Here is a 70,166-nt window from a genome sequence, read left to right as displayed (position 1 = left end):
CTCTAGACATGGGCTATAGCCGCACGTATAAAACGCGGCTTCATATGGATAACTTAAGCCACGTTTTTAAAAAAACGCAGCTTTATCCCGTCTGTAGCCGCGTTTTTGAAAACGCGGCGTAAGACCCGCGTGTTTTGTAGTGTAAGTCTCCACACACACTTACACATCTATATCTATAATCACATCACATTATTTTGAACAAAACTTATCACCTTCTCCACACATGTTTAATGATTTACAGTTTACACCTATATACAACGTGGGTTGATGTGATACTTCAATCCACCTTTCATTAATATGTTTCAATTGGTTTAAAAAAAAAAAAATTATTAGTTTTAACTTTTCCTAGACGTATTGGTCAACTTTTTTTAATAATAAAATAGAACCGGTCCATTTTTCCTTTTTTTTTTTTAGATAATTACAACATGCTGCTAACCCCGCAATTCAAACTCTTTCTCCCCTAAATCCCCAAATACTTTGTACATGGGGAGGTGCCAAGTCAGCTACAAGGCCCTTGGCAGTCCATTTTTCCTATATAGGTTAATTAATTAATTTGTATATTTTGGTTAACAATGTCAGCTATAGTTGCATATGCTCAAAGAAGTTTTTATATTTAAGATCGACTATCACAAACAGAATTAAGTGGATTAGCCATATTATCAATAAAAGGGAAATATTAGCAAAACTTGGATACAAAAACTTAATTAGTAATTTTGCATCTTAAAAAAGAAAAAAATTAAATAAAAAATAAAAAATAATCCAAAACCATTAATTTACTAATGTTTATTTCCAAAACCATTTTTGATAAGTTTATTTAAGGGTATTTTCGAAAATTTATACATTTTATACAACAGATAAGACAATAAATGATATTCCCTTAAGAAGTTGGATTTTTGAAACAAGACAAACAAATTAGAATAGATGGAGTACTATTATGTGTGTGAGTGTGTGTGGGGAGGGGGGGGGGGGGGGGGGCTAAATTCAATGCAATCAAAGTTGTCAAAATCAGGATCTTACATAAGATCGTGGGAGGTAGGTGAGATCGTCAACCATAAGATCGGATCGTGAATTGTAAGATTTTACATATTTTCATATTTCAAGTAAAAAAATATATTGATAATAACTTTGTTTGTTGAATAATCGTGTAAATTATGAATTCATCCATAAAAAAACAAAGATTTGCATCATATGATTTAATTTGTATATCATATATTGCTATATCTATACTAAAGAAACAAATATATTTAAGTTTTGACATAATGCATTTAAAAAGTTCAATAAATATTTAATTAGTAACCAAATACCAAAATAGTTATCAACAAATAAGGAATTATTTTCCAAGTTTTAAATTCAAAGTTTAAAATCCAAAATAAGTTAGTGAATGGAAACTAGCTACTGCAATATGAAACTCAAAAACAAGATGAATATTAAGGTGAAGTGAACAGTTAATTATTCACCGTTCTTATAACCACTGTCCTAGTTATCATCAACCATTTCATCATATATGTAGAAATTGTATATTTGTATTTGTGGTCCCCAAACGTCCTCAAGTCATGATACTACCTGAAGTATTTGGGTCCTAATTTATTTATTTGTGGGCTTTATTGCAATCCTACAAGTTGAGCTCCAAACTTCACCTAGTCAGTCCAAGCTGTATCTTTCTCTTTTTACCCTCAGCATTTCCCTCTGTTTCCCCTTAATTTGTTCTCTCTCTCTCTCTCTCTCTCAAATGAACTTTTATTCAATAAAGGATAATGAAATAAAACTTAAGGTCTTTAAGGGAAAGGTGAAAACTAGTAGTGGATTCTCCTGAAATACCTTACGTGATATTTTATGTCTATACTCTGTAAACTTCTGACTTTAAATCGTGACCAAAATAAAAATAAAAATAAAAATTTGTGTAGACTGCATGTATCAGGTTGCTTTAGGTATCTTCTCATAAAAAACAAAAAAACAAAAAAATTGCATTAGGTTGATTTTTTTAAAAGTTTTTGTCGTATTGAGACTTTGAGTTGGTAGCGTTGAAGGACATACAACAAGTATTATTTATTCTATTCTTTTGTTATTGAGATATATAAAGAAATAATAAACAATAAACAATAATTCTTCTATAGATTTCTTTAAATATTCTATCAATAGTATTCTTTTATAATTTAAGAATTTAGATTATATCATGTTAGAATTTCATTAACAATACTCTTAAAATAATAAAATAATGTTGTAATTAAAACAATTAAGATTATTGTTAATGGAATATTGACATGACAAAATCTAAACTATTAAATTATTAAAAAATAGTTAAGATTTAAAGAAATCTATTTAGTAGAGTTTCTTAAGAAATCTAGAAGATCTGAATCGAGATTAATATAAGTCAGTTTTAGATAAAAATGTGTAAATTTTATGTATTTTTCTATTATAGACTAACAGATATAAAATGCTCCTCAGTTTTTCATGCATCATGCCTGTATCGGGTAAATCATGTACGTAATACCACCTCCACCAGGTAATAAAAAGAAAAAAAAAAAAAGAGATAAAAGGATGAAAAAAAAAAAAAAAAATTAAGGCTATCTTCAAACTTTTGCTCAGGGATTCTCAGCACACGCGGAGGAAGTAACGAATTACATTGGGAGTTAGTAATAGTACAGTGGGCGCCTGGAGCCATGCGTGTGATGCGCCCATGCCCGCTTTGATCTAGAATACCCAAAATATTGAAATAGTTTTTTTTTTTTTAAATTATATAATAATAGTATATATTATTTATTAAAATGGTAATAATATTTTTTTATAAGAAAATAGTAATAATTTTAAGAGTTTGACGACCTCTCTTAAAAAGTACAGTATGTATCCACCCCATCATATAAACATAAAAAATAAAAATAAAAAGTTATAAAAAATTTGTAGTGTTTCATAAACAATTATAAGATTAGATTGTTCATAAAATAATAATAATAAATTATAAGTTTAGATTATACAAATGCGCAGTGTGCTTCACTTGAAGTATTGGAAAAATAAGTTTTTACAAGAGCTTTGGGTGCGTGATTTAAGCCAAAAATTAATGCGAGATCTACACATCTTTGAGACAAGAACGTGTTGTCTTACACGAGGAGATTAACATCCTATGATCATTTGACCAAAATTTGTAATGGGTAAACTGAGAAATTAGGATAATAGAAAATGGGAAAGAGATAAAAATAAAAAAATAAAAAAAAAATTAGGAAGATAGAAAAATTTTTAACTTCTCTCATTTGTATTTGGTTGGAGGGATAGAAAAGTGGGAGGATGAAAAAACTTTTTATTTAAAAATATAATTTGTATAAATTTATAATTATGTCCCTATTAGATAAAATAAAAACACTTCTCAATATTTATATCAAAACAATATATGAATGGGTACTCCATTTAAATGAAAACAGAGCACGAGAAATTCAAGAATCCAAAAATATTTTATTAAAAAAAAACTGATGAGAAAAAAAGGAAACAACTAGCAACTTAAAATAAAAATAAAAAAATAAAATTCATTGGAAAAATTTAAAGAAACAAATGGCAGAAAAAAGAAGAAAAGAAGAAAAGTAAAACAACTAACAATATAAATGTTGTCAATGCATTGGCAGGGAAAATATTAGAGAATTGCAGGAAACATGGAAAAGAAAGAATGTGCACCTCATATTCACTCTTATTTTCTCCCTATTTTGGAGAGATTGAGTTTGTTTTGGTGCACTCGGGAAAATAAAAAATAGTTGGGCCTCACCATATTTCTCTCCTCCTCTCAACCAAAGACCCTTTCACCTATTTTCTTTCATATTTTCTCTCATTTCTTTTCTATCCTCCCTATTCCACTTCTAACCAAACATAACCTTACATTGCTCACTTGAACATGGTTTAAGAGATAAAATCCTAGAGTCTCACATAAGAAAGAAACTGAACATTTTATGAGCATATATAATCGTGGTGAGGATTTGTTTGGGTCATTCAATATAATTAAATATTTTGTATTTTTCTATTTCTATGTCAATTTACTACGCAGTACTTTTTATTCTAGAACAATGCGTCTATTCATGTTACACATTTTTTGAATGGTGCAAGTGTGTTTGAAAATAATATGTCCCTCATTTTATTCAGTTAGTTTTTTTTAATATATATACATATATATACAAACACACACACAATCACAAAGTCAAAGAGAGAAAGAGACAAAGCTTGTTCGAGGAGTATTTAGATTACTATGTGTTGGTAAAAACACAATGATAATGGAAATAACACGAAGAGAAACTGAATAATACTTTTGAATTTTTATTAGTTTAAAGAAAGAGATTACATAACACTATTTGGACTGAGGCGCGGCACTCGCTCTCTTTAAGGAGATTCAAGCTCTTGGTTGGCTAAACTTTGTAACCGGTGCAGACCGTCTCTGACCTGTCTCCCCCAGGATACAACAGCCCAACAAGTGTCGTATGGCTAGAACAACCTCTGCACAAAGTGTTCAAGCCCAAAGCTCCACTAGAAAGAACACCCTTCCTTGCCAAGAATCTCTCTATTTTTTTTAGTGTATATTGCAGTAACTTGGATTGTGTCTGAATGGGTCTATTTATAGGCTCAATGGGCCTCACGAAATTACTACCCAAATTAATCTGATTAATTAAATCCATTATTATGATATAGTGGATGTTACAAAATTAATTGTTGAATATTATTCTGATGGGCTAGAGTTACATAATTTAATGGTGAGATAAGGAGTTTTTTAAATAATGAAAAGCCCAAACGGATAGTCCATTAAGTGGGTTAATGGCTCATTATTTTCCATAATAAAAATGGAATATTAATTCAGGTCATTTACTCACCAACGGATATGGTAATTACTCTGAAAGGGCTGTCAAGTAGGAGGATCCAAGGTGCTGATTCATTTCCAAATTTGACACATCCACCCTTCACCTCCCCCTTGCGCATGTATCTGGCCCAATATTTGAGACAATTCATGTTAGCCCATTAATCACCACAATTAAAAAGAACAAAATAGTCTCTCTCCTTTTCAATGTGGGATTAAACATTTTCACTGACTCCTCATCTTCTACATTCACTCTAACATCTTTACATTTATGTTATAAAATTTATTCATTTTAATTATTTAATATTAAAATGTTCCAACAATCCCCCACTCATTTTAATATTAAATTTTTAGTTAAAGAGAGATTACTAGGCAAAGATGGGTCGCTATGCATTATGAAGGTGTGCTCTGCATTGAACCTTTACTTAGTAAAACAGCGATCTCAACTCTAGAGTCGTAGTGGTCTCCAACTTGAACTAGGACTACTTTAGGGAAATTAAGCATCACTGCTTACACATAACAACCCAGGTGTTGACATGAGCTTTTATAGCTAGCACTTTACGGCCATGTGCTGATCCCAGTTTCATGAGTGTATTTGAGATTAAGTCCAAATCTCATAGGGAGCGGCCCCACCTCCACACTCACATAGGTGAAATTTTGTCAATGGTGCTCCTGTAATTCTGACACCCCACTCATACGAGTTACAAATTTCATTAAGAGTTTTTTACTCAACCTCTCCACATTACAGGATAAATGCACTTACATCATAGGGATGAACAATTAAAAAATTATTTACAAAATAAATAATTAACAAAATTAATTGTGCATTTCTTACGACCATCGTATGATTCGTTTTTCCCATTGAACCCAATTCTCAGGATCTCTGGTCTTTGGGTTGGGTATCCTCATACATGGCTCATGATTCTATGGACTTTAGTCTCATTCCCCTCGATGTATTCCAGACTCTATCTTTTGCCAAAGCCTTGGTAAATGGATCTGCAAGATTATCATTAGATTTAATATAATCCACAGTTATGATGCCACTACTCAAATAAGATCGCACGGTACTGTGCTTTCTTCTTATAGGTCTGAATTTACCATTGTAATAACGGTTTTTAACTCTACCAATTGCAGCAGTGCTATCACAATAAATTAATATAGGTGGAATTGGCTTTTCCCAAAGTGGAATTTCATATAACAAATCTCTAAGCCAATTTGTCTCTTCACTAGCTGAAACTAATGCTATTAATTCAGCTTCCATTGTTGAATTAGCAATTATTGTTTGTTTTTTAGATTTCCAACAAATAGCACCACTACCTAAGGTAAAAATATAACTAGTGGTAGAGAGAGAATCACTGGACAAAGTATTCCAATCGGCATCACTAAAACCTTCAATCACAGCAGGGTATTTTTTATAAAATAAGCCATAACTTTTGGTACCAATTAAATATCTCATGACTCGCTCAATAGCTAGCCAATGATCTTTACTATGCTTGCTAGTAAACCTGCTTAGCACTCCTACTGCATATGCAATGTCAGGTCTAATACAATCAGTAGCATAACGCAAACTACCAATGATGCTAGCATAATCCTTTTGATTAAAAATCTCATCATCATTATTCACAGGAAATAAATGAACACTAGAATCAAAAGGAGTAACTACAATTTTGTGATCATGAAAATTATATTTTCTCAATATTTTATCAACATAATGTGATTGATCAAGATATATTCCATCACATGTTTTGTAATTTTCATGCCCAAAATAAAACTAGCCTCACCAAGATCTTTCATATCAAAATAGCTTTTAAGCATATTTTTTGTCTCATTTATAACATGCATATTTGAGCCAAAAATCAACATATCATCTACATAGAGGCTAATAATAACATGTAAATTATTCCATGATTTAGAATAAATACATTTATCACATTCATTTGATTTATAACCATTCTCAATCATGCAGGAATCAAACTTTTCATACCACTATTTAGGTGCTTGTTTTAAGCCATATAGGGATTTAGTTAGCTTACATATCTTGCTTTCTTGTCCAAGCTCTACAAAGCCTTCGGGTTGATCCATATGAATCTCTTCCTCTAGGTCTCCATTTAAAAAAGCAGTTTTTACATCCATTTGATGAATTTTCAAATAAAAAATTGCAGCAATAGCAATTAACAATCTAATAGATGTAATTCTCGTTACCAGAGAAAAAGTATCAAAGAAATCAAGATCAGCTTTTTGTTTAAAACCTTTTGCAACAAGTCTAGCTTTAAACTTATCTATTGATCCATCCGGTTTCAACTTTTTTCTAAGAACCCATTTACAACCTATGGTCTTACAACCCGGTGGAAGATCTACTAATTTCTAAGTTTTATTAGAAATTAGAGATTCCATCTCATCATTTACAGCCTCTTTCCAAAATATAGCATCAGGTGATGTTATGGCCTCTTTTAAATTTTGGGAATTTTCCTCAATATTAAAAACATAATAATCAGAACCAAAATCCTTTTCAACTCTAGCTCTTTTACTTTTTCTAGGTTCCATTTCAAGATTTTCTTGATTTTGTAGATGTGAAGTAGAAGAACTAGGTTGTGACAAAATATTTTCTTCACCCCCACTATTTTTCAATTTAAAAGGAAATTTTTCTTCATGAAAAATTGCATCACCGGATTCAAAAATTATTTTGTTTTCAAGATCAAAAAATCTATAGGCTGCACTATTAAATGCATAACCAAGAAAAGCACAGGTAGTAGCTCTTATACCTAATTTAGGTATTTTAGGGTCAGTAAGTCTTACATAAGCAAGACAACCCCATACTTTCAAATATCTCAAATTTGGCTTATGTTCTTTTCACATCTCAAAGGGTGTGGTGTGTGACTTTTTATGTGGTACCCTATTCAAAACATGACATGCAGTTAAAATAGCTTCACCCCAAAAATGTAAAGGTGCACCAGATTCAATTAACATGGCATTTGTTAATTCAATTAAAGTTCTATTTTTTCTTTCAGCCACACCATTAGAAGCAGGTGAATATGGTGCAGTAGTTTCATGGATAATTTCCAAAGACTGAACAAATGAGTTGAATGCACTTGATTCATACTCACGGCCTCTATCACTTCTTATTCTTTTTATTTTTCTACCGAATTGATTTTCAACTTCTTTTACAAAATCTTGAAATTTTTCAAAAGCATCACTTTTATTTTTCAACAAATAAATAGTTGTATATTTTGAGAAATCATCAGTAAAAGTGATAATATATCTATTTCCTCCACGAGTTAAAATTCCCTCAAATTCACATAAATCGGAGTGAATTAACTCAAGCAATTCGGTATTTCTTACAACACTTTTATGAGGCCTTTTTGTAATCTTAGCTTGACTACAAGTTTCACATTTTTCAAAATCTTTTGACAGTCTTGGAATTAATCCTAAACTACTCATGATTCCCACATATCTACTATTTATATGACACAAACGAGCATGCCAAAAATTAACAGAAGAAAACATATAAACTGAACTGGTAGATGCTTTATTATTCTCAACATTTAATTTAAACATTCCATCACAAGCATAACCCTTTCCCACAAATAATCCCTTTTTAGTGATTACATAATTATCAGATTCCATAGTTTGCTTGAAGCCATCCTTGTTAAGCAAAAAACTTGACATCAAATTCTTCCTTATGGACGGAGTGCAAAGTACATCTTTCAATGTTAGCACACGTCCAGAAGTGAATTTCAATTCAACCTCACCACTCCCAAGAACCTTGGTTTTGCTAGAGTCACCAAGCATAACAGTTTTTTCTTCTTCAAAATGAGTGTACAATTTGAACCAATTTTTGTCATAGCAGATGTGCCTATTAGCACCAGAATCTGCCCACCACCCTTCAACATATTGCACCATATTGATGTTTGTAATCATAGCCACTAAAGGCTCTTTGGTTACGTTAGCCTGCGGGACAGATTCACGTTTCCGAAATTTGCAAAATCGAGCAATATGCCAACTCTTGCCACAGATAAAACAGGATCTATTAAATTGATCTTATGAAGGGGGTCCTTGGTTCTTTTTGTAATTTTTATTCGGGTTTCCCCTTCCTTGAGGTGATCTATTATTGTTTTTAAAGGCTTTCTTTTTTGGCTTCAATTGACCATTTCTAGGAAAATGATTTTTGGGCATATTATTATTGGATGAAATAAGGTTTACCTTTGTGGTGGAATTACCATTGCTCTCTTGTGTCATGAGTGCATCTTGTCCTCTAGCCTCCTCCTCCACACGGATGCGTGTGATCAAGGTCTCCAAGGATGTCTCCTTTTGTTTGTGCCGCAAAGTCTTTTGGAACTCCCTCTAAAATTGTGGTAGTTTGTCAATTATGCCGGCTACCACCAAATTGTCTCCGATCTTTATGCATTCGGATCTCAATTCTGCTACAATCATTTGGAAGTCTTGTGCTTGATCCACCACCGATTTTTCATCCACCATTTGGTAACGAAAAAATCTACTAGCAGCATACGTCTTTGCACCTGCCTCCTCGGTTTCATACTTGCTTTGTAAAGCTTTCCAAATTTTTTTAGCAGACTTGTAAGTTGTATCATAATAATCATAGAAATGATCGACAAGACAATTCAATAGATAAGAGCGACAATTATATTCATCTTTTGTATACTTATCTATTTTTTCTTGATAAAGAATATATTCTTCGTCACTCATCTCATCGGTAGGAACTTTTGACGGATTCTTCTCAGTGAGGATGTAGGCAACTTTAAGAAGGCTCAAGTAGAAGAGGACCTTTCCTTTTCACCTCTTGAAGTGGGCTCCCTTAAAGCGAAAGGGCTTGTTGAGATCTCCAACAAGCTCATTTGGTTTCTCTTGTGTAGGCTCTATGTTTTGAATCTCCTTAAAATTGTTGGTGCAAACACAATGATAATGGAAATAACACAAAGAGAAACTGAATAATACTTCTGAATTTTATTAGTTTAAAGAAAGAGATTACACAACACTATTTGGACTGAGGCACGACACTCGCTCTCTTTAAGGAGATTCAAGCCCTTGGTTGGCTAAACTTTGTAACCGGTGCAGACCGTCTCTGACCTGTCTCCCCCAGGATACAACAGCCCAATAAGTGTCGTATGGCTAGAACAACCTCTGCACAAAGTGTTCAAGCCCAAAACTCCACCAGAAAGAACACCCTTCCTTGCCGAGAATCTCTCTATTTTTTTTAGTGTATATTACAGTAACTTGGATTGTGTCTGAATGGGTCTATTTATAGGCTCAATGAGCCTCACGAAATTACTACCCAAATTAATATGATTAATTAGGTCCATTATTATGATATAGTGGGTGTTACAAGGTTAATTGTTGGATATTATTCTGATAAGCTAGAGTTACACAATTTAATGGTGAGATAAGGAGTTTTCTGAATAATGAAAAGCCCAAACGGATAGTCCATTAAGTGGGTTAATGGCTCATTATTTTCCATAATAAAAATGGAATATTAATTCGGGCCATTTACTCACCAACGGATATGGTAATTACTCTGAAAGGGCTGTCAAGTAGGAGGATCCAAGGTGCTGATTCATTTCCAAATTTGACACCTCTACCCTTCACCTCCCCCTTGCACACGTATCTGGCCCAATATTTGAGACAATTCATGTTAGCCCATTAATCACCACAATTAAAAAGAACAAAATAGTCTCTCTCCTTTTTAATGTAGGATTAAACATTTTCACTAACTCCTCATCTTCCACATTCACTCCAACATCTTTACATTTATGTTATAAAATTTATTCATTTTAATTATTTAATATTAAAATGCTCCAACACTATGTTTCTTCTGTTTGTTGTGATCATTGTATTTTAGGAGACAAATATCTATGAGTCTCAAAGCACCATTAAGGAGATAGTGTCAAACACTATCCTTTTATCAAATTTGCATTTCTTGTTACATATTAATTTGGTTTGTACGTATATTTTATTGTTCTTGATTATTTATGTATTATACATATTTGTTCATTTATTATTCTTGTTTATAGAAACACAAAAGTAAATTTTTGTGCAATATTTCCAACAATCTTAAGACATATTTCTACTTTCTTTGAATTTATATTTGTGATTTTCTTTAAAAGGATCTTTGCTTATTTTAAATTCTTTCTTGATGAGAAAAACTTATCAAGAAGATAGTAAGTGGCATATTTTTTTTGCTTTCATATAAATTGTCGATACCGTATTTTGTCTACCTTCATTTTATAAGTAAAAATCCCAATTTAAATTTAAAAAATTATATTGTTTACATTAAGAAAATAGGAATGTCAATATTAACTTAATTTGTCTTGATTGGATGTCAGAATAACCAATTTTGTGGTTCAATAATCAAAATGACCAAAATGCCATTTTTTAACCAAACCTTAAGGTCCTTAACTGAATTGAATGAAGGTCAAACAAAATCAAATTTTCCTCAGATCATCCAAATTTGACTATGGTTAACCTGGGTTTGACATTGATTTGACATTAAAAAAAAAAAAAAAAATCTAACCATTTGATTGGGATGGGTTTATGCTCATATCAATAATAACTGAATTTTCTTTAAAATGATTACTCATAGGCCCAAATCAGACTAAAAAAGAGTAAGATATTGCAAAAACAATGAAAAAAATGCTAAACACTTTGCCAAATTTAAAAACAAAAAAAATATCAAAAGTTTGAGTATAGCTAAATCCCTATTGATCCGTAATAAAAAAGTGTCCACAAATTGGCCCAAATAAGGATTTGTTGGAAAGATTTAGGGCTATAAACGAGTCAAGCTCAAGCAAGTAATGCCTGTTTGAGCTTGGCTCGTCAGTAAAATTCAAATGCTCAAGCTTGGCTCGAGCTCGAGACAAGCCTAAATATAATGTTTGAACTCGAGCTCATGGGAAAACCCAAAAACTTGAGCTCAGCTTAGCTTGGCTTAATAAATTAATCATAAATTAATCAAGCCAAGCTCGTGCTTAACATCAAGCTCAAACTCAAGCTCTTTTGCTTGGGATCTAACAAAATTACATTATCAAGTGCTCAAATCTGCTCAAATCTCCAACAATCAAGTAAACAAAAATAAGAAAATAATATACTCATTTGTTCATGCTTCTAATTCCACCTGTGATTAGCAATTGCTCAAATTAAAGCTTTACATAATTAAATCTATCCATTCATACTTCCTTGTCTCTAGCTTTAATATTTGTTCAAAATACAATTCACAAATATAATCTTCATACTTCCTTCCCAAATATACTTGTCATCTGTGCAGCTATAATCTTCAAAAAAAAAAAAAAAAAGACCCTCTTGACATAACATTTCAAAAGTATCCATATTACCATATGCTAAGTTATCATATGCTAGACACCATGCCATTAACAAAAAGAATATTTAGTTTTTTTTAAAACAAAAGACTATTGATCATTCACAAATCTAGGTCTTTCACTTTCTGCATCAGATCAGAATATATTCCACCGAAAGGTCTTTAATATGCACCAGATCAGAAAACCAACAACCTGAATACAAAACAACCAAAAATAATAAAAAGGCATTAGAAATTATAGGGGAAGATGATAATTATAGTCAATATTCAGTAAATTAAGAAAAAATCAACTTTACATTATTATATTTGTATTATCAATATGCACCATATCAACATAACATGCCCTTTGCAAATATAAGAAAATCATAGATATAAAAGACCATTATCAAATAACAAAGCAGATACCAATTACACCCTCTTGCAAACACAAAAAAACTAACATCTACAACAAAAAATCCTTCAACTCATTATCCTTCCAACTGCATGTAAAAGCAAATATAAGCTTTCAAGAACATTATTAAAAAAAAAAAAAGAACTATAAAAAAACATTTAATGAAAAAAAAAAAGACACACACACATTCTAAATAATACACTTAAGATAGCATCATTTTGGAAAAGGTGTGGCTATCTCTGTGATGCTAGTAGACCCCGGTTCAACCTACAAAAAAAAAAAAAAAAAAATAGAAGCTTTAGATTCCAAGTCTTTGTTACAATAGACAAAAATTAAAATAAATTTAAGTTGTTTTTCAGAAAAGAATTAATAAATGTGATGAACACTTACTTTTGATTGTTCCTTAGTTTTGTAAAGAGGTCAAACCCAATCACCACCATAAAAGTAAAGCTTGTACAGTTTTTGTTGATAAAGAAGCTTGATGCACATCAATTACTCTACCTCCTGTAAAGAACGCAGATTCTGAAGCTACTATGGTGATGGGAATGGAAAGTATGTCAAATGCCATTTTTGAGAGAATACGAAATTTTAGGTTGTTAGCCTTCCACCACTCCAAAGCATCAAAGTCTAAGTCTGAATCATCTGAGCATAAAAAGACACCTTCTTCCAAGTACACATCCAAATCTAATTTTGCAAGTTGTATGTTATCAGCATTTCTAACAAACTGATCAAATTACATTCTACTTCTAGTTTTAAACTTTGAATTATTGCTACCAACAATACTACTACCTTCAGTGGATTTAGATGCACTTTGTTCAGCATTGCTTGAAGAATAGTCCACAACATATTCATTATAAAGTTAATATAAGGAATCATGAACACGATCAATGTTTCTAGCTACTTCAAACCCTTGATAGATCTTTGGAAAGAAAAAGTTTATCAAAGTCATTTTGAACTGAGAATCTGACACAGCAGCTATGGCCATTACAAAGTTGCATTCACCCCAACATTTGTCAAACTTTAACTTCATCTTACATGCCATAGCACTAATGTAATCATTTTCATCAAGTGACTTTTCATTTAAAACTTCTTTTATCTTCCAAACCTCAGGAAGGAATATATTTGCAGTTGGAGATTCACTTCTTGATATGACATTTGTGACTTCTTCAAAAACTGATAAAAAATTGCACACATGTTCTATCCTATCCCAATCTTCATTACTAGGCAGCTAATTATACCCTGCATCTCTATCTTTGTACCTAGGGAACACCTCTCTAAACTCCAAGGTAGCAACCAACATTGCATATGTTGCATTCCAACATGTGGGACAATCTACGATCAACTTCTTGGACGGTAATTGTAATTGCTTTGCAATCTCACTAAACTTTATAAGACGAGCTTTTGATGCAATTAGATATTTCACACTTTCACGGACATTTTCAATCACCGTTTCAATCTCACTCAACCCATCTTGTACCAACAAATTAATGATATGTGCACAACAACGTACATGAAAGATCTTGCCACCCAACATGAGCTTCCATTGGATAACATCTTTCAAAATTCTTACAGCTGCATCATTGTTGTTAGTATTGTCCAAGATTATTGTACACACCTTATTTTTAAGCCCCCAATCAAGCAAAGACTTAAAGATAGCATCAGAAATTACAACTCCAAAATGTGGAGGTGGTACATCACAAAAATTTATAATTCGCTTTGCAATTTCTAACTAGAGTCAACAAAATGACAAGTGAGACACATATACCCAATTTTTTGTCTAGATTTCCAAAAATCTTCAATAAGGCTAATTCTATTGACACTACCAAGCATAGTCTTCAATTTTTTCTTCTCCAACTCAAAAGTAGAGTTGCAATCATTCCTTGCATTATTGCGTGAAATTTTCTGGCAATATGGAGAAGCAGTTTTCATAAAAACATTAAAAACCTCATGCTCCATCATATTAAAAAGGTATTCATGTACAAGGATTATATGTGAAGCCTTTTCCCCTGACATTGGCATGGTCATACTTAAAGTTTGCTATTGTCACCTCACTTTTCACCCCACCTTCATTTACAGCTAACTGTTTTTGCTTCTTATCAGCTAATTTACGACTTAGACAACATTTCAAGTGCCTATAGTATTGTGTTGTTGTACCATTATTACTGTAGGCAAGTTTTTTAAGGCATTGAATACATTGAACCTTTTTTGTTCCATCAGAAAGAATAATTTCATTAAAGTCATTCCAAATCACAAAAGTCTTTTTCCTTTTATTTTGTTCAAATGGATTTTCTTCAAGTTTGACATCATTATTTTTTATAGATTCTTCATTCTCATCAATATTAATTACTTCATCTAGATTTTCAATAGCAGGAGCATTCATTTGTTGACTCTCCACTTCACAAATCTAAATAAATTAACATTTCAAAACATATATGAATAAACAAGAAATCAAATTTGATATCCAAAAACACGTAGCACATAGCACAAAACAAAGCGAAGAACAAAGAAACTATAACATTTTTAGTAGCTAACCACAAAGGACTCTACACCTCAGGAAAAGAAAAGCACAGACCCATTCCAAACTAGATACCAGACTCCACAACCACAATCCACTAATTACAAAGTTAAGTTATTATCAAACGAATTCAACCAACAAAATTTTTCTAAGTTATATAGAAATTTCATAAACAACCATAACTTGGAAATCAAAACGATTTTGCAATATCAAACAAACTACAGTGCAAACAACTATAAAAATATATGAAAAATTTTTAAACATGAAAATTTACCTATGGTGAGAGAATGCTATGAACGTCTTGGAGGATGGAGGTAGAGAGCGAAGATGGTAGTGATGCCAAATACTACACCGAATCTAGAGCTGTTGTTGGAGCTCTTTGCACACCCACTGGAACCCTTAAATTACATGGTGATTCGGTAAACACCGGACTCTAAATCCTCTTTGCTAGCATCTAACTCTTCCAAATCTAGGACTTGTTCATTTGTTGCAAAGAGATATAGGGCAAATTTGGTGGAATTTCTTGGCCTCACGAGAGAGAGAGAGAGAGAGAGAGAGAGAGAGAGAGAGAGAGAGAGAGCTGATCAATTCCAACCTTGAGAATTTGGGAAAAAGAAAGAAACTGATGATAAAAGAGAGAAAGATTGAAGCTTCTTAAAGAAGCTTCGATCTTTCCAAGAGAGCCTAAGAGTTTTAGGCTGCAAACTGCATAAGATAGACATGGACTCATTGAGTGACAACCAAGAATTTCAGTTTGAACGAAATTGAATTGGTTTTTTTTTTTTGTTCAATGATAGAACTAAACTGTGAAGTTTTGGTAGAGAGAACTCAGAGAAGAAACTAAATTGTATTGACTATTAAGATATCTTGTATTCAAATGGAAAGGATACTTAGCATTACTTAGTAAATGACTAAACTAGTAAACTGACAACAAAGGGACACCTAAGGGCTAAGATGGTGAAGTCCAGCTGTATGCATGAAGTACTATTGTACTAGAGAACTCTAGAAGTGGAAACTTAAGTCTAGAGAAAGCGTGAACTCCAATCTTTATATATTTATTTTTTGCTAAAAATGTTCTTTTTTAAAATTAAAAAAAAAAGGAAAGAAAAAAACTTAAAGTAATGGGTACTAAAAAGTGGTCTCACATGGGAAATTTTATATTAAAATATGTGTAATGTAAAAATATTTAGTTTATTTAACAAATATATATCAAGCCTTTTATCAAGCTATACACGAGCTTAAGCTTGACTTGTGTTGTATCAAGCCCAATTGTTCACAAGCTTGTTCATGAACAAATTTTTTTGCTTAGGCTCGGCTTGTTTATCAAACAAGCTGAAAACTAAGGCTCAAGCTTGGCTTATTTATAAACAAACAAACATGAATGAGCTTTTTATCGAGCCGAGCCCAGTTATTCACGATCGGCTTGATTCGTTTGCAGCCCTCAAAGAAGATTGCATGAAAAACTTCAATTTGGTATGCTTGGATTTCAAAACTTTCCCCTTAAAAAGTTCTTTTATTTTTCCCCCAAATACTTAAGTAAATCTTTTAAAAGAAAGGTATTTTCATTACATATGCTTTAACGCTACATTTGTTTAGGCATTTTCTATGTTTAGTAGCATTGAAAAATACAAATGAAGAGAAACCTCAACTTTGGTTAATGAAAAGCTTAACCTTTTTTCCTCCTCCTTGGAAAATAAGTTGTCCTTTCTATTACAACTCCATGGCTTGGTAACCTTTCTTCTTCTTCTTCTTCTTCTTCTCTCTCTCTCTCTCATTGCCCTTTATCTCTTTCTCCACTTTCACTCTCTCTCATTTAGGCATGGTAATGGGGTGGGGCCAGATCATAGGTGCTTCACCTTTGCCCCACATTGTTGTTGTCCTTCCCCGTCTCTACCTTGCATGTTGGGGCAAACACTTTCCCCCATTCTCGCCCTGCCTAGCCCCACATCTATTATAATTTTTTATTTTATTTTATAAAACCTATTGCAATAATAATATAATCCAAAATACCCCTGATTATAAATTTTTTCTTTGTTGAGCAAATCAGTGTCACTCTTAACCACAAAAGTTTAACCTCAACCATAGTACGACCTCAGCCACATTAGATCTGCCTTAAAGACAAACATATTGATGTTTTTGGTAAAATTTTTATGATTTCTTTATTTGTGTACAATGTTTCGCTAATTCAAAAATCTAAAAAATGCTCAATATTTTCCCCAATTACCCAAATCAAAACAGCTAGTGTTATATAATTTTCTCAAATTTTTATCATACCAACAAAAAAAAAAAAAAAAACCAACAAATGCTAGAAAGCGTATTCTACCCCATTTTTCATGATCACAAACAAACATTAAAAAAAAAAAAAAAAAGAGTTTTGTTCTTTTACAATATAATTTGTAGGTGGGTTGGGCCCGGGCAACCATGTCTGCCTCCTTGATCAAAACCCAACGTTAAGCCCGAGGCCCATCAGACAAATTAGACTTCGTGCACTAGGAGAAAGTCGGCATTGAGCCTTATCACGAGGGGTCTAACCTCGAGATTAAGACTGTGATTGAGGGGAGGATGGCTTTAGAGACTCTTAAGTGGTCAGCTAAATGCAGGTTGGTAACGAGACAGTCGGGTGCAACACGAATCTAGCAAGATAGTAGTCAAGGTTTGATAGTGTCATTGGGGAAACCACTCCCGAACATTGTTCGGCTTCTGTAACAAGTTCTAAGAGAATTCTCTGAAATCGCAAGGATCCCTTAGGATGTTGATGAATGTGAGAATATGTGCAAAGTGGGGAGAAAATGATTATAACCCCACTAATGAGAGGCTATAAGAAGGAAAAGAAGGGAGAGAGAAAGGGGTTGGAAAAATCGAGGGAGTGAGAGACAGATAGCTGAAACAGTGGGAAACACAAGGGAGGAAGGAGAAACCAAGTAAAGTTTGAGGCCTAATTTGTAGGATTTAGACTTAGCCCATGTACAAATAAGTTGTGTCCCAAAATACTGCGGTCCAACCAGGTTTTGGTAGCAACATAATTTTCAAAAGACAAGTTATTTTTCATAAAACATCATCTATCTAAACAAATTATACTTAACAAAATGGTTTCAACTTTCATGGACAAATTTTAAGACATTTTAAAAAAAAATTTAGTTTTGTATGCCACTTGCCTTAATTAGTTACAAGTCTTTCCTATCATCAACTATGAAATTATAAATCATTAAGGGGGTGTTTGGTAGAGTAGTTTGAGATGAGATTTTTGTAGTTTTTTGAAATACATGTGAGTGAAAAAGTGTGTGAAAAAATGTGTAATGTTGTTTAAAATGTAAAAATGTGAATTTGAGATGGGTATCAAACAGGCCCTAAATTGATTTTTAAAAAAAAAACTTTTTTTTTTTAGAAAGATTGAAAAAAAAAAAAAAAACTTTGAATCAATAAATTTCAATTTCAGAAGCCTGGCCCAAACAAATATATTTGGGCTTTCTTTCAAACTCCTCAGCTGGCTACCCACTTGGCCCATAACTCTTACACGGTTACACATCTTTCTCCACTCTCTTCTCAGTCTTCCCCGCCGTTACAGTCTCAAAGTCTCAACCAAAGCAAAACATCAAAAACCATGGCTTCGGACCCTGACCCGGAGCCCCAACCGGAGCCCCAAACCCCGGCGATAACCGATCCACTAACCAACGAGTTCGCCACCCTCAACGACCTGGCCCACGACCTGGACTCGCTCAACGAGCTCGCTTGCCGCGGCTCGTGGCGCTCGATCCTCGACAAGGTCGCACGTGCGCGAGCCCTCTCTTTCCTCCGCAAGCCGCACGAGCACCTCACGTACCTCGCCTTCCACGTCATCGCCCTCTCCAAACTACGCCGTTTCGCCGACGCCTCCGCCGAGCTCGACACCCTCGACGACCTCGACGCCGCTCACTACCTCTACCAAACCTACCCGAATCTCTACCCGACCCGATCCGGATCCATGGTCCCCTTCTCGCTCCGGTGGCTCCACGCTCTCCTCCCTATCAAGCTCGGCAACCGCCAACTCGGCCTCGACCGGTTCTACGCCCTCCTCGATTTCGTTCGCTCCAAACTCGAACTCAAAAAGGATGGCATTTCCGGAAATATCTGGAAAAAGCGGGAGGGTTTTGTAATCAACTCTATCATCGGCCACCACTTGACGAACAAGGAATTCTCAGTGTGTTTGAATTTGATTCACTTTTTGCTCACCTCCGATCCTTCGAACCCTATCTTGATCTCCAAGCTCGGTTACATCCAAATGCAAATCGGCGATTTGGAAAGCGCGAAGAGCTCGTTCAATCGCGTGGAGTCGATGGTGGAGACGGAGAGCGAGGTGGAGTTGAAGAACCTTGTGAATAGGAACAAGGCGATGGTGTATATGGTCGGGAAGGACTACGTGTCGGCGGTGAGGGAATACGAAGAGTGCATCGAGAGGGACCCGATGGACGTGGTGGCGATCAACAACAAAGCCATTTGCTTGATGTACCTGCGGGACTTGCCGGATTCGATCAAGGTTTTGGAGAGTGCGCTCGAGAGAGTCCCCACTGTGGCGCTCAACGAAACGCTTGTGGTCAATCTGTGTAGCATGTATGAATTGGCTTATGTGAATCACTCCGATATCAAGCGCACGCTCAGTAATTGGATTGCTCGTGTTGCTCCTGATGACTTTGATTCTTCGTGTACTCGGATTTGAGGTAGTTTATAAGCATTGTTGTTATTCATTTTATTTAAATATACATGTGGAATTGTAGGAGTAGAATTTTTGTTAATGTGATTTCGATTTTCATATGGTACATTGTATCTTTTACTTTGTGTTGTTGTTTTGTTGTATCGCAATTTTGCATTTAAGAGTAATGAATTTATTGCAATTGGCTAGTTATGGATTGTAAAATTTATTCTTGTGAGTACTTGTTTGGCCTAAAACTTGGAAGTTGTGTCTTGGGAAATAGAAACGGAAGCTTATATACGAAAACAGGAGACCTAAAACTAATAAAACTACCAAAAACTAACTTAGATGGCTGTTGCACTGTAGTGATTACAGATTTTCAATTACACTAATTCCGCTAATGATTCTACCCTATCATAAGTTGACGAGTGCGAGAGATTAAGCTTTATGAGTGAGGATGCTAAAGGAGTTGCAGCTGCTGCATGTATACCAAATGATGACATGCTGTATATAGAAGACTCAGGACTTGCTATATAACCTGTTGGTGTTATGGTTTAACTGGGATTTTAGCACCCTCAAGATGGGAGGTTCAAATTCTGTAACCCCATCTTGCTGATATGATTTTTAGAAATTTGGAAGGCCAAGAGCCTTGGAAGCTTGGTTAGCACATCAGTTACTTGGTGGGTACTTGAAACATGCAAAGTTCGAATCACTCCTTGTATCTTCTCACGATCAAGGTGACTGTCAATGTCAGTTTCTATATGTTTCGGGCACTCATGAAACACAGGCTTGGCTGCAATTTGTACAACAGCTTGTTTGTCGTGGAACATTAATGTAGATAGTGGATGGTGAATATGCAAGTATTGAAGTAAGGATATTAAGATATACTAAAACAGGGGACTTGAAACTAATAAAACTACCTAACTTAGATGGCTGTTGCACTGTAGTGATTGCAGAATTTTAATTACACTTACTAACTCCACTAATGATTCTACCCTATCATAAGTTGACGTGTGTGAGAGATTAAGCAGTCAGGCAAGCGACGCATGACCTTTTAATGGACATAGGCTGCTATGGCTCCCCGCTTTATGAGTGAGGATGCTAAACGATTCCCAGCTGCTGAATTCACACCAAATCACGTCATGCTGTATACAAGTGTAGATAGTGGATGGTGAATATGTAAGCGTTGAAGTAAGGGTATAGGATATACCAAAACATGGGACTTGAAACTAATAAATTACCTAAAAATAACTAAAACTAATTTAGATGACCGTTGCACAGTGAAAATGAATTTTAATTCCACTTAAAAACTCCACTAATGATTCTACCCAATCGTAAGTCGACGTGTGTGAGAGATTAAATAGTCACGCGAGCTACACGTGACCTTTTAATGTGCATAGGCTGCTACTACTCCCAGCTTTATGAGTGAGGATGCTAAATGGTTTGCAGCTACTGAATTCACACCCAATCACATTATGCTGTATGTAGAGGACTTGCTATTCTCCCTGTTGTTTACTTCACACTTGTTACAGCTTAACTCGGATTTTGACACTAATCAATTTTCGAAAGGTTAGTTTCCTTGGGAGGGAATGAGCCACGATAAAATTAGCAGAATCTACAAGGTTCTTTCCTTATATTCATGAAAACCTGATTTGTGCCAGAATGTCTCTCTCTGCTAGCTTTAGGGCACTAGTGTAACCAATGCTAGGTTGGGGCATGTTTTTTATGAAATACATGATTTTAGTCCTTGTTTTCTCCCTTATTGCAGTTACTGGATGTCACATACATTTCAGACTATAATTTTGTCATGACCATGGGTGTTGATGTTAAATGGATATATTTATCCTATTTGCATAGGGAAAAGACCCTTCAAGGTGACTTTGTAGTGCTCGGTAACTCAAAGGATGAAGTTTTCTGGTGCATGAGGTTCAGGTTCTTTTTCACATATGTACTTGGAGACATATATCCTACTAACTCGCAATGGCTATAGTATTTTAGATGCCTTTTCCCAAAATGAAAATCCAAAGAAAAAATCTTCAATTTATCTCTGTTGTTGTATTTTGCATCAAATGCAGCTGACAAGAGGTTTTAGTAAACAAGGGCAGTGACCTTGCTGGTCATAGAGGACTTAATAGATGTTTATGTAGTTACTTAAGGTATCTGTCATAGCAATGTTTACAGGTCGAATCTATTGTGATTTTAGAAAGGTTGTTTGCTTTGCATTAGGTATCTGCTTCTGCGGGTCTGTTGCCACGCTGAAGTGTCAAATATCTCATTGCTTTTGTTTTTGTTTTTGTTTGTGTTTAGTTTTCAATGAGGAAAGTTGTTGCATTTGATGGACACAATGGAATGGTTTGATACATAAACTGTTACTAACAACGAAAAGCCATGTATATAAGAGTGACCTAGGATTTTAATTATTATTACTATTATTATATTATATTATAATTACATGTTAGAAGTGAGTATTTGTTTGTCTGTCTGTAGTTTTCTGTGTATATTTCATGATCAATATGATCCAGGAAAGATGTTGCATGTGATAAATTTGATGGAGCATTTTGATAAAGAACCTGTTAATAAAAATGAAAAGCCATATATCTCACAGTGACATAGACTCTTGTTTTATTTTATTTTTATTATTATAGTTACTATTATTATAGAATTTTCGTGAATCATGACATGTCTATAGGTGTTCAGGTATTGTTAAGTCCTGCACAATCACCTCAACCTATTTTATTTTATTTATTTATTTATTTATTTTTAATTTTGTTATTTTATGAATAAGGATAGATATACAAACAAAAACTAGAGAATGGTCCCAACCCATCTCAATCTTCAGGGGAAAAGACCCATGGAGGAAGAGGAGAGATGGAAATGGGCCCATCACAATCTGTTTACGCTCTTAAATGGAGTGGAATCAGTAACATTCATATATGATAATAAAGCTTATGTGAATGGTTCTTGTAATATTCAGAATTCACTATTATGACATACAACAATACAAGGTTAACATCCATTTAGAATGATTCAAACTCATACGGCATCCCTATTATTCGATTTGGCATCCATTACAGATGCAAAGATGCTTTAGCCAACTTTTGGCAATAACTCTACTGGTTGTGAAGGGACTTGAATAGATGTTTAGGCAGTCACAATGTATCATTCTATGAGTGTCTTAATCTTTTGCATCATTATGTTGAATTCATATCTGTTATATTATTTTACTTTAGTTAGTTTTTTAAAAGTTAAATGCAATATGTTTGCTTAATGCTTGGTGTAGATACAAGGGAGTAGTTGCATATGATATGAGGGTTGAGATACTATTTCATTTCTCAAGACAAATGAATAAAAACTTGATAAAACATATGAGGAAAATGCTGCAAGGATTACAAATTTGCACAAGCTCTCAAACATATGAGATACTATTTCATATTTTGGGCTTTCTATATCTAACATTAGGCAATCCAGTGGCCCAGTTGACCAATTTGCACAAGCTCTCAAACCAGAAGTTACTGCCCTATGCTAATAATGTACTTTCAATCAAATATCAAATTAATAGAACTTTTTTTTTTTTGAGGAAAAATTAATAGAACTTGGTTGCCTTTGTAATTGGTTAAATTACACCCAAAAGGACAAAAAAAAAAAAAAAGCACTAAACTTCTTCGTTTTGAGGACACTAGTCGTACAATTATGATGAAGACTAACGAGAGGAATGAATAATATAAAGTTAAAGTATAGATGAATGAATTGAATGAAAATGAAGTTATATAATTGAATTGAATTCCAAGTAAAAAATTAAATAATTCAAACTTTAATTTAATTAATCTTTTATTTATCTAGAAAGCGTTAGACATATTCGAATGAGCTTTTAAAATTCCTAGGAGGAATAATTAGCTTTTTTAGACAAATTCTTCCCAGAGGTATGAGATTCAACTCATGAACGAGACAAAGAGAAAAGCTTCCCTTGTTGTGTAGTTAATGTATTAATTAAGTATTAAAGTGTTAACCATTTTTTATTTTATTTTTTTGGGTTTAAAAGTGTTAACCATTTAATAAAACATTAATTAAAAAAACCAGGTCCATCAGGCTAGCACAGATGACCAGGGCTCAATTTTGGGATTAAAATGATGGGTTATATGTACCCATGTGGACATGGGCTCAATTTTATTGATTCAAACCCACCTCTTTCGCACCCGCTTTGAAGGCTCTAAGCCCAGAGACCATGGACAAGTCCAACTACCATGCCAAGGTTTTACCTTTTCTTTTTTTCTTTTTTATTTTTTCCATGGCAAAAAGAAGGTAGGTAACCGTATTGGTACATAAGCAACTGTGAGCTAAGCTCACACCAACTAACCTCATGCACCTTAATTTTTTATTATTAGATCAAATGCACATTTTTTTCTTTTTAATTTAGAAAGAAAAAAACATATTCTTAAAAAATATCAAAAAAATATTCTTTTTATGAAAGTGTTAGCTTCAAAGCAGTATTGATTCCAGTGGATGAGTGCATGAGAAAAGAAAGATGTCGAACTAGAATAGGTCTTAGAACATAGAAGAAATTGAATACGACACCGTTTTATCAAAAACAATGTATTTTTAACAGAATTATCAAGAATTAAATTTTTGTATTCTCAATTATCAAATTAAAAAAAAGAAAAGAAAATGCCACCAACTTCAGTTGAATTTCCCTTTCCTTCACAATCAAATAAAAATAATAAAAATTGTCACAACCATCTAAAATTTTTTTATTTGGGTTAACCAACCATCTTAAATTAGGTATACACATGACATGACGTTCATTTTCACCTGACTCAAAACAAATTTTTTTAGAACAAAAAAAAGCCGAACAAGGAGTACTACCACTAGGTCCGTTGTGCTTCTTTTGTCACAGTCAGACACTCTTTGTAAAACCAAAGTCCAACTTGTTCCCTTCAAAACAAATATATGAAATATAAATTAAAAAATCACTCACTACCGTCCGATTCTCCATTCTCTTATTAACACCGTTGGCATGGACGGCTGAGATGGTAGCATTTTCTACCTTCGAAAAGCCTTCAAGTTCACCAACCCCACCAACCCATACAATATATATAGCCACAAGTAAAAAACTCCCTCTACTTTTCAAAAACAACAAAGCCAAGATACCATATTTTTGTATCATGGCTAATTCACTCCGCATTTGTTCATCTTCATCCACCACTACTGCTCGTCTAAACCTCAGAGCTCCATCATCGCTCGCATTATCCGATTCTCCGGGTTCGGATTCCGGTCTCGGATCCATTTCATTTCCTCTCAAGTATGACACTACTTTGTAACTTTTTTTCAACCAAATTCAACTCATTTTTCCTTTCTTCTCTAATCTTCTTCTTCTTCTTTTTTTGCCTTTTCGTTTTGAATAATAGGTCTTTGAAATTCTCGACAAGACAAGTATTAAAACCACCGCATAGAACAGCAAAGTTAGTAGTTAAAGCAACGGAAGTAGATATCTCTCTAAGTCCAAAAGTCAATTCCATTAAGCCTTCCAAAACGGTGGCCATAGCTGACCAGGCCACAGCTCTCGTTCAAGCTGGCGTCCCCGTTATTCGCTTAGCTACTGGTGAACCTGATTTCGATACTCCTGCTCCTATAGCTGAGGTATACTTTTTTTTTTTTTTTTTTTTTTATTAAAATTTTTTTTGTAAATAATTTTGAATTTTATAAATGAATTATATGAATGAGTGTTGTGTAGGCTGCGAAAAATGCGATTCATGAAGGATACACAAGGTACACGCCGAATGCCGGGACTCTAGAAATCCGGCAAGCCATTTGTCATAAGCTGAAGGGTTAGTGTTACTAATTTTGTATTCTATATATTGTGGGAGGTGAGAGAGGTTGCTAAATTACCGATTCTCCCAAAAATTGGGCTTTTAAATGAGAGGTAGAGTCGAACTTAAGACATCTTTCTTTAATACCATGTTAAATTACTGATTCTTCCCAAAAAAAACTTAAACTGTTGTGATATGGTAAATTTAATCATTTAACCACATATTATCATTTGAAAAAATTGTGAGGGTTGATTGGTTTAATAATTGAATTGAATTTTGTGTTTTTTTTTTTTTTTTTTTTTTGCAGAGGAAAATGGGATCTCGTACACGCCTGATCAGATTTTGGTTAGCAATGGAGCCAAGCAGAGTTGTGTACAGGCTGTCATGGCAGTTTGTTCGCCCGGAGACGAGGTGGATCTTAACTTTCTTTTTATGCTTTTTATTGTTAGTTTTGTGTAAATATTTTTAGCTGTTTTTGATTGTTATATTGAAGGTTCTTTGTTATATTCACCTTTAGAGAGGAATAGAAGGCAGATTATGATTGCTTTGCTTGCTATTCAAGTATATGGGTCTACAATGAGTTTGAGCCTTTTGGGGCCATAATATCTCTAATGCTTATTAGCTAATACTTGAATTAGATCAAATTACTAGTTTAAAAGATACTTCATCCTTTGTAGTTGATGATGGATACGCATGCACTATGTTCATCTAATCAAAGAAAAATGATAAGTGAACTTCCTTTACTTTATAATGAACTGAACTCACTAGACTTCCTCTCACTTGATCAAAAGTGGATAGCCCTATACTGCCAGATTTTTGCCAGAGATTTTAAGTATTTTGTCGTGGGAACCAAAATTTTGGTCTTATGCATGTGCGGAAAAACCAGGGGGGGGGGGGTGGTTGGGGTGGGGTGAGAGTCATTGGTTTTTTTCATTCATAAGTTTAAAATGGGCTTGGTGGTTATGAACCTATAACCTCACTCTTCAGTCATCTTGTGAGGGATGAACTGCTGTTTTAGCTAAAGCTCTTTGGAGGGCCATTAATCATATAAAGAATCTGTTCTGAAGGAAAATGCCATAGGTATAGGTGAAGTTGGTATACTGATTATGCCAATAAAGGTAATGATATTGTACTGGTTAGTTGCAATGAGGATGAGGAGGTATAAGGAATGAGTTGGTCATAGAGGAGGAGTGAAAAAGGAATAAAAGCAAAAGGAATGTTAAATGAGAGGAGAGTATTGTTAGAAGGGTAATTGCTGAGCAAGAACACAATGACTAAAAAATTGAGTTTAGAAGATGACGATCTGGTTTCACCAAGCATATCAAAAGCTAAGAAATTTAGTGGAATTGTTGCTAGAAAAGGAAAAAGGAAAAAGAAAAAGAAAAAAAGAAAAAAGGACCGTGTTTTTCTTGTATTGTAGATAACACCATCAAATTCTTAATTCTCTTAAATGAACATAGCTCTATTCTCATGTATGCTATGTTAAATATGTTAAAGTAGGAAATAGCTTGTTTAGGCTGTTCTGTAACAGATTTCATGGATTGGTTGCAGAACAATGTCCTTTTTTCATCATGCCTAGCTGTTTAGGGTGTTGTGTCACAGTTTCTGTGAGTGATTACTTGGTTTTTTTATCCTCTTCCACATCCTTTGGAAGCTATGTGGTTGTTGGTTTCTGTGTCTATACATGTTGAAAATCCACAGTTCTAATGTGAAGGGCTGGTGATTATTGGAACAGTAAAATACCTTTTACATCTGAAGATTGCATGCATTTACCAAATGGCATTAATTTTTCAGGTTATAATTCCAGCTCCATTTTATGTGAGTTACCCAGAAATGGCAAGGATGGCTGATGCAAAACCTGTGATTCTTCCAACAAAAATCTCCGAAAATTTTCTTTTGGATCCGAAGGCCCTTGAATCCAAACTCACAGAAAATTCAAGACTGCTTATTCTTTGTTCTCCATGCAACCCAACGGGATCTGTTTACCCCAAGAGATTGCTGGAAGAGATTTCTCAAATTGTAGCAAAGCATCCCCGGCTTCTGGTACAATACTTGACCTGAACCTAATGACCTGCATGTGAATATATTCAGTGTTGCTAATATGTCAATCTTTAATTTTCTATTGTTTTCTCTGTTCAGGTGCTGACTGATGAAATTTATGAACACATAATTTATGCTCCAGCAACTCATACGAGCTTTGCTTCTTTGCCAGGCATGTGGGAGAGGACTTTGACAGTCAATGGATTTTCGAAGGCAAGCCAATACCACTGAATTTTTATATTTATCTCTGCTCATTAATTTCATATTTCATATATTCTTTCTCTTCTATCAAATAGCTCCTCCATATTTGTAATTTTTTTTTAACTTCATATTAAAGGGCTAGCCGGATCATTATCTATATACATAAAGTAATAGGCCTCACTCTGAGAATTAACTTTTAGCTTGTGGGACTGTATAGACCTTTGCGATGACTGGTTGGAGACTTGGTTATCTTGCTGGTCCAAAACACTTTGTGTCGGCATGTGGAAAGATCCAGAGTCAGGTATTTTTTTAATATTATGCATCTGCTTACTGACTAAGCTCTATGTATGATGCATTCTTTTGATCTCTATTCTACTTCCCCCTGGTGAATTACTTTAGACAAATCGCTCTACTTGTAGTGATTGTGGCAACAAGATATGAGATATGTTTTGATTCTATACCTGAATTTGGACTTTTAGAAATTCTTTTATCCTGTTCTCCACCGATGTCTCATAACTTTCCACTGAATATTCTAGGCCAGTTAGGATCCCAATGTTCTCGTGTTGACTAGGTGGTTACGTTGATAGTTTGGTCGATGTTACTATCATAAATTATGCCAATGGCAATATTTTTAACAGTTGCTGTAGATTATTAAGGGCTGCTTGGTGCAGTCTTACTGATCTCGTGCTGGCAAGAAAAACACTCTCAGTGTATGTCACATCATAGTTTTTGTGACTAGTTTCAAGATTGAACAGGTAAATTATGTTGCGAATTATGAGTGAGTTGGTAAATTGTTATGTATACTTTAGTTCAGTATTGGGTTATTGAAAGAGATCTGATTTGAGTCTACTCTAGTTTGTTAATTCAAAGTCCGTTCCCAGTCCATTACTTGTGGATGTGTAATATTGACGGAATTTTAAGTTAGGAATTGTGAAGATTTTCTGGCAATATAAGTGTCCCAATGCTGGGTAGGAGGTTGAAAATGTGCTAACAAGTGTTATATATAAAATTCTTAAAAATATTTCCTGATATATTTGGCATGCAGTGTGATAAATTGTAGTTGTCTTAAATCCAGATATATTTTAGTATTTAAATAAAAAAAATTCCGAGAGGAGCTTGTATTTAGTTGGATTTGAAACTGCTAAAAAGATGCAAGCAGAAATGAGGGCTCAGGGTTGCCAACTTCATATAGTTCAAATAATGATTGTTAATTAGTTAGTTAAATTTTATGAAAATTTCAAAAGCAAATAGGAAAAATAACTGGATTCAATCTTTGTTTCTTATAAAATAAATTTTAAGCTCCAGCTCTGAGTCTAGTTTCCTTTCTTTCAGTTCACTTCAGGTGCTAGTAGCATATCACAGAAAGCAGGAGTTGCCGCACTAGGACTGGGTTATGCTGGTGGGGAAGCTGTTTCTATTATGGTAAAAGCATTCAGGGAGCGTCGGGATTTCCTGGTTAAAAGCTTTGGAGAATTGGAAGGTGTCAAGATATCAGAACCCGAGGTACCAACTCTAATTATCAATTTGCTCCTCTCTTTGGACAACTAATGCACTTTTCTGTCTGACAATCGGTCTTACCCCTTTTTGAATGCTCTTTTCTCCCCACCTGATTATCACATTTTTCACTTGTAGGGAGCTTTCTATCTCTTCATTGATTTCAGCTCTTACTATGGAACTGAGGTTGAAGGATTTGGTAAAATTGAGAATTCAGAGTCCCTCTGCCGATATCTGCTGGACGAGGGTCAGGTATTCTTTAAGTGAATGCCATTTTAGAAATTTCCTTTTCTCAAAATTTTAATTTTTGTGCTTCTCTTAGAAGTAATTGAGAAGGGATGGATGTTTTTGTCATGCCAATCAATAAAAAGTCTCTGGTTGATTTTATTAATGCCAATTTGGTATGAAACTACATTTTCACTCTATCTGAAGTGTATGGGGAGCAAAAAGTATGTGGAGCAGTTCATTCTTCCTAATTGGTTAATGACTCTTACTGACAGGTTGCACTAGTCCCGGGAGATGCATTCGGGGATGACAGCTGCATCCGTATTTCTTATGCAGCATCCCTCACAAACATTCAGGCAGCTGTGGAGAGAATTAAGAAAGCACTTCTCCCTCTCAGGCGGGCCGTCCCTGTTTGATGTAGATAATTACCCTACTACTAGTTGTTCCTTTCTTAGCTTCCAAATACGAAGAGTGCATCGAGAGGGACCCGATGGACGTGGTGGCAATCAACAACAAAGCCATTTGCTTTATGTACTTGCGGGACTTGCCGGATTCGATCAAGGTTTTGGAGAGTGTGCTTGAGAGAGTCCCCACTGTGGTGCTCAACGAAACGCTTGTGGTGAATCTGTGTAGCATGTATGAATTGGCTTATGTGAATCACTCCGATATCAAGTGCACGCTCAGTAATTGGATTGCTTGTGTTGCTCCCGATGACTTTGATTCTTCGTGTACTTGGATTTGAGGTAGTTTATAAGCATTGTTGTTATTCATTTTATTTAAATATACATGTGGAATTGTAGGAGTAGAATTATTGTTAATGTGATTTCAATTTTCTTATGGTACATTGTATCTTTTACTTTTTGTTGTTTTGTCGTACCGCAATTTTGCATTAAGAGTAATGAATTTATTGCAATTGGCTAGTTATGGATTGTAAAATTAATATTGTGAGTACTTGTTTGGCCTAAAAGTTGGAAGTTGTGTCTTGGGAAATAGAAATGGAAGCTTATGTACGAAAACAGGAGACCTGAAACTAATAAAACTACCAAAAACTAACTTAGATGGCTGTTGCACTGTAGTGATTACAGATTTTCAATTACACTAACTCCACTAACTATTCTACCCTATCATAAGTTGACGAGTGTGAGAGACTAAGCTTTATGGATGCTAAAGGAGTTGCAGCTGCTGCATGTGTACCACATCAAAACATGCCATATGTAGAGGACTCAGGACTTGCTATACAACCTGTTGGTGTTATGGTTTAACTGGGATTTTAGCACCCTCATGATGGGAGGTTCAAATTCTGTAACCCCATCTTGCTGATAAGATTTTTAGAAACTTGGAAGGCCAAGAGCCTTGGAGGCTTGGCTAGCACATCATTTACTTGGTTGGTACTTGAAACATGCAAAGTTCGAATCACTCCTTGTATCTTATCACGATCAAGGTGACTGTCAATGTCAGTTTCTATGTGTTTTGTGCACTCATGAAGCACAGGCTTGGCTGCAATGTGTACAACAGCTTGTTTGTCGAAGAACATTAGTGTAGATAGTGAATGGTGAATATGCAAGTCTTGAAGTAAGGATATTAGGATATACCAAAACAGGGGACTTGAAACTAATAAAACTACCTAAAACTAACTTAGATGGTTGTTGCACTGTAGTGATTGCAGATTTTTAATTACACTTACTAACTCCACTAATGATTCTACCCTATCATAAGTTGACGTGTGTGAGAGATTAAGCAGTTAGGCAAGCGATGCATGACCTTTTAATGTAAATAGGCTGCTATGGCTCCCCACTTTATCAGCGAGGATGCTAAACGATTCCCAGCTGCTGAATTCACACCAAATCACGTCATGCTGTATGCAAGTGTAGATAGTGGATGGTGAATATGTAAGTGTTGAAGTAAGGATATAGGATATACCAAAACATGGGACTTGAAACTAATAATTACCTAAAAATAACTAAAACTAATTTAGATGACCGTTGCACAGTGAAAATGGATTTTAATTCCACTTACAAACTCCACTAATGATTCTACCCAATCGTAAATCAACGTGTGTGAGAGATTAAGCAGTCATGTGAGTGACACGTGACCTTTTAATGTGCATAGGCTGCTACTACTCCCAGCTTTATGAGTGAGGATGCTAAATGGTTTGCAGCTACTGAATTCACACCCAATCACATTATGCTGTATGTAGAGGACTTGCTATTCTCCCTGTTGTTTACTTCACACCTGTTACAGCTTAACTCGGATTTTGACACTAATCAATTTCCGAAAGGTTAGTTTCCTTGGGAGGGAATGAGCCACGATAAAATTAGCAGAATCTACTAGGTTCTTGCCTTATATTCGTGAAAACTTGATTTGTGCCAGAATGTCTTTCTCTGCTAGCTTTAGGGCACTAGTGTAACCAATGCTAGGTTGGCATGTTTTTTATGAATTGCATGATTTTAGTCCTTGTTTTCTCCCTTATTGCAGTTACTGGATGTCACATTCATTTTCAGACTATAATTTTGTCATGACCAAGGGTGTTGATGTTAAATGGATATATTTATCCTATTTGCATAGGGAAAAAACCCTTCAAGGTGACTTTGTAGTGCATGGTAACTCAAAGGATGAAGTTTTCTGATGCAAAGGATGAAGTTTTCTGATGCATGAGGTTTAGGTTCTTTTTCACATATGTACGGGAAGAGATATATCCAACTGACTCGCAATGGCTATAGTATTTTAGATGCCTTTTCCCAAAATGAAAATCCAAAGAAAAAATCTTCAATTTTTCTCTGTTGTTGTATTTGGCATCAAATGCAGCTGACAAGATGTTTTAGTGAACAAGGGCAGTGACCTTGCTGGTCATAGAGGACTTAATAGATGTTTATGTAGTTACTTAAGGTATCTGTCATAGCAATGTTTACAGGTCGAATCTATTGTAATTAGAAAGGTTGTTTGCTTTGCATTAGGCATTCGCTTCTGCGGGTCTGTTGCCACGCCAAAGTGTCAAGTTTCTCATTGCTTTTGTTTTTGTTTGTGTGTGTAGTTTTCTGAGGAAAGTTGTTGCATTTGATGGACACAATGGAACGGTTTGATACATAAACTGTTACTAACAATGAAAAGCCATGTATATAAGAGTGACCTAAGAGTTTAATTATTAGGCAAAACTATACTATTGGTCCCTGAAGTTTACTCTGTGTGCACAATTGGTCCCTTAAGTTTGAAGTGAGCACAATTAGTCCCTTAAGTTTTAAAACTGAGTTGTATTAGTCATTTTACTGATTGTTGTTAATGGTATTACTTATGTGGCTAACTGAATAATGACTTAACATTTTTTTTTTAATGAAGTGACATGTTTTTAATTAAAAAAAAAAAAGTTTCCACATTACATGAAATTGAAATTGAAATCATATTGACCCAATTAAAAACAAATCTGATATTTGTTTAACCCATGTTGATCGTAGCCCAACACCCATTTCCATGAACAACTGGTTTCCTCTGCCTCTGCAAAATGCAAGTGCAACTTTCCTGTTTTATTTCACTTTCTTTCTTTTTTTGGACTCCAAAAGTAATGAAAAAAAAAAAAAAGAAAAAAAAAAACTGAAGTGAAAATAGAAAAAGCAAACTCCTAAGTTTAACCTCTCGTACAAGAACTCAAAACTCAAAGTCAGAGAGAAGAAGCACTTCCTTCAAGAAAATTCTCTCTTTTTCTCTCTAACCCAGTTGCCCAAAACCAGTTGCACTTGCATTTTGGAGTACGTACCCATGTTGATCGTAGCCCACACCCATTTCCATGAACAAGAGATTCATGGGTGGGCAAGAGCCGCTGCTGCTTGTGCTTGTGCTGGTGCTCGTGGTGGTACTTTGGTCGGCTTCCATGGCTGCCGATGTGGCTTTGGATTGAGAAGTTCGATGTGGTATTTCTTCACTCCTCCCTTCTCTCTTGTGGCTGTCAATCTCTCTCTTCTCCTTCTCTCTCTCCGTCGTTCCTTTGTTAAACAAATTTCAGATTTGTTTTTAATCGGGGCAATATTATTTCAATTTCATCAAACTATTTTTTTTTTAATTTTTTAATTAAAAACATGCCACATCATTAAAAAAATGCCGAGTCATTATTTCGTTAGTCACATAAGTAACACTATTAACAGCACTTAATAAAAGGACCAATACAACTCAGTTTTAAAACTTAAAGGACTAATTGTGTTTTCTTCAAACTTAAGGGACCAATTGTGTACACAGGACAAATTCCAAGGACCATTAATGTAGTTTCGCCTAATTATTATTACTATTATTATATTATATTATAATTGCATGTTAGAAGTGAGTATTTGTTTATCTGTCTGTAGTTTTCTGTGTATATTTCATGATCAATATGATCCAAGAAAGATGTTGCATGTATGAATTTGATGGAGCATTTTGATAAAGAAACTGTTAATAACAATGAAAAGCCATATATCTCACAGTGACATAGACTCTTGTTTTATTTTATTTTTATTATTATAGTTACTATTATTATAGAATTTAATGTCAGACGTGGGCATCATGTTCATGAATCATGACATGTCTATAGGTGTTCAGGTATTGTTAAGTCCTGCACAAACACCTCAACCTATTTTATTTATTTATTTTTTATTTTTTTATTTTATGAATAAGGATAGATATACAGACAAAAACTAGAGAATGATCCCAACCCATCTCAATCTTCAGGGGAAAAGACCCATGGAGGAAGAGGAGAGATGGAAATGGGCCCATCACAATCTGTTTACGCTCTTAAATGGAGTAGAATCAGTAACATTTCATATATGATAATAAAGCTTATGTGAATGGTTCTTGTAATATTCAGAATGCACTAGTATGACATACAACAATACAAGGTTAACATCCATTTAGAATGATTCAAACTCATACGGCATCCCTATTATTCTGATTTGGCATCCATTACAGATGCAAAGATGCTTTAGCCAACTTTTGGCAATGACTCTACTGGTTGTGAAGGGACTTGAATAGATGTTTAGGCAGTCACAACGTATCAGTCTATGAGTGTCCTAATCTTTTGCATCATTATGTTGAATTTATATCTGTTATGTTATTTTACTTTAGTTAGTTTTTTAAAAGTTAAATTCAATATGATTGCTTAATGCTTGGTGTAGATACAAGAAAGTAGTTGCATATGATATGAGGGTTGAGATACTATTTGATTTCTCAAGACAAATGAATAAAAACTTGATAACTCATATGAGGAAAATGCTGAAAGGATTACAAATCTGAACAAGCTCTCAAACATATGAGATACTATTTCATCTTTTTGGTTTTCCATACCTAACATTAGGCAACCCAGTGGCCCAGTTGACCAATTTGCACAAGCTCTCAAACTAGAAGTTACAGCCCTCTACTGATGACAAATAATGTCTTCACAAAATTGTTTGTATCATCTTAGTAAACCAGGTCTATCTGGCTAGCACAGATGACCAGGGCTCAATTTTGGGATTAAAATGATGGGTTATATTTACGGTACCCATGTGGACATGGGCTCAATTTTTATTGATTCAAACCCACCCCCTTGGCACCCGCTTTGAAGGCCCTAAGCCCAGAGACCAGGGACAAGCCCAACTACTCTGCCAAGGTTTTCCCTTTTCTTTTTTATTTTTATTTTTATTTTTTCCATGGCAACAAGAAGGTGGGTAACCCAATTGGTACCTAAGCAACTGTGAGCTAAGCTCACACCAACTAACCGAGTCCAAATCTTTTGTCTCACTTTTCCTGCTCCATTCTATACTCCACCAATAAAAACTTGCCACGTGTTCATCTAATTAATTAAATACTACTATTAATTAATAACGGTACCATTAATAAGTCAATAATGGTAGTATTTAATTAATTAGATGAACACGTAGCAAGTTTTTATTGATGGAGTATAAAGTGGAGTAGGAAAAGTGGGACAGAAAATTTAGACTCCAACTAACCTCATGCGCCTTAATTTTTAATTTTTTAATTAGATTAAATGCACTTTTTTTTTAATTTAAAAAGAAAAAAATATTATTAAAAAATATAGAAAAAGAATATTCTTTTTCTGAACTGTTAGCTTCAAAGCAATATTGATTTCCAGGGGCGGCGGTACTTGAAGGCCAGGTGGTCACAGGACCACCCTGAATATTCTTTTTTATATATAATAATTTAAAATTTTATATGTCTACCCTTAAAAAAAAAAATTTGTGAAACACCCTAAGTTTTTTATTATTTATTTATTTTATGTCAATAAAATTAAATTTTGCTCTATAATTTGTTCTACTTAACAATATATTGGGGCTTTCAAGCAAAAAGAAGCCCAAAATTTTTTTTTTTGAACTAAAGTTTGAAAAAAAAAATTATTACATAGCAAGCCCAAATTCCTAATAGACTCAGGAAAAAAACCAAGATCAATCTTTTTTATTAGATTGTGTAATTTATGCTTCTTAAATAATACTATGAGAAAAATTCCTAGAGCTGCCATTGTTGATTTCAGTAGAAGAGTGCATGAGAAAAGAGAGATGTCGAACTTGAATGGGTCTCAGAACTCAGAATAAATTGAATACGACACTATTTTAGCAAAAATAATATATTTCTAGCAGAAATATCAAAAATTAAAATTTTGTATTCCCAATTATCAAATTTAAAAAAAAAAGGGAAAATATTACCCAACTTCAGTTGAATTCCCCTTTCCTTAACAATCAAATAAAAATAATAAAAAATGTCACCAACCATCTTAAATTATTTTATTTGGGTAAACAAACCATCTTAGATTACAAATTTTTTTTAGAACAAATAAACCAAACAAGGAGTACTACTACTAGGTCTGTTGTGCTTGCTTTGTCACAGTTTTTGTAAATATATGAAATATAAATAAAAATCATCCACAACCGTCCGATTCTCCATTATCTTATTACCACTGGTGGCATGGACGGCTAAGATGGTAGCATTGCCAAACCCACCTTCCAATTTGAAAAAGCCTTCAGTTCACCAAGCCCACCAACCCCTATATTATATATAGCGACTATTAAAAAACTCCCTCCACTTTTCAAAAAAAAAAAAAAAGGCCAAGATATATATTTTTTTCTTTCAGTGTTTAGCACTTAGGGTCCGTTTGGATAAAACTTATTGCTGAAAATTGAAAACACTGTAGCAAAATAATTTTTAAATGTGTGAATAGTACTGCGAGACCCATTTTTAATAAAAAATTGCTAAAAAAATATGCGAACAATGCGCGCACTGTGTGCTTGTCCCCCCGCAGTAGAAAAAAAAAAAAAAAAGCAAAACGTGGACGCAGCAAATATAAGCTGGATCCAAACCCTCTCTAAGTGCGCGCACTATTCACATACTTTTTTAGCAATTTTTTATTAAAAATGGGTCTCGTAGCACTATTCACACGTTTAAAAATTATTTTGCTACAGTGTTTTCAATTTTCAATTTTCAGTTTTTAGCAATAAGTTCTATCCAAACGGACACTTAGAATCGAATCATGGCTAATTCACTCCGCACTTGTTCATCCACCACTACTGCTCGTCTAAACCTTAGAACGACGAAGTTGGTAGTAAAGCAATGGAAGTAGATATCTCTCTAAGCCCAAGAGTAAATTCCATTAAGCCTTCCAAAACGGTGGCCATAATTGGCCAGGCCATAGCTCTCGTTGAAGCTGGTGTCCCCATTATTCGCTTAGCTGCTGGTGAACCTGATTTCGATACTCCTGCTCCAATAGTTGAGGTATACAATTTTTATTTATTTACTTTTTTTTTAAAAATAATTTTGAATTCTATACATGAATTATATGAATGAGTGTTGTGTAGGCTGGGAAAAAAGCGATTCGTGAAGGGTACACAAGGTACACACCGAATGCCGGGACTGTGGAAATCCGGCAAGCCATTTGTCATAAGCTGAAGGGTTAGTGTTACTAATTTTGTATTCTATGTATTGTGGTAGGTTAAGGTGAGAGAGATTGTTAAATTATCGATTCTTTCAAAAGTTAGGATTTTAAATGAGAGTTAGAGTCGGACTTAAAACATCTTTCTTTGATACTATGTTAAATTATTAATTCTTTCAAAAACTTAAGTTGTTGTGAATTAATTGTGAGGGTTGATTGGTTTAATAATTGAATTGAATTTTGTGTTTTTTTGCAGAGGAAAATGGGATCTCATACACGCCTGATCAGAGTAGTGTACAAGCCGTCAAGGCAGTTTGTTCGCCCGGAGATGAGGTGGATCTTAACTTTCTTTTTACGCATTTCATTTGTTAGTTTTGTGTAAATATTTTCAGCTGTTTTTTATTTTTATCGGTTTTACTATTTAATATAATTATATTGAAGGTTCTTTGTTATATTCACCTTTAGAGAGGAATAGAAGGCAGATTATGATTGTTTAGTATGTAGAATTGTGTGTTACCCAAGTAGGATTATGATTGTTTTGCTTGCTATTCAAGGAATGAGTTGGTTGCAATGAGGACGAGGAGGTATAAGGAATGAGTTGGTCATAGAGGAGGAGTGAAAAAGGAATAAAAGCAAAAGGAATGTTAAATGAGAGGAGAGTAATGTTAGAAGGGTAATTGCTGAGCAAGAACACAATGACTAAAAAATTTGAGTTTAGAAGATGACGATCTGGTTTCACCAAGAATATCAAAAGCTAAGAAATTTAGCGGAATTGTAGCTAGAAAAGGAAAAAGAAAAAAAGAAAAAAAAGGACCGTGTTTTTCTTGTATTGTAGATAACACTATCAAATTCTTAATTCTCTTAAATGAACATAGCTCTATTCTCATGTATGCTATGTTAAATATGTTAAAGTAGGAAATAGCTTGTTTAGGCTGTTCTGTAACAGATTTCATGGATTGGTTGCAGAACAATGTCCTTTTTTCATCATGCCTAGCTGTTTGGGGTGTTGTGTTACAGTTTCTGTGGGTGATTACTTGGTTTTTTTATCCTCTTCTACATCCTTTGGAAGCTATGTGGTTGTTGGTTTCTTTGTGTCTATACATGTTGAAAAGCCACAGTTCTAATGTGAAGGGCTGGTGATTATTGGAACAGTAAAATACCTTTTACATCTGAAGATTGCACGCATTTACCAAATGGCATTAATTTTTCAGGTTATAATTTCAGCTCCATATTGGGTGAGTTACCCAGAAATGGCAAGGATGGCTGATGCAAAACCTGTGATTCTTCCAACAAAAATCTCCGAAAATTTTCTTTTGGATCCAAAGGCCCTTGAATCCAGACTCACAGAAAAGTCAAGACTGCTTATTCTTTGTTCTCCATCCAACCCAACGGGGTCTGTTTACCCCAAGAGATTGCTGGAAGAGATTGCTCAAATTGTGGCAAAGCATCCCCGGCTTCTGGTACAATACTTGACCTGAACCTAATGACCTGCACGTGAATATGTTCAATGTTGCTAATATGTCAATCTTTAATTTTCTATTGCTTTCTCTGTTCAGGTGCTGTCTGATGAATGTTATGAACACATAATTTTTGCTCCAGCAACTCATACGAGCTTTGCTTCTTTGCCAGGCATGTGGGAGAGGACTTTGACAGTCAATGGATTTTCGAAGGCAAGCCAATACCACTGAATTTTTATACTGATCTCTGCTCATCAATTTCATATTTCATATATTCTTTCTCTTCTATCAAATAGCTCCTCCATATTTGTAATTTTTTTTTTTACTTCATATTAAAGGGCTAGCCGGATCATTATCTATATGCATAAAGTAATAGGCTTCACTCTGAGAATTAAATTTTAGCTTGTGGGACTGTATAGGCATTTGCGATGCCTGGTTGGAGACTTGGTTATCTTGCTGGTCCAAAACACTTTGTGTCGGCATGTGGAAAGATCCAGAGTCAGGTATTTTTTAATATTATGCATCTGCCTACTGACTAAGCTCTATGTATGATGCATTCTTTTGATCTCTATTCTACTTCCCCCTAATGAATTACTTTAGAAAAATCACTTTACTTGTAGTGATTGTGGCAACAAAATATGAGATATGTTTTGATTCTATACCTGAATTTGGACTTTGAGAATTTCTTTTATCTTGTTCTCCACCAATGTCTCTTAACTTTCCACTGAATATTCTAGGTCAGATAGGATCCCAATGTTCTCATGTTGACTAGGTGGATTACGTTGATGGTGTGATCAATGTTACTATCATAAATTATGGCAATATTTTTAATGGTTACTGTAGATTATTAAGGACTGCTTGGTGCAGTCTTATTGATCTCGCTGCTGGCCAGAAAAACACTCAGTGTATGTCACATCATAGTTTTTGTGACTAGTTTCAAGATATGAACAGGTAAATTATGTTGCGAATTATGAGTGTGTTGGTAAATTGTTATGTATACTTTAGTTCAGTATTGGGTAATTGAAAGAGATCTGATTTGAGTCTACTCTAGTTTGTTAATTCAAAGTCTGTTCCTAGTCCATTATTTGTGGATGTGTAATATTGACGGAATTTTAAGTTAGGAATTGTGAAGATTTTTTGGCAATATAAGTGTCCCAATGCTGGGTTAGATATAAAATTCTTAAAAATATTTCCTGATATATTTGGCATGCAGTGGGATAAATTGTAGTTGTCTTAAAAGCAGATATATTTTAGTATTTAAATAAAACAAATTCTGAGAGGAGCTTGTATTTAGTTGGATTTGAAACTGCTAAAAAGATGCAAGCAGAAATGAGGGCTCAAGGTTGCCAACTTCATAGAGTTCAAATAATGATTGTTAATTAAGCAAATAGGAAAAATAACTGGATTTGATCTATAATGGATCAGATCCAGCTCTGAGTCTAGTTTCATTGTGTTTCTTATAAAATAAATTTTATGCTCCAGCTCTGAGTCTAGTTTCCTTTCTTTCAGTTCACTTCAGGTGCTAGTAGCATATCACAGAAAGCAGGAGTTGCCGCACTAGGACTGGGTTATGCTGGTGGGGAAGCTGTTTCTATTATGGTAAAAGCATTCAGGGAGCGTCGGGATTTCTTGGTTAAAAGCTTTGGAGAATTGGAAGGTGTCAAGATATCAGAACCCGAGGTACCAACTCTAATTATCAATTTGCTCCTCTCTTTGGACAACTAATGCACTTTTCTGTCTGACAATCGGTCTTACCCCTTTTTGAATGCTCTTTTCTCCCCACCTGATTATCACATTTTTCACTTGTAGGGAGCTTTCTATCTCTTCATTGATTTCAGCTCTTACTATGGAACTGAGGTTGAAGGATTTGGTAAAATTGAGAATTCAGAGTCCCTATGCCGATATCTGCTGGACGAGGGTCAGGTATTCTTTAAGTGAATGCCATTTCAGAAATTTCCTTTTCTCAAAATTTTAATTTTTGTGCTTCTCTTAGAAGTAATTGAGAAGGGATGGATGTTTTTGTCGTGCCAATAAATAAAAAATCTCTGGTTGATTTTATTAATGCCAATTTGGTATGAAACTACATTTTCACTCTATCTGAAGTGTATGGGGAGCAAAAAGTATGTGGAGCAGTTCATTCTTCCTAATTGGTCAATGACTCTTACTGACAGGTTGCACTAGTCCCGGGAGATGCATTCGGGGATGACAGCTGCATCCGTATTTCTTATGCAGCATCCCTCACAAACATTCAGGCAGCAGTGGAGAGAATTAAGAAAGCACTTCTCCCTCTCAGGCAGGCCGTCCCTGTTTGATGTAGATAATTACTCTACTACTAGTTGTTCCTTTCTTATCTTCCAAAATGTTTATTGCAATAATTAGTTTGGGAAAAAAGAATGACACGTCGGTCATCATGATTCAATTGCCTTTTTTTTTTTGGGTGCCCCAGCTGGAGTTTGTATTTGACGGTAGAAGTGCAAAACGTGGATAAACTTGGACATTGGCTTTGTATGACGTTTTCAGTGATGTATCAGAAATGTTTATAATGTGTAATTGAAGAGTAATTGAATATATAATTCAGGTTGTGTGTGACATTCCCATCATTGGCAATTGGCGTTTTCTTGTTTAGTTTACTTCCGTAATGAATAAGAGAAAGCCAACGCTTGTAATGTCGGGTTTTAGCATATTCATTTTTTTTTTAATGCTAAAACCAACAAACTAAACTTTCAAACTGGGTAAAGCTGGACACATTTTAAGTGTTGCTGTCTTTTCCATAAGGATCATTGGGTTCGACTGTCTATTCAAGTTTGTTGTATGAAACTGTTGCTATCTATCAAGGATTTCACTTTTGTTTAGGATTATGATTAGATTAAATCTTTGTTTAAACGATAGCCAATATGCAGAATTTATTAGAAGATAAAACACTTACATGTTGACAATTTCTTTCGGTCTGATTGTGACAAAAACGTTCACGTCATGGCAAGAAAAAAAGTTCATGGTTTTGATTATTTACAATACTATGACTTGCTTGTGTAAAAAGTTATGTTACTGGGATCAGAAATTACGTGAGGAAAATATGTATTTGATGGTAAAAGTGCAAAACGTGGTTAAACTTGGACATTGGCTTTGTATGACGTTTTTAGTGATGTATCAAAAATGTTTATAATGTGTAAGAGCATCCATAACATATGTGTCAAATGTGCCAAATGCTAAATATTTGGCACATTTGGCACACCAAACGCTAAAAAAACCTTTTTATTAAATGTGCTAAATGTGTCAAATTTTTGCAACATGCTATAGTACCCTCACAATTTGGCACGGTACGGACAAACAATGGCAAAATATATATTGTTATTTTATTCTCGTTTTCTCTCTCCTCATCACAGATATCTCTCTCTCTGTCTTCTCATCTCTGTCTTCTCTCTCATCTCTGTCTTCTCTATTCGTCTTCCCCAGCATGTCAATCACCAAAGGTCACCACTCGACACCGCCAATCATCTGTCTTCTCTATTCCACTTTGGGTTCTTTTTTTTTTTGCTATGGTTTGATGGGTGGGTTGGGCAATGGGTGGGTTCGGGTTGTGGGTTATGGCAGTGGGTGGGTTAAGATGGTGATGGGCGGATCAATGGTGTTGGGTGGGTCGGCTAGTGATGGGCGAATCTGTGATGGCGAATTGGTGGTGGTGCCGATCTCTGTTCTGATTTGCTTTTGTTTTTGTTTTTCTGTTTTGGTGGTTGTGATTTGATGGTGGATTCGGCGATAGTTGTGAGTTGATTTTGGTGGGGTCTTTTTTTTTCTTCTTCTTTTGGTGAGTGTGGCTGCAACAATTTTTCTAGTTGTTATTGTTGATGATGATGATGATGGGGTAAGAATTTAATATATTATTTTAATGTGTTGTAAATATTATTTTAATATATAGAATTGAAGAATAAAATATCTGATAAATGGGATGTTGTAAAATGATATGGTAAAATAATAAAATAGGCTTTTGGTATGTCAAAATGACATTTTTTTTGCAACATCTGTTACGGATGCTTTAATTGAATATATAATTCAGGTTGTGTGTGACATTCCCATTATTGGCAATTGGCGCTTTCTTGTTTAGTTTACTTCCGTAATGAATAAGAGAAAGCCAATGCTTGTAATGTCGGGTTTTAGCATATACAACATTTTTTTTTTAACGCTAAAACCAACAAACTAAACTTTCAAACTGGGTAAAGCTGGACACATTTTAAGTGTTGCTGTCTTTTCCACAAGGATCATTGGGTTCGACTGTCTATTCAAGTTTGTTGTATGAAACTGTTGCTATCTATCAAGGATTTCACTTTTGTTTAGGATTATGATTAGATTAAATCTTTGTTTAAACGATAGCCGCTATGCAGAATTTATTAGAAGATAAAACACTTGCGTGTTGACAATTTCTTTCGGTCTGATTGTGACAAAAACGTTCACGTCATTGCAAGAAAAAAAGTTCATGGTTTTGATTATTTACAATACTATGACTTGCTTGTGTAAAAAGTTATGTTACTGGGATCAGAAATTACGTGAGGAAAATATGTTTTACAGTTCCGTCGTAGTAATCCCAAATATTCCTTGGCTGTTACTTCTTTTGGTGGTAAACATATTCAGGTTAAGATGGTAGGGAATATTCTTGCCTACAGAAGACTTTGCTTAAACTGTTACAACATCTTCATTAATAACTTAATGGATTTAGAAAGTTGAACTTTTCCCAAAGGTTTCGTCCAAGAGTTTCTTCTTTCAAAGTTCAAACTCAAAAGCAATAGAAGAGCAAGAGAGCGAGGAAAGGTAGTCCGTGTTCTTTATAATAATATTCCTATATACCTGGAATACCTTTAAATAGGACATCCTCAAGAAGCTAAGGACACCTTCATCCAAAGCTAAAACTTACATTTGACTTGAACTACAAGAAAATCAATCTCAGCAAGAATTCTCTTCTTATACCTGCACTTTTCTCTTTTCTTCTTCTTACTTCATCCATTTAAGACATCATGGTAATGTCATTGAACCTGCACAAAAGCCTGAAACGGAAAAGACAGGTAGTACCAATAAGCGACTTTGAAATGGAGGCTTATAATTCTGGGAAAGAAGGCATGGCAGAGATTGTGTTCTTTGACTTGGAAACAAACGTGCCCAATAGAGCTGGACAACGTTTCTGGATATTGGAGTTTGGTGCAATTGTGGTTTGTCCCCAGAAACTTGTTGAACTAGAGAGCTATAGCACGCTGATAAGGCCCAAAGATTTGTCTGTGGCCTCATTGAAGCCAAGTCGATGTGATGGGATAACAAGGGCAGCTGTTGCAAATGCACCAAGCTTTGAACAAGTTGCTGACAAGATATTCACCATTTTGAATGGTAGGGTGTGGGCAGGCCACAACATTCAAAGATTCGATTGCATTCGTATTAAAGAGGCCTTTGCTGAGATTGGTAGGCCTGCACCAGAACCTGTTGGAATGATTGATTCTTTAGGGGTCTTAACTGAAAAGTTTGGCAGAAGAGCTGGCAATATGAAGGTATGTTCATAGCATATTTTTTTGATGAAGTATGTACATATATAGCATATGACTGTACATTGATAAGGTATATATCTAACGCATCTTCTCTCTCATAGTATGTATCCCCATATCTACACGCGGTGAGAGGGAAGATGCATATATTTGAGTATGAGATAATGATTGTCGTAGATAAGGCCTTGCAACAGGTTTTTGGGGCTTTTAATGAATTTAATGCAACTGTATTATCCATGATAGGTCAAATTAATAGTGTTCTTAGGTCTTTATGCAACTATGTGCTTTCTTTATTGAATCTAGATTGCATGGGGGCTTTTAATACTTATTGTTCCCGTAATTTCGAATACAATCAGAACAATCTTGATCCCTCATCTCTTTTTGTTAGATGGCATCGTTGGCTACATACTTTGGGCTTGGGCAGCAAAAGCACAGGCATGGAAATAATTTTTCTTGTTTGTATACTTAAAATGATGCAGAGTCCATTTTTTTTCCTTGATAGGAATAATGCTTAGTCCTTGATTTAAATGATTCATAATGATGGTTTTAATATTAACTGTGTTAAACAGGAGCCTTGATGATGTTCGAATGAACTTGGAGGTCCTCAAGCATTGTGCAACAGTTCTATTCTTGGTATGCACCAGATTTCCAAACTGGTCTCTCAAAATCTTTCAATTCATGCAACAATATACACCAAGATCACATATAAATATGTTAAAGTTGTTATTAATCTTACCATTAAATGCTTACAAATTGACGTGTTAATAACTATGATTGATATCAACAACATAATAAATAAGATTTTTGAATTACTTAATTTTCTACTTAATGTTTATATAGAAGTTACATAATACATTAATGAGTTAGTTATAAGACGTAGGAATAATGAAATTTATAGTAATTGTACCACATCAATGATCATATATATACAACATTATTTTGTGGTTGAAACTTAAAAATTTGATAATTTGAGGTGTTATGGTATTAGGAATCAAGTCTCCCAAACTTATTGAATGGAAAGTGGCAAGACTCTCCCCAAATTATGACAAGAAGTAGAACAAACGGAAAATTTCCAAGCAGAGAAGAAGCTAGCCGGAAATCTCCCCCAATTACTTCTATTGGATATCAGAGAAAATCTCCCCCAGTTACTATTGGATATCAGAGAACAGTTCCCCATACAAGGGGAAGTTTGGGAAAGGTTTGAACTACACTTTTCTCTTGTTATATTGTTTATGCATGCATGGTTAATCATATATAAAATAAGTTACTCACAATGACAAAAATGAATGTCACAATATTTGAAAACCAGGTGACAGAGAGTGTACGTAATCTATTGTGTAAAGCTCAAGGAAAACAACCCCTAAACAGCCTACTCAAGCATTCTCACACGCTGCTACGTTGAATCAGATGATGATCAAGGCATGCATGTCCATCCAACTTTGTTTCTTATTTGAAACAACGGAGTTCACGTAACTTCCAATGGTGGAAGGAAAAGCTAGCTCAAGTTCAATGGTGTTCATTTTTTCAATTGAAATGGAGACTCTACAAGTTTCATGCAATGGAAGATGACGAAGTACATTCGAGAGAGCTCGTCCCTGTTGGAATGCACATGTGAGGACGCTGAAATCATCAAAAAGATGCACAACAAGAACACCAATCAATTTGTTTATACTTAAATTAATTGATTAATTAATTAGTTCACATTCTTTTATTTTTTTAAAGGCAGTTCTCATCTGGAAGCCACTTGTATATATGTATTTTTTTAATTATTTGACATTCATTGTATATATGTCACTAACTATTCAATGTAATTAGACCTTAATCCATAATAATATTCTTTTTTCCAATTTAACACATTTCTTGATGCAATTGAAATTATTTTCCCAATACCTTTTACGGTGGAAGCATAACATAACATACAGTTTACACTGAATTGGATTCTTTCCATTTTACTTTAAGAGTTGCACACTTAAGACATTTAGGCCCAAATTTTACGGCCAATATCAAATTTATTCTAATTATAAAATTTAAGCCCAATTGTTTAAGTAATTAGCCAATTATTGTAAGCATGCATGGATAAACATAAAATCAATCCCAATCAGAAAAAAAATAATTATCCACAAGAACACCAAATTGTTTAAGAGGAAGAAAACAGGAGAATAGGGTAGAAAAACCTCTTCAGGGTGTCACAGCACCAAACAATCCACTAATAAGAATGGTTGCAGTACATATTATTTACAAAACCCTCCAAGCTAAGTAATAACTATGTACACCCTTCGACTCTTGCTAGCAATTGATTCCTCAAATAATTTCCTCTCTCTAGTCTCTTGCAGGGCTGGCCCTCCCATGAGGCCAATTAGGCCATTGCCTAAGGCCCTCAAGTGGAATGGGGCCCAAGGCTCTCAAGTGGAATGGGGCCCCAAAATTTTGAAAAAAAAGGGGTAGTAAAAAAAAAAATAAAAAAATAGTTTTAGATGAAACTCCAAAAAATCTGATATATCCTTGTGACCAAATAACAAAAAACCTGAAACATCCTTGTAAATATTGGTACTCCAAAAAATTCTTTCATCTAAACAAAATCAATTATCTCAAAAATATCATCTTTAACCTCTAGAAGAATAAAAAATTAACTAGATAAAATGCAAATCTGGTCTAAAAAATTACCCACAAAACAATCTCAAATCTCTAAAATTTACTCATACCTTTTCTTTCTCTCACTCTTGCTCCCCACCTCTCTCTCACAGCTAGATGATGATAATTTGCAAAAATACTGTCTTAAACTTGAATCTTTTCTCAAATATGATATTTATTATGATATTGATAGTTGAGATTTATTTTCAGAGTTAAAAGTTTTACAAGATATTTTACAAATAAAATAATATACTCCAATTGACATACTAAATTATATAAAAATGTTAGATTCATTTCCAAATACATGCATTGCTTATTGAATTTTACTAACAATATTTGTTACATTTGCTCTGTATAGAGAAGTTTTTCAAAATTAAAATTAATAAAATCATATCTAAGATCGACAATGTATCAAGAAAGATTAAGTGAATTAGCTATATTATTTATTGAAAATGAGAAGTTAGAAGAACTTGAATACAAAAATTTAATTAGTCAACTTGCATCTCAAAAGGAAGAAAAATAGATTTTAAATGAAATATATTATAATATTATAATATAAAAATATTAAATAAATATTAATTTAATTCATATTTAAATATAAAAAATGCCCAAATTTATTTCTCGCCTAAGGCCCCAAAATGTGTAGGGTCGGCCTTGGTCTCTTGATCCGTAATTGAGTCTTTAATTGCAATCTCCCAGTTTAGGCAATTCTAGAATTGTTCAAATGGTTCTCAAGTTACAATCAACACAAAAACTCTAAAGGTTGCATTATGTGTGATGGTCTTCATTTCATCACAAAGGATTTGGGCAATTTAAAAGGGAGAAGGTAGAGAGAAAACATTGGATTTTGCTCTAGGGTTTATCGGTTCTCTCTAGCTCTTCAAATGAGATTTTTGGGTGTTGAAATTTGTGGGAAATGGGATCTTATATAGCGAGAGTAAGGGTTGGAGTACAAGAGAAAAAAATAAAAATTGTCTTAGGTTCATATGTGTGAGAAAGAGGGGCGAACTTTTTGTTTAATTACATGAACACACAGGATTAAGTATAGAAAATTACAATGAAATTTGTCATGAAATTAGCCTGCAACTAAGAGCCCTAACATACTTGAAATGAAGAGAGATTCTATTTTATGATTACAATTTTATTGATGATTGGATAGTGAATAGTGTCTTGTCATTTAAAATTTGAAAATGTTATAGTACTCGTTACATATTTTAGATTAACAATAATATTTGTTAATGAAAACTATAAAATGGGTCTATTTCAAGTGGAGAAAATCCTAAAATCAAGTTATACAGACATTATGTATATCATACAATTATGGTATGCCAAAGGCGGTGAGACCATTGTATTTTTATCACAAAGCTGAATTCCAATAAATATAATATAATAACAGGCACGTCCTCTATATATTAACTTGGAAAAAATATATCTGAGGTTCTTAATTAACTTTTATTAAAAAAAAAAAAATCAAATTTCAAGGAATAAAAGATAAGTTAGACCAAATCTCAGGGACTAAATAAGTAAATATATTTTTTCGCTTATTACTTTTACTTCACTTTTTTTAGTTGGTGAAGAAATTAGAATCTAAGATGTATTCAAATCCCATCCACCTATTTACCACCAAAACCAAGCTCCATCGTTGTAATTGCTTTTGCATGTTCTAATAGTTGAATTTCATACAAAGTGGAAAAGGCTTTCGGCAAAAAGGAACAAAATGGAAAAAAGCATTTTCCTCAGAAAGCTCGTTTATGGTCTTCACTCACCCACCAAGCATTAAAAAGTAAGGCTTCAGATACATTGTATTTAGACGCATTCTTAGTTCCTCCAACTTTTCATGACACAGTATCTGTCGAGTGAAGAAGACGCTTGTTTCGTGGATTACACAATATTTAGAGGAGACTTTTAAAAACCATCCAACTTTACAGCTTGTCCTAATGGTTGTTTCTGTACGAGGATCTATGACAACACATCTAGGAGAGGAATGTTTAATGTTAAAACCATGATCAAAATTTCACTAACCTATAGGAGATTAAAGGTTAATTTATTAGAACATGATAATCCATCAAGAATGGAGAATGTTGATGCGGCGGCAGATATGATCCCTATACAATCAATAATGCTACTACACACAAATGCACACTTTATTATAATTGTCTTATGTGGAGACTGTGATTGACGGTCTATTAGTACTATACTACTAATCGTCAAAGACGAGCTATTATTAGTGTGAACACAAGGGGTATGTGAAGCTAGATTGTGTATTGTTGGATTTAAGTTATATATGTGGTAACTTTAAACAATATTACATCATCTAATAATTTTTATTGGATTAATATTTCAAAAATCTCATTTCTTAGATTACATGTTGTTTATATTCTTAACACATACCAAATTTCGTATCAATTGGACATTGTTTACTTTTCGATTTAGAAACCTATATTTTATGCATAATTTTAAATACAAAATTTAAACATTTGAATGTTAACATAGTTATTGATCTCAGATTATCTTGAAAATTTTTAAGTATGTAGAGTATAAGAAGAAAATTTATTCCAATAGTGGATTTGTTGAAATTCACACCTAATAAGAAATTATTAAGTGGATTTTTTTACAATAATTTACATAAAAAGTCATAAAAAATTAAATATTAATGAATTCACTAAAATTATTCTTAACCATTTAGATTTCCTAAGTCCGTTATATATTAGAATTAACATTTGTAATATTTATTCTATGTAATTAAAAAGATTACTAATGGAATAAATACATTTATTTTCTTAGTTTAATTATTTTAATTGGTGGATTAATTAGTTAGGTATAATAAAGTTTTGATGTCATTTTTCTAAAATTTATATGAGAAAAAATTGATTTAAAATATGGTTCCTTATCAAATTTAGTTGTTTTTGCTGTAAGTACACAATTACACCTGGATCCAAAGAAGGTTATGGGCTCAGGCCCAATGAGCCTTAAACAATGAAATTTGTAGAGTGTGGGTTTGAAATCTAGATTAAAGGTACTGAGAACTTAATAACAGGCTTCTATAAATAAACACTGGTAAATAACGAATGATAATTGCAAATGGGTCTCCTCGGACTTGAGCCGAGGACTACTCCTTTACTATTTCTCTTTCTTCCTTAAAGATTACAATTCTTCATTTCTTTCTTCGTCTCAGACCCCCCTCCCTCTTTGGCCCTCACCCCCCTTAAATACTTCCTTCCATGATACTTTTTGGACAGTGACTAGAAGTTTCAGCCCTACTGTTCAGGGGTCACTTCCCCATTAATGCGGCCAGGGAGGTAAGTGCAGAGCCTTTAATGCGGAGGTGGCAGCCTTTGCTCTTGATATTTTCTTTAACACTGGTGCATCTAGAAGGTTCAGGGTGTCCCCCTTTAACCATCAGTCTTTCCAGAGTTGTGCCTTGACCTTCATAATGAAGTTTTAAGTTCTCTTGGATCTGTCTGAGGAGAAGCTCCCCCTCGGCTGTATCCTCGGATCCTCGGCGTATGGGCCAATTCGTAGAGTTTAATTCTGGAGCAGGTCGGCCCTCCATGCTACAGTCCAAAAGCCCATATGCCCACTTGGGTCCTTTTACTCCCCACAATAGCCCCTAAAAACTCTATTTTATATCATCCGAGGAGAAAAAATAGGGTTTTGATTAAACGAGGACTTACCCCACACGTTTTGTAAATAACCGCACGTGTGGAAATCGTTTCGCGTTCCAGAGGATGCCACTTGGCGGTTTTATTTTAAAAAACGCGCGCATTTATTACCGTAAGTTACACTTTGTCCCCCACGTTCAACGATGAGATGAGCATCCAAGGGCCCCTGTTACTCCATGAAAATTTGGGTGGGACAAATGCAATTTCAAGGCCGCTTCCCGCACGTCGTGACGCTTCGGGAACCTGCGCCCTCATTTATTTCCTCAGAGGCTAATCCCATCAAAACATTAGTTGATGGGGCTGACGAAGATAAGCATAGACGAAGCTGCCTTCACGGACGAACATGACCAGTATCCGCATCATCAAAAAGAGTTAATGCCATTCAATGCTGCCAATAAAGCCCCAACCGTTACAAGACCAGCTGGACGAACTGATGGGAACGCATTAAAGTCCATAACTCCACCAGAGACGTTATCAGGGAGTCATTAACACTCCAACGGCTATAATCCCCAATGGTATATAAAACCCTCACAACACCAATACAAGGTACACAAAAAAACAGCATCACAACCTGAACTAATTTTATATTTCGATTATTGTCTTCTTTCATACTGACTTTATCATCGGAGGCGTTGTGGCAGGCACCACACCGGTGACCACTTGAATAAGTTCTTGCTCCCGCAGGGTCGTCAGAGTACTGCCAGGAGCCATCTGGACGAATCCCAGCAAACCGATGAGATACTGCTTCATTAGTTTGGCGCCGTCTATGGGGAAGACTTTCTCATACAACCAGAATGTGGTCCCTACCAGCTCCAGATGGAATCCAACCAGGACTCAGCGGCCTTGGCGCAGCAAGTCCGAAATCTCGCAGCCACCATCGAAGAACTTACCAGACAGAATCAAGAGATGAGACAGAGGTTACAGCAAGAAGAGAACCGGTCAAGAGCTGTCCAAGAGGACGAAGGGGATAGTTATGGAAGAAGTGGCCGACGGAGAACGGTAACCCCAGAGGAACAGCATTCCGACATCCTCCAAGAGATGAGAAAGGAGATGGATGAATTAAGAAATGCCATCAAAGAAAAGACCGATTGAAGCCTGGATAAAATGGTCAGAGCAACGGACTCCCCTTTTACCATGGCAGTCCTAGAATGACCGGTACCAGCGAAATTTCGGTTGCCTCAGCTCGAGCCTTTTGACGGGATCAAGGATCCCCAAGATCACCTTAACACCTTCAAGACGACTTTAGGCCTTCAACAGCCCCCTGATGAGATCATGTGTCGATCTTTCCCCACTACGCTGAAGGGAGCTGGACGAGAGTGGTTCACGAGATTGCCCACTTCGTCCATCGACAACTTTGAGCAGTTAAGTAACGCTTTCCTGCGCCATTTTGTCGGGGGGCAACACCCCAAGAGACCAGCGGATCACCTACTCACTATTAAGCAAGGAGAGAGGGAGACCTTGCGGTCGTACGTAAAACGCTTCACTCGAGAGACCCTAGAGGTGGACAACGCGGACGATAAGGTCTAGCTGACGACATTTAAAGCAGGGCTTAAGTCCAAAGAATTTGTCGTCTCGTTAGCAAAGAATCCGCCCCGGACAATGGCAGAGATGCTATTGAAGGCCCAAAAGTACATGAATGCTGAGGACGCACTGGCGGCCATCGTAGACGAGGGGAAGTCGAAGATGGAAGGAAGGAAGGAAGACGAACGCAGGGGACAAAAGAGGGAGCGCCCAAGCCGCCGGGGAGGTGACATTGACAGACGAAAAGACGAGAAAGCTCCACGACCGGTAAAATTCACACCTCTAATTATGCCTGTTGACAAGATTTTGACGCAGATCTAGGATCAACACCACCTAAAGTGGCCGAGGCCCTTGCACTCGTCACCAAGTGTGCGGGACAAAAGCAAATACTGCCGATTCCACAAGGATCACGGCCATTACACAGAAGATTGCCGAGATCTGAAAGGACAGATAGAAGAATTGATACGGAAAGGAAAACTTCAGAAGTACGTAAAGAAGGCGGACTCCAACAGGTTCAGGGAGGGCGACACGAGCCAACGAGAGCCCTCGTCCAAGAACGAGAGTCGCCAATCTCAACCACAAGAGTTGATCGGGGAGATAAGCACAATAGCAGGAGGACCTTTCATAGGGGGATCATACAAGTCCCTCAAGAAAGCATGCCAGAGACAAGTAAACAGTGTCCATATGGAACCCCTATTGAAACAAAGACGGACGAACCAGGATATATTCTTCAGCGAAGAGGATGTAAGGGGAGTCAAGCAGCCCCATAACAACCCTCTGGTGATAGCACTCACAATTGAAGGGTTCAACACTAAAAGGATCCTCGTCGACAACGGTAGCTCTGCAGACATCATGTACCTATCGGCCTTCCAACAGTTGAAACTAGGTCCTGGTAGATTGCGCCCGTTTGAGTCCCCCCTCGTCAGCTTTAGCGGTGACAGAGTATATCCCAAGGGCATTGTGACACTAAAAGTCACAATAGGCGCCTACCCGAAGCAGCAGACCCGTCATCTGGACTTCTTAGTGGTAGATTGCCCCTCTTCATACAATGTGATCATTGGGAGACCCACGCTCAACCGGTGGAAAGTAGCAACGTCCACCTACTGCCTAAAGATAAAATTCCCAACCGAAGACGGAGTCGGTGAGGTAAAAGGAGACCAAGTTTTGGCCAGAGAATGCTACCAGGCCGTGTTGGCTGCAGGAGAAAACCACACATGGACGATCGAGGGAGAAAAAGAAGACAACATGGAAGCCATGGAAACGGTGGAACTCGTTGAGGGGGAAAACTCAAAGGTGACGAGGATAGGTACAACCATAAGCCCCGAGATGAGGAATGAACTCGTCCATTTCCTTAAAGGAAATTTGGACATATTTGCATGGAGTCACGAAGATATGCCGGGTATACCATGTCAGGTAATCCAGCACGAGTTGAAGACAGATCCAGAGAAAAAACCCGTCCAGCAGAAACGACGGGTCTTTGCCCCCGAACGAAACCAAGCAATCACGGAAGAAGTTAACAGATTGTTGTAGGCAGACTTCATCCGAGAAGTTTACTATCCCGAATGGCTGGCCAACGTCGTGCTAGTGAAGAAAGCAAATGGAAAGTGGAGAATGTGTGTGGACTTCACGGACCTGAACAAGGCCTGCCCGAAGGATAGTTTTCCCCTACCGAGGATAGATCAGTTGGTAGACTCTACGGCTGGACATAAATTACTAACATTCATGGATGCATTTTCAGGTTACAACCAGATAAAGATGGCTGAGGAAGATCAGGAAAAAATTGCTTTCATCACAAGCCAAGGACTCTACTGCGATAAGGTAATGCCCTTCGGACTAAAGAACGCAAGAGCAACGTACCAAAGACTGGTAAACAAGATATTCAGCAAGCAAATTGGGAGAAATATGGAGGTATATGTGGACGATATGCTCGTTAAGAGCAAAGAAGAGTTGACTCACCTGGACGACCTGGGAGAGACATTTAACACCCTCCGAAGATACCAGATGAAGCTCAATCCTAGTAAGTGTGTGTTTGGAGTAGCTTCAGGAAAGTTCTTAGGGTTTATGGTATCCCAGAGAGGAATAGAAGCAAACCCAGAGAAGGTGCAAGCAATACTCAACATGGTATCACCCAAGATCATCAAGGAAGTCCAAAAGCTCACAGGAAGGATAGCTGCACTCAATAGGTTCGTCTCTAAAGCGACGGACAAATGTCTCCCATTTTTCAAAACATTGAAGCAAGCCTTCGCCTGGATTGACGAATGTAAGGCAGCTTTTCAAGAGCTCAAGCGTTACCTCGGTAGCCCACCCATCTTGAGTCCCTCAAAAGCAGGGGAAAGCCTTTATCTATACCTGGCAGCATCAGCTACGGCCGTCAGTGCGGCCTTAATTCGCGAGGAAGATAAGAAGCAGCTCCCAGTTTACTATGTCAGCCAAGCCTTCCAAGGAGCAGAGGCCAGGTATCCCAGGATTGAGAAGATTGTTTTCGCCCTAATAGTGGCTTCACGAAAGCTACGACCATACTTCGAAGCACACCCTATCCTTGTAATGACGGATCAACCCATCAGGAAATCCATGAACAAGCCTAAAGCAGCTAGGAGAATGGTCCAATGGGCAATTGAACTCAGCCAATTCGACATCGAATACCATCCCAGAACGGCCATCAAGGCGCAAGCTCTGGCAGACTTCATAGCGGAGTTCACCCTTCCAGACGATGACGACGACAAAAATGAGGTGGAACGGTGGACGATTCAGACTGACGGATCGTCAACCCAAAAGAGGGGAGGAGTAGGGGTCATTATAAACACCCCCGATGGAGAAAAACTCCCATATGGAGTCCAATTAAAATTCCCGGCAACCAACAACGAGGCTGAGTACGAAGGCATACTGACGGGACTGAGACTTGGCAAAGCCCTCGGGATTAAGAACCTGCTTATTCAGAGCGACTCGAAACTGGCAATAGGGCAGATCAGGGAAAAGTATGAGGCGAAGGAAGAAAGGATGCAGAAATACCTCAAGCTGATTAAACATTTAGCTCGTGGGTTCGACAAGTTGAAATTCGTCCGGATCCCAAGAAACCAGAATGCAGCGGCGGACGAGGTCGCAAAAATGGCCTCGTCCGAAGAAGAACCAACGAACAATGAGATTCTCATGGAGATTCAGAAATACCCTAGCATCAAGGAAGTCCCAGTATTCCCCATCCAGAACATAGGTGGTTGGATGGCACCGATCGTCTCATACCTTCAAGACGGGCATCTCCCTCATGACTCAATGGAGGCCAGGAAGATTAAAGCAAGGGCGGCCAGATTTACAATTTTGAATGATACCTTATACAAAAGAGGGTTCTCCTTGCCTTATTTGAAGTGTATCGACGAGGAAGAAGCTAAGTACGTGCTCCACGAAATCCACGAAGGGATTTGCGGAGACCACGCTGGGCCCAGATCCTTGGTAAGCAAAGTTATTAGAGCAGGATATTTCTGGCCAACTATGTAGGCAGACGCTATGGAGCTCGTCAAGAGGTGCGATAAGTGCCAGAGGTTCGGGAACGTCCAGAGGCTGCCAGTAGAAAAGATGACAACAATTACCTCCCCCTGGCCATTCACACAATGGGGGATCGATATCTTCGGCCCATTACCCCTTGGAAAAGGACAGGTACGATTCTTGCTCGTCGCTATCGACTACTTCACTAAATGGGTCGAAGCAGAAGCAATAGCAACGATCACAGAGGCGAGAACCCGTAGATTCGTGTGGAGAAATATAATTTGCAGGTTCGGGATTCCGCAAACGATCATTTCAGATAATGGCCGACAGTTCGACAGCCAGGGATTTATAGACTTTTGCTCGGGGCTAGGTATCAAGAATAAGTTCTCGTCACCTGGGCACCCACAGTCTAATGGGCAAACGGAAGTAACTAATCGAACGCTGCTCAAAATCATCAAAGCACGACTAGACGAAGCTAAGGGCGCGTGGCCAGAAGAATTGCCCAATGTCTTGTGGGCCTACAGAACAACAGCAAGAACCCCCACGGGAGAGACGCCTTTCAGGCTCACTTATGGCACTGAAGCAGTAATCCCAGTCGAGGTGGGTATGGCCAGCACCAGGCGAGAAGTATTCCGTGAGGAGAACAACGACGACTAGCTTTGAACCAATCTGGATTGCTTCGACGAGGTAAGGGACAAAGCCTCGAACATGACGATGAAGTACCAGCAGAAGATGACTGAATACTATAACAAAAGGGTTAGGCTCAGAAGACTAGAAATTGGCGACCTCGTCTTACGTAAGGTGACGACTGCAACTAGAAACTCCGCCCACGGGAAACTCGGTCCCACATGGGAAGGACCTTACAAAGTCGTGCACTACTCCCGACAAGGTAGCTATCATTTGGAGACCCTAGACGGACAGAAACTCCCGCGACCTTGGAACATAGAACACTTGAAGAAATACCACCCACAGATGTAAATCGAGAATGTACCAATTCGTCAAAATTAATGAAATAATGGTTCAAATAATGTGTTCATACAGGTACCAAGTCCCGGAGACCCAGAAAACACAAAAATGCTAAGTAATAAGATTCCGCATCGACGGATGTACATTACTGACGAAGGCAAAAACAAAAGAAAAATGCCTACGTAATAAGATTCCGCGTCGACGGATGTACATTACTGACGAAGGCAAAAACAAAAAAAAATGCCTAAGTAATAAGATTCCGCATCGACGGATGTACATTACTAACGAAGGCAAAAACAAAAGAAAAATGCCTAAGTAATAAGATTCCGCGTCGACGAATGTACATTACTGACGAAGGCAAAAACAAACAAAAATGCCTAAGTAATAAGATTCCGCGTTGACGGATGTACATTACTAACGAAGGCAGAAACAAAAAAAAATGCCTAAGTAATAAGATTCCGCATCGACGGATGTACATTACTGACGAAGGCAAAAAAAAAGAAAAAAAAAAAAGTGCCTAAGTAATAAGATTCCGTGTCGACGGATGTACATTACTGACGAAGGCAAAAACAAAAAAATGCCTAAGTAATAAGATTCCGCATCGACGGATGTACATTATTGACGAAGGCAAAAACAAAAAAAAATGCCTAAGTACAGAGGAAAGCTTAAGCAATAACGTTCCCACCGGATGAACATACATTGATGACGAATGCAAAAAATTGACATACAGGAGAACATGTCCAAGTAGATACGATATTATAAAAGCCTAAAAACCAAAGGCCATTGTTCATAGAAAAAAACCCATAAACACTGGGCTAAAAATACACATGAAAATTTTTTAGTTGTCCTGGAAATTGAGCCTTAAAAACATGTCAGGAACCTCAAAAAAAGAAAAAAGAAAGAAACTTCTTAATAACAGGTTCAAACATCCGGATCGGCATCGTCTTCAGCTGGGGCATCGAGGGCAGGGGCATCGATGACGCGAGCATCAGGAACGTCCCCAGGAGCTTCGGCGGCGGCGGCTTGGGCGGCCTCGTCAGCAGAGATCTCCTTGTTGACCTCCTCCATATCCAGCGCCTCCAAATCTACCCCGGAAGGATGCTTGATGCAATACCTCCTCAAGAGCTCGAACCCCTTAAAATACTAGCTGAAGAGCACGGAGTTGTACTCCTCGGTCTGTTGGAAGCCCTCGATGGCCCTAGAGGCGACGACCTTAATTTTTTCCTTCGCGGCTGCGAGCTGCTCGTCCTTTTCCAGAACCAGCTGTTGCTCAACCTTAAGATCGTCACCCAGCTTTTTGACCTCGTCCTTGTATTGGTGAACGTCCTCCATCGCGGCTATCAGGTCCCTCTTCAGCTTCGAGTTCTCCATCTCCAGGACTTTGATCCAAGAAAGCGAGGACTCGACCTTGGCTTCCTGAGCCAGATACTCCGTTGAAAAATGGATGGCTTCCCCTAACACCTAAAAAGAAAAAAGAAAAAAAAGAGACATGCGAAGGAATAAATAAGAAGGGGGGGCATATATGTAGATGCGTCATGTAAAACAAACAGGTTACCTGGACGAGCTTATGGACGTGACGACCCATCAACTCACTTGGGGTCGAACCTGAGAGCACCTTTAGGTCCTCAGCATTCACGACCCCATGAGCCCGATCCGTCGCCAACCTCTCGTCGTCCCAAATAGTGGACGAGTAGGCGGCCTCCTTTCCTCTGTCCGATGTACGAGGCCTCTTGGAAGCAGGTGTCGGGATTTCTTCTACCGAGGTGGCCGGAGAAGCCGTCCTCGTCGTCTCGGCACCCGAAACCACGGGTGTGGTCGAGGCCGTCGGAGTAACGGAAGAAACTTTGTCTTTCACACGAACCACCTTCTTCCCGAGGTTCGACAAGGGTTCGTCTTTCTTAGACCTCATTTTCTCATACATACCCTTGTTGAATTTCATCGTCATCTCTGCGAAAGGGAAAAATTTTATAAGAGAAAGAGCAAGGCAAACAAGTACAGCCACAGGGTTGAGTCCGACGAACTCAGAAGCTTACTCTTCTTTCCCTCGATATCAAGGCTCCGCAAGACGTAGGGAGACGGATCGAGGCCGAGGTTGTAGAAAGCGAGTGTCCTTGGGTCTACCAAGTCGTCCCAGTTTTCAATGGACTGGGAATACGTGATGGCCGCCTCGACGCACTCCTTGTACCTACTTTTCAACTTTGGTCTTCGTTTAACTGCACAAGAACGAAGAAAGTTAGTAACAATAACCTCAAAAAAAAAAAAAAAAACGAGAAAGGAGACTGACACACCTAAGGTCGGGGTTCCCCACCGACGAAGCAACCTGGGGATCTCACCCCAGTCCTGGCTAGAGGGAGTCTCAAAATCGTCCCCAGACACAAACACAAATCTGGACTTCCAGTACCTAAAGGACGAAGGTAAGCCCTTGACGATCCTGGTTCTTCTCTCCCAAGGTACTAGCTCGTAATACCCGTACTCTTTGGACTCTTTTAGACGGTATAAATAGACGAGCTCGTTTACCTTAATCATATCCCCGTTAGCGGCCAACCATATTTCCATACAGTTGACCACTATTCTCCACGAATTGGGCATAAGCTGCCCAGGGGCAATCCCCAGATATGCCAGGAGCTCCATCACAAACGGGTGGACAGGAAGCCTAAGTCCACAAGTGAAAGCGGCCTCATAGAAGCACACTTCACCGGGGAAAAACTGGCAAGCCCTATCGTCGTCAGTGGGGCGACGAACACGGACCCGCTCTGGAAACTGAAACCTATCCCTAAACTGACTGACGGCGTAAGAATCTAACCCGCACGGCTCCACGAGGGCATGAAAAGCCCTAACCTCTCTAAAAGTTGAGACGGCTGTATCTCCCTCCATAGGGTCGTCGCTAGATGACAACCTAGTATCGAGGTCACTAGACCTAGCCTCAGACATCAACTGCAACTCCTTCACCAAGTCTTCGAACCAATCGACCGACTCTCGGAGCAATGGAAACAAGTCACCTAAAACAACACCTAAGCTGCTACCCTAAAAAACAAAACCCCTCAAATTGGGAAAAGCGCCTAAAGACCCCCCTAAGCGAGCAAAGAGAAAAGAAATTGAAGGACAAGCTTCCCTAACCTCTAAATTACTAACCATGAACTCCCAGTCTAAAAAGAAAAATACTGAAATTCCCACAAAAAAGAGGGGGAGAAATAAACAAAAACACAGAAAGAACCAAGAAACAAAAAAAAAAAAAAAAAAACCAAAAATCAGATACTTGCGAAGAAGGAAAAGAGAAGAAGGGAGAAGAAGAAAAAGCTTACCTCGAAGAAGCGAGAAGCCCAACAGCCAAGCAAACAACCAAACTCGGAAAAAAGCAAAGAAATATACGAAGAGGGTGCTTAGAGGAGAAGAATTGAAGTTTGAAAGAAAATGAAAAGTAAAGTACAAAGAAAGGAGTTTAAAAACCAAATAGAGGTGAAAACCGAAAATCGGCGGGAAACCCAAGGGTCAGTCCCTTTCCAACCACATCACGCCACGTGGCCACAACCCATGTAACGCCGCCATAACGCATTCAATGCGGCATGAAATCCCAAAGGACAAAAAAAAAAAAAAAAAAAACTGTTCGGCTTCCACGATCGTCACCGACGACCATGAAGCCCGGGGGGCATCTGATGGGACTGACGAAGATAAGCATAGACGAAGCCGCCTTCACGGACGAACATGACCAGTATCCGCGTTATCAAAAAGAGTTAATGCCATTCAATGCTGCCAATAAAGCCCCGACCGTTACAAGACCAGCTGGACGAACTGATGGGAACGCATTAAAGTCCATAACTCCACCAGAGACGTTATCAGGGAGTCATTAACACTCCAACGGCTATAATCCCCAAGGGTATATAAAACCCTCACAACACCAATACAAGGTACACAAAAAAACAGCATCACAACCTGAACTAATTTTATATTTCGATTATTATCTTCTTTCATACTGACTTTATCATCGGAGGCGTTGTGGCAGGCACCACACTGGTGACCACTTGAATAAGTTCTTGCTCCCGCAGGGTCGTCAGAGTACTGCCAGGAGCCATCTGGACGAATCCCAGCAAACCGATGAGATACTGCTTCATCATCAGTAATCACCTTTTGTCTGCAGAAATCCGTGGAAATTCGCACAACTTGAAATTTGTAAGTTCTTATTCCTTTTCCTTAACCCTTTCTCCTCGGATCCTGTCCTCGGCCTCCCTTTTAACTGTTCCATCTCTTAGAACTTAGTCTTTCGTTTCTTTCTAATGGGAAAGTTTAAGTGTCTAGTAGATACCGCTGCTGGGATGAAGGGTTTTAGAGCTAAGTACCTCATTCCCAGCGATGTAGGTTTAAGATACTGCCCGGCGGAAGCCGTGGCCGGTTCTAGGAAAGCCGGAGAGGTCATCATCCCAATGGTTGCCTTCGTAGAAGGTGGGATGACCCTCCCAATGAAACCCGTTACCAGGGAGTATCTCCGCAACCACCGATTGTGCCCCGATCAGTGCGCTCCCAACGTTTTTAGGGTCTTAGGAAGCGTTGATGCTTTAAATGAGCAATGGGTCTGAACCTCACGTGGCATGATGTCGTCTTTATGTACGAATGCCACAAACTCACTGGAGTAGGTTATTACATCAAATCCCGCTCCAGCGTGGTTAGGTTAATCTCCTGTTTGCCCAAGTCCAATAAAGGCATGAAGGATGACTACCTCATCGTCTCTGGCAACTGGCACGACGGCCCCCACTGCCCAGTTGAGTGGGGAGATCCAGGTGCGACACCTTAGGATTTAACTTCCCACTCCATAACTCCCTAAATCATCTAGGAATGTGCATTCGCATTTACCTAAGCGTCTAACTTTAATTTATTATATGTTCTACGAATCTGACCATGTTTGTTTATTTGGATGTTTTTCTTTTGCAGATAAGCAAAACGTGCGCCCACGCTTAAGCCACTGCAACGTTGCAGATTTGAATAGAGTGCTACGCTCCGAGGTGTTCGTCAGCGAAGACTTACAACTTAGGGCGGCTCATTTGATTCTAGGGTACAAACCTGTCTCCTCGGACTTTCAGGAGATCGAGAATGCAATAATTGCGGGTGACCGGAGGCGAAGAAGGATTCATGTGGCCAGGCCACACTTCTTAGCTGACCAAGACCTTCCCGACGACCCCAACACCATTCTGTACAACCGTCCTATCTCGGCAACCCCCCTCTCAACACACTCCCAAGCAACTGCTGTCCCGGAGGAGCAGGTGTCCTCTTCACACATACTAGACGACGAAATAGATAACTTCCATCTCGAGGACATCGAAAGACCCCGAGGAAACCAATTCGTCGTACTTTCTGACGAGGAAGAGGAGCCCACCGAGGCCTCCGGAGTTGAAGGGTTCGTTGTTGCCCACCCCCCAGTCAAATCCGAGGAGGATATGGACAGACTTCACGGCCTTCTGACCAAGAAAGGCGAAAAAGTCGCCCAGAAGAAGACAGGAGGGTCCCAAGCTCTTCCATCCTTGCCACCTCCCCCTCCTCCAGCCGAACCCAAGCTTCCAGCTGAAGAGCCGAAAAAGAAAAGAAAGGGGGAGGCCGAGGAGACTGCTGGCGAAAAACAAAAAAGACCAAAACAACAGCCGCAGCCAACTCAGCAGCAGAAGCTAGATAAGGGCAAAGGCAGGGCTCGTTCAGTCGAGAGTGGGGAGATCCGAGATGTGGCCGAAGTGCGCCGAGCACCGGCCACCTGGTCTCCTGACCTAAGACTGGACGGTGCACCAATTTCCTGCCAGTCTAGTATCAGGGCAATCCAACAAGGCCACGCCCACCACCTGGCCGATGCATTGGAGCGCCCACTTCTGCTGCCCAAGGACATGGAAACCTTGGAGAGAATGAGCCAACCCCAACTATTCCTGTCTTTAAAAAGGGAATTAGCCCTGGTAAGTTTAATTTTTTATGAATATTTCCTTCTTCATAATACTGGATTAATAAGGAGTGTCCTGCTACATCTAATTCCTTAACAATTTATGTAGGCCGTTCAAGAAGTCTTTGTAGCCGAGAAGTTTGTAGAAGACTCTCGGAAGAAGGCCAGACTGGAGCTTGACATTCGAATGGAGACTGAGAAGTCCCTAGGCCAAGCCCTCGCAGAAAATGAGAAACTTGTCTCTCAGGTGGCTGATCTCAAAAGAGAAAGAGATGGTGCCGAGGCCAGCCTGAAGACTATGAAGACTCAAATAGAAGGGCAGCGCAAGCTTCTTCGTGAAAAATATGACAAGCTAGCCCAAGCCGAGAGGGAGCGCTCGGAATTGGAGAGGGAGCTTGCGCGAATGAAGAAGGAAGCCGGCGCATTCAAACGCTCTCTGGAGGCCGCCAAGCAGGCGAGTTATGAAGAAGGGGTAGCTGCAACAGAGGAACAGCTGACAGAGGCTTTCGCGGCCTTGTGCCGGGAGTACTGTCAGCAAGTCTGGGGGGAAGCTCTAAATGTAGCAGGTGTTCCTTCAGCCTCGGAGCTGAGGAAGTCCGAGAACGTTTGGCTTCCCCTGGAAATACAAGAGATCGAAGAGACTCCTGCTGTTGCTCCTGCCCCTGAGGCAACTCTTCCTGCTCTTCCTCCTACGGCCCCAAAGCTCGTTCCAGATCCTACAGAACCTTCAGGTTCCAACAAAGAGATGGAAGGGGGTGGGGATGCCGAGAAAGGCTTAAGCCAGACTGTGGAGCCCAATGTCCCTCCAACAAATGCAGCAGACAAAGGGAAACAAGTTCTGTCTCCCTTTGAGTTGGAGCTAAGAAACACCGAGGCAACCAGCACTTCTCAGCAAAACCCCCCTCCAAGAGTTTAGGGACCAGCCTAGGACTTATTTTTCTTTGTAATCAGAACTTAGCATGTAATGTATGCCAGAATTATTAATGAAAGACAATTTTTGTACAACTTTCTTTTATTTTATATTTGTTTTACTTTATTATTTTTGGGCTTGTCGTAAAAGTTCTCATGAAGACATAGTTAAAGGTAGGTCAGAACAAACAAATCCAACTCCAAGGTTTGCACAATTATAACCCCCACACAGCCATGCGCATATTTGCTTGGCAAAGTAGAATACTTAAGAACCTGACAGAGAGTAACTTAGTTTGGATATCAAACAATGCCTTAGTTAAACAATGCCTTATAATCTGTGGTATTGCTTTTAGTTGGATGTAAGGTCCGAGGACCATTCCTTACAAAAATTTGCTTAACACCTAAAGACATAGAATTTAAAATCCGAATTAATGAATGGTAAGATACTGATTTCCACAAAACGTGTAATAGAAATAAGAACAGTGACAAGATATTAAGAATAGTAACTTTAACTGTTAAATTTCCCAAAGTAGGAGGTCCGAGGACCCGGTATAACTAAGGTTCTGTTTAACAAATGCTAAGATATCAATTTCCACAAGGTTTGTGGTCCGAGGACTACACTTAACCAGGTTTCTGTTTGACTCTTAAGAACAGTAACTTCAAATGTTAATTTTCCCAAAGTAGGAGGTCCGAGGACCCGGCATAACTAAGGTTCTGTTTAACAAATGATAAGATATCAATTTTCACAAGGTTTGTGGTCCGAGGACTACACTTAACCAAGTTTCTGTTTGACTCTTAAGAACAGTAACTTCAAATGTTAATTTTCCCAAAGTAGGAGGTCCGAGGACCCGGCATAACTAAGGTTCTGTTTAACAAATGATAAGATATCAATTTCCACAAGGTTTGTGGTCCGAGGACTACACTTAACCAAGTTTCTGTTTGACTCTTAAGAACAGTAACTTCAAATGTTAATTTTCCCAAAGTAGGAGGTCCGAGGACCCGGCATAACTAAGGTTCTGTTTAACAAATGATAAGATATCAATTTCCACAAGGTTTGTGGTTCGAGGACTACATTTAACCAAGTTTCTGTTTGACTCTTAAGAACAGTAACTTCAAGTGCTGGAGGTACTTATAACTTTGAAATGTTAACTAACAAAAGCACCTTTTATTAATAATAATACATTCTAAGGTTATTTACATTCCATGGGCGTGGTACAATTCTTTCATCTAGGTCAGCTAGCCGATATGACCCTATGCCTGCTACTGAAACAATGCGATAGGAGCCTTCCCAGTTGGGTCCTAGCTTACCCCAAGCTGGGTTCTTAGAAGTGCCCACAACTTTTCTTAGTATAAGATCACCAGGTGCGAGCGGCCTCAGCTTCACGTGGGCATCATATCCCCGTTTTAGCTTCTGTTGATAATAAGCCATTTGGACCAAAGCTGCCTCGCGTTGTTCCTCAAGTAAATCAAGACCTTTCTCCAAGAGTCCATTGTTATTCTCCGGGCTAAAAGAACTTGTCTTCAGGGTGGGAAAACCAGATTCCAGGGGTATAACCGCCTCGGCTCCATAAGTCATAGAGAATGGTGTTTCTCCCGTGGACCTGCGCGGCGTAGTCCGATACGTCCACAGAACATGTGGAAGTTCCTCTACCCATCTGCCTTTCGCATCGTCCAACCTTTTCTTGAGCCCACTAATTATGACCTTGTTAACAGCCTCGGCTTGCCCATTTCCCTGAGGATAAGCTGGGGTTGAATATCTATTTATGATGCCCATATCACCACAGTATTTCCTAAAAGCCTTGTTGTCGAATTGAACGCCATTGTCTGAGATAAGTGTGTGTGGAATACCGAATCTAGTGACGATGTTTTTCCAGACAAATTTCTTGGAGTCAACGTCTCTGATATTTGCTAAGGGCTCGGCCTCAACCCATTTAGTGAAATAGTCTGTCCCCACGAGAAGCCATCTTTTGTTTCCTGCAGCTCTCGGAAATGGCCCCACTATGTCCAATCCCCATTGTGCAAAAGGCCAAGGACTGGAGAAAGGGTTAAGAACCCCTCCAGGTTGATGAATATTAGGGGCGAACCTCTAGCATTGATCACATTTTTTGGCATAGTCCTGAGCCTCTCTCTGCATATTGGGCCACCAATAACCCTGAGTCAGAGCTCTATGGGCTAAGGATCTTCCCCCAGTGTGGCTTCCACAAATCCCCTCATGTAGTTCCTCCAATAGTGCTTCCGTTGATTCAGGGTGCACACACAACAAGTACGGTCTTGAGAAGGATCGTTTGTACAGTTTCTGGTCCTCGGACAACCAGAAACGTGGCGCCCTTCGACGTATCTTATCTGCTTTAGATTTGTCCTCAGGAAGGGTATCATTCTTAAGAAAAGATATAACCGGGTCGATCCAACTAAATCCAGGCCTTATCAGATGAATGTGAACTGTGCTGACAATGGTAAGGGTTGGCTCTAACAAATCCTCCACGAGGATGATCCTGGGCAAACCCTGAGCCGAAGACGTTGCCAACGTAGCCAAAGAATCTGCGTGAGTATTTCCACTCCTAGGAATATGAGCTAAGATGAAGGCGTCAAATTCGGCTTGCTGACGCTTGACCTGGGCCAAATATTCCTGCATTCTGGGGTCTCTAGCCTCCATGGTGCCCGTGACTTGGCCGACCACTAACTGAGAATCCGAGAACGCCTGGACTACCTTTCCACCCATCCTATGCACCATCTTCATGCCACCAAGACTGCTTCATACTCGGCCTCATTATTGGTAGCCGAGAACGCCAATCTCAAAGATTTTTCGAAGACAATTCCCTCAGGGGACATTAGGACAAGTTCAACACCAGATCCTCTCTGATTAGCTGCCCCATCCACATACACTTTCCAGGTTGGAAGTACTGCAGCTGTGATCACACCAACTGGCTTTTCATCCATGTGTGACTCTTTCAGGGTTTCTTCTAGAAATGGTTCGGTAAACTCTGCCACCAAGTCAGCGAGGACCTGGCCCTTCACCGAGGTGCGAGGCTTGTATTTAACATCAAAGGCTCCCAAAATGGTTCCCCATTTTGCCACCCTGCCAGACTAATCGGCACTGCGTAACACCGCCTTAAGAGGCAACTGGGTTAGGACCACCACAGTGTGAGACTGGAAATAATGAGGAAGCTTACGCGTGCCGTGAACTATGGCCAGAAGCGCTTTCTCTAGGAGCAGATAGCGCACCTCGGCCTCATTTAAAGACTTACTAACGTAGTAGACCGGTCTTTGCACCCCGCTTTCATTCCTTATAAGGACCAGGCTGACCGCGTGGACGGCCACCGCCAGATAAGCAAACAAGACCTCGTCCGCCTCGGGGAGAGACAAAATGGGTGGCCGAGAAAGATATTGCTTAAGCTGCTGGAAAGCTAACACGCAGTCCTCGGTCCATTGAAACCCTTTCCACTTATTCAACAATTGGAAGAAATGACAGCATCGGTCAGCTGACCGAGAGATAAACCTATTCAATGCAGCGATCATTCCGGTCAATTTCTGGATCTCTTTTGGGTTCCGAGGCGGCTGCAAATCCTGAATAGCCTTAACCTGCGCTGGGTTCACCTCTATGCCTCTGTGAGTAATCATGTATCCCAAAAACTTTTCGGACCCCACGCCAAAAGAGCACTTTGAGGCGTTGAGGCGCAGGTTGTACTTTCTTAGCACCTGAAAGGTGTCGGCCAGATCTTTCACGTGTGAAGGTATTGTTTTACTCTTCACCACCATATCATCCACATATACCTCAATGGTCTTCCCTAGTTGCTGTTCAAACATTTTGGTCATCATTCTTTGGTAGGTAGCCCCAGCATTCTTCAACCCAAATGGCATGACCTTATAGTAGTAGTTCCCTGTTGGAGTAATAAAAGCAGTCTTCTCTTGATCCTCCAATGCTAATGGAATCTGATGGTAACCCTGGAAGGCATCCAAAAAACTCATTCGAGGATGTCCGACAGTGGCATCCACCAGTTGATCAATACACGGCATTGAGAACGAATCCTTGGGGTAGGCCTTGTTCAAATCCGTGAAGTCCGCACATACTCTCCACGTTCCATTCTTCTTTTTAACCACAACCGTATGCGCCAACCATTCGGGGTAGAAAACTTCTTTAATAGCCCTAGCCCTCTTGAGTTTGAGCACCTCTTCCTTTACAGCCTCGTCATGCTCTTTGGAATAGTGCCGAGGTGGCTGCCTTCTCGGCATAATGGCAGGGTTGACGTTTAAATGATGACAAATGAAGCTCGGATCAACGCTTGGGGCCTCATAAGGGTCCCACGCAAAGACATCAATATTGTCCTTCGGAAATTCCAACAACTCCATCTTCTCTTAGTGTGGCAAACGTATGCCAACTTGGAAGAACCTCTCCGGGTCATCTGCTATTAAAAACTTCTCTAACTCCTCATAAACAGCCTCATCTCCTGTCACCGCCCCAGGTGCATCCGGAGCTGTTAATTGCTATGACTCTCGGATGGGCAAAGCTGATGACTCGGCTTCTGACTGATGAAGCACTGTGGCCGATATGCATTGCCTGGCCACTGATTGGCTGCCGAGGATTTCCTCAACATACTCCTCCGAGGGAAACTTAACCTTAACATGCAAGGTAGAGGAGACAGCTCCCAGAGCGTGCAGCCATGGCCTGGCGAGGATGGTTGTATATGGGGAGTACGCATCGACCACAATGAAATCCACCTCAACCGTTTCTGAGTCGGATTGGACAGGCAAACGAATCTGTCCCTTCGGCACAACGGCCCTTCCTTCGAAGCTTATGAATGGCGAGTTATAAGGAGTAAGATCTTCCAACTTCAGCCTTAACCCCTTAAACAAATCAGGGTACATGATATCTGCACCGTTGCCCTGATCAATCATAACTCTCTTGACATCATAACTCCTTATCCAGAGAGTGACCACAAGAGCATCGTCATGGGGTTGAATGGTACCAACCTTATCTTCCTCCGAAAATCCCAAGACGGGTAAGGTCACCTTCAACCTCTTCGGCCTACAGCCTGGTTCCTCGGCCTGAGAATGGGAAACCGCCATCACCCTAGTGGGGCCTGAGCCAGTCCTGCCAGGTGCAGCGAAAATAACATTAATCGTTCCCAATGCGGGCCAAGATGGATTATTCTTCTGATTGTTCGAGCCAAATTGACTGCCCTGTCCACCAGGTTGACACAAGTGCTGCTTTAGTTTCCCTTCACTGACCAGCTGCTCCAAGTGGTTCCAAAGGGTCCGACAGTTCTCGGTAGTGTGGCCCACATCCTGGTGGTACTGACAAAAGAGGTTCTGATTCCTCTTCGCAGGGTCTCCTGCCATCTTACCAGGCCATCTGAAGAAGGGCTCCTTACGAACTTTCTCCAGCAACTGATGTACTAGTTCTCGGAACACAGTGTTCACGGCCTGAGGTGCTGCCGAGCCGGACTGCCCAACATAATCTCTCCTCGGCTTGTTGTTGTGGTACCTGTCCGACCTGAAATCCCTTCTCTCCTGCGGGATAACCTTCTCCTTACCCTTTCCTTGCTGCTGGTCTTCCTCCACTCTCTTGTACTCGTCAATGCGGTCCATGAGGCGACGTACGCTGCGGACGGACTTTTTAGTCAAAGACTTTCTCAAGTCATGATCAGTAGGAAGGCCTACCTTAAAAGTATTGAGCGCCACCTCATCAAAGTCACCATCTATTTCATTAAACATTTCCCAGTACCGGTCATCATATGCTTTCAACGTCTCCCCTTCCCTCATGGTCATGGATAGCAGCGAGTCTAATGGCCGAGGTACTCTGCTACACGTAATGAACCGCGAAGCGAATGCTCTAGTGAGCTCCCCAAACGAACCTATAGACCCCGATTTAAGGCCGTTGAACCACCTCATAGCAACAGGTCTCAAGCTAGAGGGGAAAACTTTACACATCAAGGTCTCGTTGTGAGAGTGCACCGCCATCCTCTGGTTAAAGTGACTCACGTGCTCCATCGGATCAGTCCGGCCATTGTAGATGGTAAAGGTGGGCTGGGTAAACCTCCTGGGAAGCCTCCCCTTCTCAATCCTCCGTGAAAACGGAGATTTGGAGAGTTGGTGCAACGCCTGACTCATAGCATCGTTCCCTAAGCCCCTTGAAGGAAGCTTCTTGCGTCTGCGAGCTGGCTGGTCGTCCTCCTCACCAGAGGACATTGCACTGAGGGGTGAGCATGACCTTGAGCTGTAGCTACCTCCCCGTACCTCTTCTGAGGAAGGACTAGATGAGGACGGTGAAGACCTGCGTCTAGCGCGGCGTAACTTCCTCTTCAAACGATTAATCTCCTTCTGCATGGCTTTAGCACCATCCTCATGGGTGGTACTACCCCCACCATGAGTATGGCTAGCCCCGAGGTATTCTGTATGGACACTTCCCTCACGATCCCTTCGATGCTCAAGACGCTCGAAAAGATCCTCCGGTTGCGATCCCTGTGACTCTGCATGGTGAGAACCCAGGCCTGCCATAGTATCCCAACTCCTTCTAGACTAGATTTCCCACAGACGGCGCCAATTGTAAGTACACAATTGCACCTGGACCCAAAGAAGGTTATGGGCTCAGATCCAATGAGCCTTAAACAATGAAATTTGTAGAGTGTGGGTTTGAAATCTAGATTAAAGGTACTGAGAACTTAATAACAGGCTTTTATAAATAAACACTGGTAAATAACGAATGATAATTGCAAATGGGTCTCCTCGGACTTGAGCCGAGGACTACT

At 38.0% G+C, this 70,166-nt stretch overlaps 4 protein-coding genes and 1 pseudogene across 6 annotated transcripts; 4 read left to right on the top strand and 1 right to left on the bottom strand.

Annotated features, from left to right (window-relative positions):
• Window positions 1-12,970: 12,970 nt before the first annotated feature.
• Window positions 12,971-14,559, bottom strand: LOC142625497 (zinc finger BED domain-containing protein RICESLEEPER 2-like). Its single transcript, XM_075799141.1, has 4 exons — window positions 14,359-14,559; window positions 13,779-14,269; window positions 13,421-13,682; window positions 12,971-13,264 (listed from the first exon to the last, which is right to left on the bottom strand). The coding sequence occupies exons 1-4, from the start codon at window positions 14,557-14,559 to the stop codon at window positions 12,971-12,973; spliced, it is 1,248 nt and encodes a 415-aa protein (XP_075655256.1).
• Window positions 14,560-18,551: 3,992 nt separating this feature from the next.
• On the top strand, window positions 18,552-22,819 carry LOC142624649 (uncharacterized). 3 transcript variants are annotated; one of them, XM_075798307.1, is made up of 2 exons: window positions 18,552-19,749; window positions 22,561-22,819. In XM_075798307.1, the coding sequence occupies exon 1, from the start codon at window positions 18,657-18,659 to the stop codon at window positions 19,746-19,748; it is 1,092 nt and encodes a 363-aa protein (XP_075654422.1). In that variant the 5' UTR covers window positions 18,552-18,656; the 3' UTR covers window position 19,749; window positions 22,561-22,819. The 3 variants fall into 3 exon arrangements, with proteins under 3 accessions (XP_075654422.1, XP_075654423.1, XP_075654424.1); XM_075798308.1 differs by lacking the exon at window positions 22,561-22,819 and adding an exon at window positions 21,490-21,602; XM_075798309.1 differs by lacking the exon at window positions 22,561-22,819 and adding an exon at window positions 21,579-21,593.
• Window positions 22,820-24,833: 2,014 nt separating this feature from the next.
• On the top strand, window positions 24,834-30,405 carry LOC142624648 (bifunctional aspartate aminotransferase and glutamate/aspartate-prephenate aminotransferase-like). The gene is made up of 10 exons (XM_075798306.1): window positions 24,834-25,017; window positions 25,124-25,355; window positions 25,450-25,543; window positions 25,833-25,936; window positions 27,320-27,568; window positions 27,665-27,778; window positions 27,984-28,067; window positions 29,099-29,269; window positions 29,399-29,512; window positions 29,761-30,405. Exons 1-10 carry the CDS (start codon window positions 24,881-24,883, stop codon window positions 29,899-29,901), a joined length of 1,440 nt encoding a protein of 479 aa, XP_075654421.1. The 5' UTR covers window positions 24,834-24,880; the 3' UTR covers window positions 29,902-30,405.
• Window positions 30,406-36,950: 6,545 nt separating this feature from the next.
• Window positions 36,951-41,421, top strand: LOC142625802 (bifunctional aspartate aminotransferase and glutamate/aspartate-prephenate aminotransferase-like; annotated as a pseudogene).
• Window positions 41,422-43,690: 2,269 nt separating this feature from the next.
• Window positions 43,691-46,196, top strand: LOC142625790 (protein NEN4). The gene is made up of 5 exons (XM_075799514.1): window positions 43,691-44,349; window positions 44,732-44,778; window positions 44,913-44,976; window positions 45,332-45,541; window positions 45,653-46,196. The coding sequence occupies exons 1-5, from the start codon at window positions 43,828-43,830 to the stop codon at window positions 45,743-45,745; spliced, it is 936 nt and encodes a 311-aa protein (XP_075655629.1). The 5' UTR covers window positions 43,691-43,827; the 3' UTR covers window positions 45,746-46,196.
• Window positions 46,197-70,166: the final 23,970 nt, after the last annotated feature.

The sequence above is a fragment of the Castanea sativa genome, chromosome 2 (genome assembly GCF_040712315.1).
Source record: "Castanea sativa cultivar Marrone di Chiusa Pesio chromosome 2, ASM4071231v1".
NCBI lineage: Eukaryota > Viridiplantae > Streptophyta > Magnoliopsida > Fagales > Fagaceae > Castanea > Castanea sativa.
The sequence above is the reverse complement of the archived record's forward strand: the minus strand, read 5'-3'. Positions and strand labels throughout refer to the sequence as shown.

Bases quoted from the DNA above. Each gene is read 5' to 3' on its own strand.
- LOC142625497 (XM_075799141.1), bottom strand. From the start codon at position 14,559: ATGCCAATGTCAGGGGAAAAGGCTTCACATATAATCCTTGTACATGAA. The intron at 14,270-14,358 runs GTCAATAGAATT...TGTTGACTCTAG, and splicing joins TGAAGACTATGCTTGGTAGT to TTAGAAATTGCAAAGCGAAT. The intron at 13,265-13,420 runs GTTCATGATTCC...TAATTTGATCAG, and splicing joins TAGCTAGAAACATTGATCGT to TTTGTTAGAAATGCTGATAA.
- LOC142624649 (XM_075798307.1), top strand. From the start codon at position 18,657: ATGGCTTCGGACCCTGACCCGGAGCCCCAACCGGAGCCCCAAACCCCG.
- LOC142624648 (XM_075798306.1), top strand. From the start codon at position 24,881: ATGGCTAATTCACTCCGCATTTGTTCATCTTCATCCACCACTACTGCT. The intron at 25,356-25,449 runs GTATACTTTTTT...AGTGTTGTGTAG, and splicing joins CTCCTGCTCCTATAGCTGAG to GCTGCGAAAAATGCGATTCA. The intron at 27,779-27,983 runs GCAAGCCAATAC...GGGACTGTATAG, and splicing joins CAGTCAATGGATTTTCGAAG to ACCTTTGCGATGACTGGTTG.
- LOC142625790 (XM_075799514.1), top strand. From the start codon at position 43,828: ATGGTAATGTCATTGAACCTGCACAAAAGCCTGAAACGGAAAAGACAG. The intron at 44,977-45,331 runs GTATGCACCAGA...TTATGGTATTAG, and splicing joins GTGCAACAGTTCTATTCTTG to GAATCAAGTCTCCCAAACTT. The intron at 45,542-45,652 runs GTTTGAACTACA...TTTGAAAACCAG, and splicing joins CAAGGGGAAGTTTGGGAAAG to GTGACAGAGAGTGTACGTAA.